The 72089-nt window shown below is 47.0% G+C and overlaps 2 protein-coding genes, 1 long non-coding RNA gene and 2 pseudogenes across 4 annotated transcripts; 3 read left to right on the forward strand and 2 right to left on the reverse strand.

Moving 5' to 3' along the window:
- Positions 1-12570: 12570 nt before the first annotated feature.
- Positions 12571-14065, forward strand: LOC103653918 (heavy metal-associated isoprenylated plant protein 45). The gene is made up of 3 exons (XM_008680723.4): positions 12571-13200; positions 13312-13387; positions 13502-14065. The coding sequence occupies exons 1-3, from the start codon at positions 13147-13149 to the stop codon at positions 13822-13824; spliced, it is 453 nt and encodes a 150-aa protein (XP_008678945.1). The 5' UTR covers positions 12571-13146; the 3' UTR covers positions 13825-14065.
- Positions 14066-33194: 19129 nt separating this feature from the next.
- On the forward strand, positions 33195-38871 carry LOC100278395 (uncharacterized). Of its 2 annotated transcripts, none has more exons than XM_008678818.4 (4): positions 33195-33820; positions 36127-36363; positions 36457-36810; positions 37902-38863. In XM_008678818.4, the coding sequence occupies exons 1-4, from the start codon at positions 33359-33361 to the stop codon at positions 38373-38375; spliced, it is 1527 nt and encodes a 508-aa protein (XP_008677040.1). In that variant the 5' UTR covers positions 33195-33358; the 3' UTR covers positions 38376-38863. The 2 variants fall into 2 exon arrangements, with proteins under 2 accessions (XP_008677040.1, NP_001358638.1); NM_001371709.1 differs by having other exon boundaries at positions 33290-33820; positions 36139-36363; positions 37902-38871.
- Positions 38872-39064: 193 nt separating this feature from the next.
- LOC103653919 (uncharacterized) lies at positions 39065-39968 on the reverse strand (annotated as a pseudogene).
- A 3111-nt stretch (positions 39969-43079) lies between these two features.
- On the reverse strand, positions 43080-44259 carry LOC109946054 (uncharacterized). The gene is made up of 2 exons (XR_002269192.1): positions 44075-44259; positions 43080-43791 (listed from the first exon to the last, which is right to left on the reverse strand). It is a non-coding gene; the product is annotated as an uncharacterized lncRNA (long non-coding RNA).
- A 4024-nt stretch (positions 44260-48283) lies between these two features.
- On the forward strand, positions 48284-48842 carry LOC103653920 (UDP-glycosyltransferase 72B3-like; annotated as a pseudogene).
- Positions 48843-72089: the final 23247 nt, after the last annotated feature.

A 72089-nucleotide genomic window follows, 5' to 3' on the forward strand; every position in this document is an offset into this window, starting at 1 on the left:
AGTTTAGCCATCAAAATCGAACCCACACTTATATATAACAGAGTTTAGCGAGAAAATTGAGTTTATGATCTATAAGACAGGGTGCTAAAAATGTGCATGTTACCCGATTTCTCTTTTTTAGTCTTTTTTTTGAAGCAATTAAGCAACGGGGGCACGAAGAGTCCCCACCTGAGTGATTCCTAGCTTATATAACTTACCAAAGAAACAGTTTTACAGGTTCATGGGTTTGGATGGGAGAGGGGGGGGGGGGGGGGGGGGGGGTTACATCATAGGATCACATATGTCTAGGAGGTGTCAAAAACTGAGCACCAATCTCTGTGATTGCTTATATTATTATCTTTTAGTCGGCAGCTCCACAGACGTGCTTCGTCTCTGCCTCGGCGTCACAGGTGGTGAACTGAGGCTGAGGGCATCTCGGCATGGAAGATGACGTCATGTCTGTGACTCCAAATGACCCCGCAGCAAAGGTGTATGAAACTGTGGCGGTGCTCAGCAGAGATCGAAGTTGGCGGGGTTATCTCAGCAGAGGTGCGAGAGGTCGAGAGATTGTCATCGATATGGACCTCAATACTTCCATAAGGGTGATAGCCCTCAGTCATCTGAAGATGACATACATTACAGTTGTATTGGCGACAACACCCTTCTTTAGAAGATTCTTTTTAAGATTTATGGCTTGTTCGTTTTCGCGCTCAATCATGTGGATTGAGTAAGATTGGATGGGTTTAAATCTCAAAAAAGTTAAACTTCTTCTTAATTTTTTTTAATCTCATTCAATTCATACGTAATAGGAATAACGAATCACTGTTTATTAGTGAGCTAGGGGAAATTGAACTTTGCGGCATCCTGTAGAGTGTTGCCGTTTTCAGATTTCCGTCAGGCTCTATCGGAGGGCTTCGCCTCTCATCAGCTTTATTTGGTCTGACAGGGTTATGGGGTTGACAAGTTGTTGGAGCTCCACAACTTGTCGGTTAGGAGCTGTGCTAAGGCGATTAGTGAGCAGATATATTTTTAGTCTTTTACTTCGAGTTAATTGATACTCCATATTTCTCTTTTAGCTGCTTTACTTTCTCATGTTAATCCACCTAGATTTAGGAGGTGTTTGTTTGAAAATTATAATATGTCTAGATAATATAATTCAATAAATTTTTGAAGTAAGTGTTAGTTCAAAATTTGGTGGATTATATAATCTAGGCAGATTATAATCCCAAACAAACACCTATAATCTGGATAGATTATAATTCCAAACAAACATCCTTGAGATTACAACCTACCTAGATTATATAATCCAACAACATTTGAACTAACACTTAGTTCAAAAATTATTGAATTATATAATCTGGGTAGATTACAATTCTAAACAAACACCCCCTTAGTCCACGAATAATGTCTTACTCTCCAGCAAGAGTACGCGTACCTTTCGCCTTTTCCATTCAAAACTGCATTAACGCTCCAAAGTTCAACTAATTAAGCAACACGATTCGGCGCTCCTTATAGTCTACCTAATTAAACATGAAGGGACGGATCGGATAATCCGCCCGACGTAGTACATTAGACGTACAATCACCATCTCACGGTTGACATAACTCTATGTATACTTCAAGTTTACTCATCATGATAAGGCCTGGCAGCGTACGTAGTTGTCTCTGTTTGAGACCAAGTCATGGAGATCCGTTCGATTAATTACAGACAGGAAGAAAAACGCATTTGGCGCCATCCATACGTCGCCTTCTTTCTTTTTTGACATTAAATTTTGTTTTACACGTCTCACCATCCAATCCAACAGATGCTAGCTATGGCCGGCCGGGCTCCGGCATGCATGCGTGTCTCGGTGGCTTGGTACGGTGGTGGAGCCATCATCTGTCGGTGTTAGGTATAAATCCATGGTGTGCCGCCTGCTTAGAGGTATGGACAGTGTTTCGGGCTTCGTGGATAGAGTAGAGTAGGTCGGGAGGTGGTATCCTCGATCCCCGTCAGACAAACCCTAATTGCGCACTGCAAAGGCTGGAGCTTCATCCTTTTCCTCTTCCACAGTGTGGAGCCCATTTAGTGCGCATGCTGTGGCATGGACAGAGAAAAAAAGAACAGTTCTGTTTGACTCTAGGTAAAAGTGAATATTCTAGAATTTAACTGTGTTTTAGTCTTCGAAGATGCTAATAGAGATATCATATGGTTTACGTACATGCATTTATATAAGCGAGTGTATGTTGCATAAAAGAGAAAAAGACGTGGAAGAAATGTAAGCGCCTGAAAACATACACAAGTAGAAGCAGAGATGTAATCGGATCATACAGATGGATATTACTAGTTCTATATTTGTTTTCATATTTTTCTCTTCAGATTCTGATCGAATAAGGATATTATCGAGTTGTGTCGAATAAGATTTAAATGGATATCGACATCCTAGATATTCAACTTTATACAGATCGGATACTGAATACCTAGACTCGGCTATGGATCAGTTCTCAGATCTCTGAGACGCATTAAATTCAATACGGACAGATAATATCGTACCATTTACATCCCCATACACAAGAGAGGGTTTAGGAAGAGGCAGCCTATCCGAGCTGAGCACCTAGAACTTGTGCAGAGAGACCAAAAGATGCTTCACACCTCTATCAAGACTTGAGCAAAGGTTGGTAAGTGACATGCGTGCTGAGCATATGGGTGAATCCAACTGAGGACGACAAGGAAATAAAGTAGCATGTGAGTTGAGTCACCCACTTTGCCAACATGGGATCTAATACTCTTTGGCTAAGCTAAGCTACTCCAGTGAAGCCATTATCTTCACGCGTGCTTTCAGAAAGGATCTCCCCATAGAGGATCTAAATTAAAACAACTAGACGATTTTCACTTGTTGCGGACTTGTGGGTTTTAAGCGAAAATATTAAAATCATATATAAAAATAGAAGCTCCTGTACTAGAAGTACAAATGGTAATGGGCCTAGTTAATTTTGGCTTCTTATGCAGCCAAGAAAACATGTGTGAATAATCTTGCTTCTTTGAACCATAAAATAGATCATAAGTACAAATGGGAATAGGCGTAGTTCTTAGCATGGGCCATGCATATGTACCTACGAAGGCCTCGCCTACTCTCTGTCCTTTAATGTCTTCGCCTAAATTTGTCTCTCACACATGACAATTTTTCTATATTGTGTGTCAGCTTGGTGCTGTGATGCTGTCCTGCAGCTTGTTGTTGTGAACTTTTGATGCTATCCTTTCACATTGCGCAACACCAGAGAACGCAATGTAATACGAATGAACTGACAATTGATGTTTCACAAACTGATGAATAATGCTTAGTTGTTCAATGGCATATTAGTCTAAGCAAAATCCAAAAACATAAGGTGGGCTGCAGTTGGTCCATATAAGGGCTTATTCGTTTTGTAGTTAATCAATGTGGATTGGGTAGGATTGAGTCGGATTAAATCCATAGCAAGTCAAAATACACATCAATCCCACTCAATCCACTCCAATCCACCTGGAATGGGAATAAACCGAACAAGCCCTAAAGTATTTGTGGGGCGTGTATAACCACTGAACTTGTCTCGTAATAGGCACTATTGTTAAATTTAATGTGGGCTCAACATCTACGCGCCCTCTGATCACCAGGACTCCCCATCGTTCCTCGTTGAGCTCACGTACCTTTCCTAGTCCATCTGTGGCTCATGGCTCCTCCTTTGTGACTTTAATTTCAACTGGAACGGTTCTAGAATAACCAACGAGCCCTAAGGGAGTCTATGTTCCTATTCATTATTCAAAATTCCTACTTGTGACTCCTCTACAATTATTATAGAAGTTTCCTTTTTTGCACGTAACTCTTATTTGAATTTATTGTTTTGTTTGTAAATTCTCTAACAATTACTCCTTTATTGATAACTTCTGAGAGGTTCCTATAGCCGTTAGAAGTTATTAACTTTCGATTGTTTTCCTTGGAGCCTGTCAGAAGTTAGCCTCCTCTCGGAAGTTGCCCGTTTTAGTGTTGTGTAGAGTTGTTCTCATTGTCTAGCTCATAAATCATATGATTGTGTAAGCTCTGCTTGCACTTGTATCTAATCATCCACTATATATATATGATGTAGGGTATTACATACAAGTGGTCTAAACCTCTCTACATCATGTGTGTGCATGTTGTCATGTCGACACTCTATTCTAGCAATCTTAGACCTACGGCCTTCTCTCTGCCTCTAATTTTTTCAAGTACCATTGGTACCATGGTGTCACACCTCTGTGACATTTGGCCTCGATAGGGGCTTTTAATGCACTTCGTTGTTCTACACCAACATGGATTCACAAGCACACCTAGTTAATGGAGCCATGACCTTTCACGCCAACTCAAGCTATACTGACAGTGCACCACGTCGTGGGCAATGAAATAGGTTATGATCATTCAAGCCCTTTACTATCTTAGGTCGGACTGTGGCTAGTTGGGATGATCCACCTTCTCTAGTGTTTCCTCGACAACTCCCTAGGGTGTCTAGTCTAGCAACACCTCAATGGGTCCACGTGGCACTACTACCATTATTCCCACTCCTGTGTATGATCCTTTTGGTGCGCATAACACTGAAGGAGCCTCATTGAGGACACCATGGATGATAGGAGATTGATGTCCTTTGATGTGTGCCACTCTCCTAGCCATAATACAAAGCTCTATATAGGCAACCTCTAGCCTCAATGGTCCATCTCAGTAGTGGACATCATGATGGCCATGACATTGACTCAACTTTGTATCGTTGTCCCTATCAAACCTCTCGATGTTGTAGAGGCCCCTCCATCACGACCCCCTAGCACTTAACAACGAGGAGGTGGCTGCAAAACAATGGAGGCAAGACATCACCAAGTTCATGGCCATGGCCTAGGTTTACCCTTGGTGGTCTCAAGCCATGCGACCTCATTCCACGAGGCCTGTGACTAGGCATGACTTGCCATCTACACATTGTTGTGAACCATCCTTGACTCAACATGACCCATTTCTTGAGGTCACGTCCTAGACTCGAAAGCCACGACATGTGGCTCCACTTCCTTCTCAGTTGTAGCCTCAAGACCTGTGACACCATCTACACTGGCCTACAAGACATGCAAGTTGCTATCAAGCCCTCGTTCAAACATCGTCACAACAAAGGGGATCGTATCTTGCGACTCCCTCAAGAACCATCTCTGCTTGCAAGCTTGGATGCTTATTAACTAATCCACCCCATCAGGGCTAAGTGACGGTGCTCACATCCTTACTCCGTTAGATAGCATGGCCATATAAGTTTTGCTCCCACCTTCTAAAGAAGTACGATGGGACCATCAATATCAACTGAGCTCCTACAAATCTATGCCACTGCTATCCTTGACACCGGTGGGTACAAAGAAGTGATGGGTGAATTCATGTGGTAGCTTGTTTAGCCCTGCTTGGTCTTGGCTTATGAATCTCTCTGAGGCCTTCATTTGGTCTTGGGAGGAACTCTATCAATAGTTTGTGCCTAGCTTCGGGGGATGCTTAATTTTGATTTGGCATGGAGTTGGACATCCGCACCATCTAGCAGCATGTTGGGTGGAAAAAAAATTCATGCCTTATTTTATGAGGTAGAGGGAGTATGTAGTAAATAAACCAAGAAGTGTGGTATAACCTACATATATAGATGTTGCCCTCCGGCCAGCAGGTTATAAATAAATGGAACCTCGCTCCACGTACAGATCCCATGTACGACGTATACCCGATATATGCATTGCAATGCAACTTTTGCAGCTAAAAAGCTTCTCCATGGTACTGGCGCTGATCGTCAAGAAAGCAATCGAGAAGACCGGCGTGCAAGCACGCACTCTTAGGCGCGACGACAAACTGTACGCGCCTTTGTGCAGACGCGCGCGCGCGCACATACATGCACGCTGCATGCATGCAAGCTCTCTCTCTCTCTCTCTCTGCTAGCTTGTATGGAGTACACTTGTTACTCCAGTATCATTTGAACTTTCTGCATGGGAGTGAAGATGTGTCTCGAGTTTTTTTTATTTATTTCACGTCTTTTTCAGCAGGGAGCACATGACTTTAAAGGCCAACAAAATCAAGGCCGGCCGGGCTCCTCTGCAAGTACGTACAGGCCCATATAGCTACAGAGCTCGCCCTTTGCTTCACACACGCGCCCCACAGAGTGAGGAGGGTTCCGGCCGGGACGTACGTGCGTGGTCCAAGGAAGAAAGAGGTGTCAGCTGCGGCGGCGACAGTGAGCAGGTGCATGGCATGCCACTGCTCACATTCATGCCATCACACAGATGACAGACCCATGCATGCATATGCGCTCTGAAGCAGGTAGCAATAGCATAGGCATAGGGGTGGTAGCTGCTTTGGGCCAAAATCAGCGGCGATGCATCGTCCATGGTGGTAGTACGTAGTACTGTACTGATTTCACGTACCACACGACCTGGCCTGGGCACACCATCGTATCATATCAATTGGAAGCACGTACGGTACGTGTACGCCGCACAATAACATGTACGAAGACTCTCGAGCACAGAGCACGTACAGGCGTATACGACAGATATATGCATGTCGTCTACCAATAATAATTCAATACGATCACTTGCCATTTTAAACATATTCCAGCCCGGCCGTGCCAGGCCGATGGTATGTTCGATCTACCACACGGTGGCGTACGTGATAGTATAATATGTTGATGCATATGCATGAATGCTGTTCGCACTTATTGGCGCCATACATGGACAGCTGCAGTAATGGCTATTATGAGCTAGCAGGTGCAGGATCGATGCTGCTTGGCATCTTCCAGACCTGTGCAGAGAGGCTTCTAATTCCACACCTGACACATGCATCATGGTGTTTAATCCTTTTCCTCCCGGAACTGTTGAACGGTGTACAGACTACACTATAGTCGTCCTCCTGTTTTGGTTCACATATAATTGTAACGTGATAACGGATAACTGATAACGTTAAACCCGACCCATGCACGCTTTGTAACCGTGGGTACTCGAATATGAATCATTACCGTTGTCATTTACGTTGCATATTATTAACCAAACAACACCATAGTATTTTATTATGTATTTCCTCCATTTGAAACTATAAATCATGCTAAGTATACTATAAAAATATAATTAATAAAAAAAATCTAATGATAGTTATTTGAAATCATGACACATGGACAAGTTTCATGATTTTTTTGACTTTGTTTGTGTTTTATACAATTTTTAAACAGCTGGATGGCAAGTTCACGGCCATGTTTAGTGAGCATGGTGCTCGAAGTTTCGGGTCCGCTCCTGAAATCGATCATAACTTGTGCTAAATAGCATGAATATCATTTTTGCATACACGGTTTTACAAGTTTCGAGTGATTTGCAGCTCAAATGCGAAGTTTCCGAAGAAATTCAAATAAACGAACTAAATCTACTAGCTATAGAAAACACTTTTCTAATTGTCCTAAAATGGTACATGTAGGTCTACATAGTGTAGGAACATACCACAAAAAGTTTGGTTAGGAAAATAAAAAAAAATAAAAATGTACTTTGCCGAGTGCCAACGCTCGGCCCTCGGCAAAGGTTAACGGCCGTCAACTCTAGACGACCGCTGACGGCCCTTTGCCGAGCGCCGCCTTCGCCGAGTGTTCGGCACTCGGCAAAGGCTTCTTTGCCGAGTGTATTTCTGTGCCGAGAGTCCTACACTCGGTACGTTACCGAGAGCAGGACTTTGCCGAGTGCGGCACTCGGCAAAGAGCCGAGCACTCGGTAAAGGCCCGGATTCTGGTAGTGCTTCTTCTTCTCCCGATGGTTATCTCATACATCCACTCCCATTGAACTTTGGGTAAGCCCCCTCTAGCCATTGAAGGCTCTTCAACTTCTTCCCTGTCATTCTTGTGTGGTTCCTTGAGAGATTTCCTTTAAAATTTATAAGTCAGATTGCCATCTTGAGCTTCAAGTCCTAAAGCACTTGGTTTGTGTCCAAGCTACCATCTTCCAATTGTTACTTGTTACATCCGAATTTTAGGACAAATCCAGATGCGTCTCATATGTGCGAGTGGATCAAATTACACACATATGATGACTTCAGTGTATAGAAATCAATGCCATAAACTTTATTACATAAAACAAAATGTCTTTACAAAATAAACTGAACAAAAGAAACTAAACAATGATGACGACTATCCATAGGTAGTTTGATTAGAGCAACGAAGGCCTAGAAATCTTCAAAATCTTTATAGTAGTCCACCTTCTATGGACCTTATTCTGACTAGCAAATTCAGCAACAATAAGTACATTTATGGTTGGTACTCAACAAGTGTGTAAGAAATAGTGCAGTGTAAGGGTAACCAAGAATAAGGTTGAGTACAACATTCCACATTTTTAATCAAATTGGTCAAAATTTTATTAGCAATTACTAAGTATAAGTTTATACCATCCACAATTAAGTAAAAGATCATAAATAAAATACTAACAATAAACCACCTGCAAGTCCATTTAATTTACTTCCAATAGATTAATCATGTGAGGATCCAAGTCATTTTTTATTGTGAGCACGACTGATATCGATTTTACACTCTAAATAGGTTATATATATCTTTACCCATAAGTGGTGATCCCTTATTGTCTTGGGTTGATGAGACCCTTAAACACTTCTAAGATGAGTCAGCAAGGTTTTACTACGAGGCATTTCCAATGATCCAATAGTATAAAAGATAGCATGCTCATGCTTTAATTAGGACTAGGTGTAGCATGGACCTCTCTAGATTGAAAAGCTACCACAGAGCATATTACCCCAAGAACTGATCCATACTCCCGACAACTTCTTCCATCTTGCCCTTTTGGTAAGGTTAACACATAACTAGCTTTCCTAATTAATTAGCGAAGACCAGAGCCTTAATAGTCCTTATGGTTATATTGTTTTCTCGGGTTGTCGCCCTATGTTCCAATCAAATACAGTGTTCTTGAACTAACAATACCACAATAATACCAACAAATAATATATCACAATAATAAACCATTATCCATGTTTCCTGAGTAACAACGTCCCCATAAACCATGTAAAGCATCTAGCAGGTCTACCCAACATAATTAAAGTAAACCAGATGTAAACAAGGTATAGGGAAAACAAGACTAGTTATCACTTCATAGGTCCCATCAATTTAACCTAATTGTGCATATCATTAGTGAGAACATAAAATTAAATATTATATAGGCCCAACAATAAGATCAAGGACACAACTTGCCTTTTAAAACAACATCTTGCTACCCAGAGTCTTTCACAGGCTTGGTCTTCCTATCCCTCTGTTGAGGATTTCTTGATAGTGATTTATGTGGTAGGGCGCGAAATCGAGAATTGAAGGAAAAATGCACGAGAGACACAAGATTTAGACTGGTTCGGACACACGTCGTGAGATAATACCATACCCTACGTTCAGTGTCTTGGTGGCTATTGATATGTTGTGTTCTAGTCTACGCTATGCCCATCCCTCCTTTTATAGTTCAAGGAGACGGGTGAATACGAGTAGGTTACATGATATGTCTAATCTAGTAACCTAGTCATACGAGAATCCAACTCTTTACAATTACATGTGTATATTCTTTATCCTTTAGGATCTGCCCTATCTGCTTAGGAGACTCTGCCTTGTATGTTGGAATTTTGTCCTATCTATTTAGGACACTCACTTGTCTCTCCTATTCTAATAATATTTTTGTCATATTTGTACTTATAGAGTCCTCGTATTAGACCTTTTAAAAATCATGACGGCTGAGTCCAAAGACTCTAGGTAGGAGACAACTCCGACGAGTGAGTCCTTAATTTGTGTCAGTTGCAGCGATTGAGAGTCCACGCGTGCGGCTTGGATGAACCGAGGTTATATGGATTTTAAAAATAGTTTAGGTTCCTGATAAACATTTGTTATTAATTTTTTTAAAAATGGTCAAATCTACTTAAACCAGCAATATGCATAATAATACTAAGTCAAATGAAACCGATTTATTAGGTTTCTATAAACTAGATCTACAGAATATAGATAATAAAAAAACATGAAACATATTTTATATTTTCTATGTAATATTATTTGTGGATTTCTTAATATGTTAGTCTAATCTTTGCGAGTCACGTGTGTCATCACAAGTGTGGACGAAAATTTATAGCCTAAACTTAGACATAATCTAGTATATTCTGTAAACCTTATTATAACAAAGTTAGAAACGTTTGACTTATTTAGATCAAAGACAAAATGAAGTGTAATTTGGAAACGAGGAAGTACCTTTTAGAGATGTGTATAAATGGAAGGACGACGTGCGCATGAGCATTGGAGATTGGGATGGGATGGGAGGAGCGTGGAAGCAAAACTGATGGCTGTGCCAAAGAGAAGGGTAGCAGCCTTTTGTTATCATAGAACATGCATGCATGCAAACGAAAGGCGCTTTCTTTTCTCAGAGCGACAGAGGGCAGGCTCTTTAATTTCCTCCATCGATCCCGCCTCATGCATATTTCGTCTCCGATAAATCCCTTCTCATCGCATCGCATGCATCCATGGTCCTACACTTTCCGACCAGCAGTCGAGGAGCCGCGCCAGTCCATCATCCTTTGCTTGGAAGTTGGAATGACGTACAGATATGATCTGTGCCAAACATGCTGTGTAAGCATCACATCAGTCATCAGATAACCTCATGCCTGCATGCAGGTAATAACCATGTCAGGGCTAGGGCAATCACTCCGTAATACTCCTATTAATTTCTGCTGATCTGCTGTAAATTGCAGCGACCAAAAATTTAATCACGGCGAGACTGCAGTTCGCTGGCTGCTCAGTGCTCAATTTAGGCCTTTTTTGTTTGTTATAAGAATGCACCAGAAATCGTTGCATCGATCAATCCGACTAGAAATCATTTCAAGCAAACTTCCACACCTCCAACTACTTATTTTTTGCCATCTCGTTGTGGCGCCGCACAGCTCCCTGACGCACGAAGCTCTCCCGTCAAGAATCCTTATCAGGTAACACACTTGCGAATCATAGTGCCAATATACTGAACTGGTTTCCAAATCCAAAGGTGCCGAATATGAGAAATCAAATATGTATCGACAAATATATCAAAGTAACACACATCAGGAGCCATAGAACTACAATTGCTGAAGTATCTGTGTCCTCATCATGATCCAGAGAAGAGCTTTCTGCCATACCCAAGTTATAGAACAGATGCTTCGATGTTGTGCTTGCTCCTTTGACCCATCTATGTACCTACCTACCTAGTACACATAGCAGATGAATGAACATAAGCATTAATAATATTTCATATGCTGCTAACTGAATCAGTTCAGTTAAAAGAAGGCCGAGCATCATTGTCCTTCGATCAGGTCAATACTTTTAGATAAGAACGTACGTGAACAGCAAGATGAGGACACTTCAACAAATAACAAGACGTGAACAGCAAGATCATGAGATATGACTATATGAGGCCAATTCTCCCAGGTAGCCTGCTCACGCGCGTCCTTACTCTTCACCAAAAAAAAACACACATCCATCTGCATATTGCAACAATATTAATATACTCATAGTAGCAGCAGTGCAGCTGCAACTACTAGGCGATAGACTGATAATGATCTCTGACTTGAACAAGCTTAAATTATATCGCTAAAAGTTTTTTTTTCCTAAAGAAAGGTAGCCATAAGTAAAAGGCAAAGACATGCCATCTGGCAATCTCCCTGAAGACTCCAACAGACATCGTAATAAAACTCACTGCATTCAAGCATTTAACTAACATCAGCACCATCTGCATAATAGAAAATTTAAAAGTTTACAAGTGTACTTTGTCAACCAGGTTAACCTTGTGCCCACTGATTGTTGAAATTCATTAACTTTATAGTCCAGTTCTCCGGGAAAGCATTACTGCAGGTTGGCTATTTCAGTTTCAGACTATGATATGAATACAGAGAACACACAGAATCACATCGATTCAATCTATCAAATGGTTTAAGATTAATACTCTGAACTTTCTTTGTTTCCCAAATTTGTTGGGAGCAACTGGGAAAGAGAAACGAACAAACATATAGTTTGACCTGAAATTCAGTTTCCTTTACCACTGACAGCAAGTTCATGGGTGCAGTCAAAGCTCTTGGTCTCTTGGGTGGAGTTAGCCGGAGGTATAAATGGCCGGCTTCTGCAGCTTCTACACTATAAATTGCAGCTGCCGCAATTCAAACAACTAGCTATAATCTAAAACAAACATTGATTGATATTTTCATGGTTTATACTACCCTATTTTTAAATTTTTATCGTCCACTAATTTATTTTTGAAAAAACTAAAACACGGTAAATAAAAAAACCGAGGGAGAGTGTCTCTTTGCATCATCTCTGTATAAAGGTCGAAGACAAACAGATACAAATTTGTTGTGGTTTTTCACTTACAAAATTACGCATCTGCGCCATAATATTATGAAATAACTGCGGACTTAATTTCAGAACAAGTATCTGATTATGATATGACTAAAGCAATACCTATAATGTTTACATCTGGGCCGGTAGTTTATTAATACAGTAGAAGTGTTTTCTTGCTTATACAGTGCAATTAATTAGTCCTCAGGTATTTTATATAACTAATGGTTACATCGTCATTGCTGGATTAACTTATATATTTTTTTCATAATTACTTACTTTACATTAAGAAAGAATACAGAATAACTTATGTCTTTATCTCTCATGCGTTATTTTTATCGTATTATTTTCTAGTAAGAAAAAAACAAGATTTTTATACCTTTTTCATGCCTCAACTTTGTCCAGGAAAAAAAAGAGATATCTTCGATAGAGGTCAGATTGATCCCAGCAAAAGCAATCAGCCTGGCGACCGAAACCGATCGGACATGGGCCAAAAATCTCATCCATTATCTGGCCCTGCCGGTGATACGACATTGTTCTGCACCCAAGATGTCGAGGCCCTTCCCGGCCAACAGATATCTTTTCCCGGAGAACAATATTTGCTCGTGGCGCATATATCCCCGTCCCTGGCCTCGCGTATTGGGAGACGCCGTGCTGCTTTGGAATGGGCGAACTGCGATCGGTGTCGCTCTCGTGCAACTTACCGTGAACGTCGGCCTCCTATCGCTCGCGGCAGTATTTATACGCTTCGTCCCAGCTGCACTCCTCCACCGCCGCCCATCGATCCAAGCCGGCGGTCGGCTTGGACGGTGGCTGGAAAATGCTTCGCTTTTGGAGGACGCAGAGGAGCACCACCTCGTCGAACGCGTTGTCGGTGAGTGACCCCATTTGTGAATGAGAAAGCAGAGAAGACGGTAGCTTCTCTTCATCTCTTGTTCTCTCTCTCTCTCAGCCTCATGGCTTTGCATTTCTGTGGCTATGCTAGGTCGTGGAGATGAACGTGCACATGGACTGCGACGGCTGCGAGAAGCGAGTGAGGAAGGCCATGTCCCAGCTGGAAGGCACGCACGACTGATTCCATTCCTCCATCCTGTTCATCAGAAATATATACCAACAAAACCCAATTCCGATCCATCAGGAGTATGCATGACAGATATGCTAGCTGTGCAGTGCAGGAGTGAGCTCGGTGGAGATCGACATGGATCGGCAGAAGGTGACAGTGACAGGGTACGTGGACCGGCGGGAGGCGCTGCGCGCGGCGCGGCGGACCGGCAGGGCGGCGGAGTTCTGGCCGTGGCCGTACGACGGCGAGTACTACCCGTTCGCGATCCAGTACCTGGAGGACAACACGTACATGGCCACCAACAAGTACTACCGCCACGGCTACAACGACCCCACGATCGGATCCTACCCCTGCCACGCCTTCACGCATGTCCTCGACGACGACGCGCTCGCCGTCTTCCACGACGACAATGTCCACGCCTGCGCCGTGATGTGATGTACGTGATGCGAAGAAGAAGAAGAAGAAGAAGACAGTATGCGCGTAGTACTCACTGCTGGTATGTGGTATTCACATGTAAAACCTGATTTCACTACGACCTCGAAGAAAGGAGAGTTAATTCCATCTTCTCGCAAAAGAGAGAGATCATGCATGTTAAAAATTATCAGCTCTCGTCAGGCCGCCGTTAACAAATTGCTGCTGTGAACAAGCAGCTCAAATAAAGTCTTGCTCTGAACACCGCACAAAAAATTGGGTGCTGTGATTTTTTTCTTTTTACTTGTGCTGTTGTGCAAAGGTTGTGGCCGGTCCCATAATCCCATTCAACAAGGAATCTATAGCTTTCGCCAGAGGAATGGAATCGTTGGACGACATGGGAGTAGAAAAAAGGGAGCGCTGCTGTTCTAGTTTTCCAATGGCTCAGGCCAAGAGTGACGATGAACTCGTAGCGCATGAATATGTTCCTAATTCTGGTGAGGAGAAAAGATCTTAAGTCATCCATGCATGCAAGTATACATAATGTCCGAATATGCCTTATCCTGCAACACTCGAGCTAATGTAGTAGCAAGCACCGCAAGCATGCTCGCCAGTGATGCAATGGGCAGGGATCGGGGATTTTTGGGTCAGGATTATGTTTCGATCTCTTCGTAGTTAAGGTTATATACTTATATACGTCTTAAGTACCGGCTCTACTGAGAGCGTGGTCTTTGTCTCTCCGGCCGGGTTTTTATTTAATATAGTAGCAATCAGATATGACAGTAAGCATTTAAGGATCTGTTTAGGATAGCTCTAGAAAATTTGATGTGGTTGGTAGAGCAGGTCATTAGATACTCTATAAAATCATATGACTGGAGACATAAGCATTTATAAGATATTTACATAAGTTATTTTGTTTAATATTTAGATTAAAAATAGTTTTAAACTAATTAAATTGATATTATAAATTACAACTCCACGCTAAACCTGGAATCTAAAGCCATCCCAAACATCCAAGGGGTTTAATGTCTTGATGAACAGTGGACGCTGAGAAATATGCATGACAGTCTGAACACATACTTACGAGCACCAAAAACGACAAGGAAAAGAAAGATATGAGCGATACCACCGGAATCGGCATTCATTCATTGGTACGATTCTCTATTTTGTCTGTTCGTTTGGTCAGGGAATTTGTGCTGAATACGTGATAAGAGCAAATAGGCGCACATGGATCTGATCTGCCTTACACCATCCGTTTGGGAGGAATGTTCTGCTTTATCTAGTACTAGTAGTACTCCAAACCTGCCAACGAATTGCTCCCTCTTCAACTTTTAGAACTCACTCTGCTGAAAATGTCCTGACTCTGTAATCCCATGATCAAACGACACGAAATATTCGCCAGTTACCAAACGACATGATCTCTCATCCCATTCTTGTTTTACACTAATTTACACATCTCAATACATATGGATTGCGTTGAATACGAGAGTATTCAAACAAGACCGGCTAATGGGTGAAAAGCATCACTTGCTTTCGCTCTAATACAAAATTCACAATACTCTCATCTGCTTCTTGCTTCAAAAATTTTCTATCTACCGTCAGTATAAAAAATAACGATTTGTTTCCCACTATCCCCATTGTGTGAAAGAGGGAGGCACCGTCGCGTCCGTCCGCCACTAGTCGCTGGTGGTTGCCGAGTTCGTCCTCGAATTTGGCTCCAGCAAGGACATGTGTGGGCGTGACTGCGTGAGCGTGGCTCCGACGAGGGTGTGCAGCCCTATACGGACTTGTTTGGGTAATCTTGGATTGGAGTGGATTAAAGTGGTATAAGGTGTATTGAAGTGTAATATGAACTAATTTCTCTTTCAATCCTTAAAATACACTTCAATCCCTCTTTATCCAAACAAGGCCTACGAGTGTGCGGTTCCAGTGAAGACCTATGCGGGGTTGTGTGGGTGTGGCTCCAGCGAGGAGGTGTGGCCGTGCTCGGATGCAAATTTGGTGTCGACGTGCGGCCCTACATGGATGTGAGTCTGGTGGGGACGCGCCTCCCCTCTCCAGTCCTTCTAATCCCGCCCTCCCGAACACGGTGGTGGTTTGCGACCGGTGCAAAGGCGCGACCCTGACCTCCCGCAACAATGCACAACTAATACGTATGAACGCTGCCTCACAACGGTGTGTGGTCGGCGCGGATGTGGGCATGTGGCTATAGCAGCGGCCCTGGCTCTTGCTAGCCATTTGCCTCAGCGCGATGGGAGGAAGAAGATGAACGTGTGAGTCTGACAAGTAGTAGAGTTTGCTTTTTGAATAGCAGGAGATTTCCTCCCCTATAAATACTATTCAATTCTCTAGTCACCAATTAGCTTTTAAGTGGATGATATATGCGGTCTCCTAAAAAGTGAGTCAGGGTGAGCAAATTGTGTTCAACGAAACTGCTTTCAACTTTCTCAATCGTTTTTGTATAGCCTATAACTGGTAGCAGGGCGAGCCCATAGTATAGACATGGCCATTCAAATGAATAAAAAATAAATACATATAATTACATTACAAGTATAAATAAAAAAAATAAAAAATACAGATGTTCAACCAAACAGCATGCTTGACAGCTTGGGCTAAGGCAAGTTTTTTTAGATAATGGAAGTAATCATCTAGCCTTGGCTTCAAAGAAGCTACCACCCCTTATTACAATACTCAACACTTCATATTGATCAAGTTATTGCAGCAAACAAAGTTTGGATAAAAAACACCTAACTACAAATCCTATTGGTAAACCTCCATCCATGCTTGCTGAAAATCTCCATGACGACATTCTCTAGCTTCAGACACGCTGTCTTTATCAACTCTTTATCATCTTTAGCCTTCTGCATTTGACTCCAGAAGCGGAACCAATAAGTTCCACTGTAAATTACCTGCATAAATGTTTTCATTGGAGATTTATCAAAAACCACATCATTTCTACTAAGCCATATTGCCCAACAAATCGTCGATGCACCCACTAGTAGAAGTTGTTTCAATCTACTTCAAATCCCATTAAGCCACGAACTGAACATATGCATTGTGTTATGTGGTGGTTTCAACCCAAAACATATTTGGACTAAACCCCATATAAAACGTGCATTTTTGCACTGAAAAGACAAATGTTAAATTGACTCATTAGCTAGGCAACAAATGCATTGCTTGTTTCCATTCCAATTTTGTTTAGCAAGATTATCTTTAGTTAGAGTTACTCCCTTATACATATACCACATGAAAATCTTAATCTTTAAAGGCATCTTAAACTTCCAAATCATTTTGTTTCTTTCAACCACCCCATTATTAATAACAGCAAGATACATAGAATGAACTGTAAAGATTCTATTAGCTTTCAAATTCCATTTAAATGTATCCTTATTATCATTGAGCTGAATATGTATTATACTCATAACCAGCTCATTCCAATTTCGAAGATTATTATCTTGCAATGACCGTCTAAAAGATACATTTAACGGGACAGAACTGAGAACATAAGCTACAATATCATTCTTCTTCCTCACTATATTATATAATGACGGGTATTTTTGCTAAAAAAGAAACATTACCAATCCAAACATCTTTCCAAAACTGGATTTGCTGATCATTGTTTAGTTGGAAGGATCCGAATCTCATGAATTGGTCTTTGACTTTCATAAGTCCTGACCAAAAAATGAGAGTCATCTGGCTTCCTTTCAATTCTTCCAATTGGGTAATTTTTGCAATACTTATTTCTAAGTATTTGTTGCCATAGCCCTTCCTCAATAATTAATTTCCATAACCGTTTGGCTAACAAACTTAATCTCAATGTTTTGAATTTCTAGCCCTCCTTGGTCTTTCGGTTGACAAATAATGTTCCATTTTATCAACCTATATTTCTTCTTTTGATTATCGCTCTGCCAAAAGAACCTAGATCTATAATACTCTATTTTTTTAGTATCCAAGTTTTTTAGACATGGCTATCCAAGTTTTTTTTAAAACACAGTTCAACCAAACACACTTTACATCACACATGTATTGTATAGCAAGTGATGATAAGGGACTTTTATTCTTAGAAGGCCTAGCGCCAAAAGGACCAAAACAAAGGCACGTATACCGTGTGGCAACGAAACCACAGCATGCTTGGCAGCTTGGGCTAAGGCAATCGGAGCCGAGCCGAAGCCGATTAGGAAGAACAGAAGGCCGAGACGCCGAGTTGAAACACCAGAAGCAGGACGCATTTGAAACAACAGAATGCGATCCACACCTGACCCACACACATCGATGATCGATCATGGCTGATCGATTAGGGAGAACCCAGATCCTCGCAGCTTTTCCTCGACGATGCCATCCAGCCTCCTCGCCATCTCCAGCGTGATGTGCACCTTCCAGTCCCCGACCTCCCCCTTCCGGAAGAAGGCCGAGTTCTTGATCGACAAATAGTCGTCCCGGTGCATCCCGTCCCGGTTGGCCTCGACGCTCCTCATCTTGTCCATGCTGCACAGCTCCACAATGGCCACAGGGACGCCTCTCTCTGCCTCCTCGTCGGTGAACGGGCAGCCGAGGAACGCAGCCAGGCGCCTCACGCTCCCCACAGTGTCCTCCTTCAGGTCCTCGTACCGGAGGAACATCACCTCCTCCGGCCGCGCCACGCTCTCGTTCCAGTACTCGGCCATGTTGTCCCACACCGGTCCGAACGGTGACACGCCGTCGCAGAACAGGTCGAACGCCTCGGCGAACGGCGTCATGGCAGCACCCTTAGGCTTGATCTCGTCGAGGTAGTGGCGGAGCGAGACGAAAGCGTCCTTGGGGTCTCGGCACAGGTAGACGACGCGGCACCCGGACTCCCGCACCGACGCCGGCAGGGCCGTGAGCGGCGCGTGCACAGCCAGGACGCGCGGCGACGGCATCCCTTCGAGGAGCGGGCCGGGCGACGCCGAGCGGTGGTCCTCGTAGATGGAGTGCAGGAACGGGACCACGTCGTGCGGGCTGGAGGCCCGGAGCGGGTGGCGCTCGTCGGCCGGCGCGTGATGGCCGCGGTGCACGACGCAGTAGACGAGCGCTTTAAGCCACGTCGTGCCCGACTTGGGAGTTGTGGCGAGGATGACGTCGGCCGGGCGGGCGACGAACGTGTCCCGCATCATCAGTGTCGGCGCCAGCAGGTGCTCCGGGTACCAGAAGCCTTCGTACTTCCGGTACGGGGAGCTCCCGATGCCCTGTTGGTATGCTGGGAGGGACGACGCCACCAATTCCTCATACTTGGAGAAATCGTTTGCGCATCCATTCTCGCCGGCGGCCATCTTGCCGCGGACGCAGTGTGTCGTCTGGTGGTTGTTGCTCTAGTGCTATATATATATAGCCACCCGCCAAGTCTCCTTGCCTCCATTGGAATCTGTGTTTTGCGTGACGCTAGATGCTGGGCTGCTGTTCCTCGACAGCAACTTCGTTCTATAGTTTTTTTAGATAATGGAAACCAGGTCCCGGCTTTGTCCTCTATGAAAGGAGGTACAGCCTTACAAACAAAGTAACATCAAAAGATCAACACTCCCAACATAGAGTGCAATCTTACACCACAATCCTTAAAACAAACACGACACCCAACAGACATACTATAACCTCAATATGTAATCCTGTTCGTAAAACTCCAACCAAAATAAGAAAAAAATTGCATAGATGCGACTTCGATCCGTCGACACGTCTCCTTGATTATCTCCTGGTCTTCAACCCTCTGCAAATATCCCCAAAACCTAAGCCAATGGGTCGCCCGAAACAGAACCTTCAGTAAAAGATTTATCCAGGTTCCTAGCAGCCTTCAGCTTGGTAGCTCGCTCAATAGAATCCCCAGTGCTTAAATTTGCTCTCCTTTTGCTTCTTTTCGATACCGCATTGCCAAGAAGACTCTCCGGGACAGCAGCCAACATCGAAGCTTTAGGTGTCAAGACCCCAGCCATCTCCTTGCTCACTGTACCCAAAGAGTTACTTGTCGAGCCCCTAGAAATGGGCGACCTCGGCACCACACCACAACTGATCTGGTCTCTATGTGATCGAGTGACGGTGTCTGCAGGAACAAATTGTTCTTGCAAGACAGCCTCGAGCACCCGCCTGCCATTCTGACCGTCGCCACCAATTTTACTAGTCGAGCTACTCGCCAAATCATTTTTCTTTCTAGTGCCCCCTTCCTTATCCTGTGGGACAGGCCCATTTCCATCAGCACCATAAGGTTCATCATCTCCAAAATCCTCATCATCCATGTCCATCAGAACCGGGTTATCAGAGTCCACATTTTCCTCTACCCGAAATTGCAGCTCATATAAATGGTCACCGATGACAATATCCACAAACTGAGGAATGAGGTTTGGATCAAGAACAAGTACTTGAAGACGGCAAACATCAACGTAAATCCATACCTCGTAGGTAGAGATGAAAGTAGATGCGGGTATGTATAAATAATTATGGGTGTGGTGGAATTTGTTATCCACAGATATGAATATGAATATGAATATGAATATAATAAATTATATATGATAAAATAATATAGGCAAAATTTTCACAGTATGGATCTCTTACTCAATGGTTATCTAACATATAGGTCATTCGAATTAAGTACTCTATCCTAAATTTTCATTTCTTATTTTTGATCTGTGCCATGTTTGATACTTTGATACTGAAATTGTTGTTTGATGCCTACTGAAATGATGAAATTGTTGTTTGGTTGTTTGATGCCTACTGAAATGATGAAATTGTTGTTTGGCGCTGAATGATGAAACTGTAGTGGGCGGACGAGTAACTGTTATCCATTGGATAATGGATACATGGCAGTATGTATGGGTATAGATCCTTACCCACGGTAACACCCTAATTTTTGAACCGTCGATATGTTTTCAAAAAATAATTTAATTTGATAAGGTTTGAGTGATCTAGACACATACAACATGATTTTATGTAATTTTCTTTTATTATAAATCAATTAAAACTATGCATGCCTTGCATAGTAGTTCTAAAGTGCAAAAAAAGTTAGAATCATTTTAATATGTCTTGTAGAAGTCTTTGGTATTTTTTATTATTTTTCTATTTTTAAGAAGCAAAATATAATTATTTGAGTCACTTAAATAACTTCTTAAAAACTCCAAATATTTTTTATTGAGTTTATTGGGTGCCTAAATATTTATAGAAATTTTCCTGAAATTTTTGGAGCCTCTAGAATATATTTTGGCATTACAAATGAATTTCTGCATTTTTTGAAATTAGAAAATACATAAGATTCAAATTTTCGAGCATCTCCTCGGCGAGCATATCCCAGAACACGAAACCGTTTTCAAGATTAAATCTACAACTCTCGTAATTGCTCGCCGGAGTTCGAGTTTCTCTCCAACTCCAACGATAAATTTCTTCAAGTCTGTTCATCCTCCGGGGCAACCCAAGACACTGCTCCAGTAAATTATGGAATTAAATTAAACTGGACTTACATTGTATTGTGGGTATTTCATTTATGGTATCTTGTTTAATTGAAATGGTATTTACTTATACTTAATAATTGTTAATAAAATTTCGAGCAACAAATTTATAATCTAATGCTCAGGTTACTAACTTTTCATCGGAAAAGCCTTACGCTACACTTTTTTCTATACACTTGTTGAGTCCGTACCATAACTTTGTTAGTTTATGTGCACCCTATATGTACCAAAGTATCATGTGCACCGAATATGTTCGCTTTGTGTAACACACTAGATGCTGATTGGGCTGTTGTTCGTCTTCAGCAGCTTCGTTCTAGAGTTGGCAACGAAAAGGAGTGTTTGTTTAGGATCATAATGTGACCAGATTATATAATCTAACAAAATTTAAATTAACAATTAGTTTAAAATATAATCCCAAACAAACAAACCGTCTGGGCATGTTTGAAAACAAGAGTATTGAAGAGGATTGATGGGGCTATAATCCCTTGTTATTTAATTTTGAATAACAAGGAATTGTAACCCTTTAGATCCTCTCCAATACTCTTTATTCTAAACAAGCCCTAAGTACATATATAACACCTAACCCGTAGGTGCAGTCCATTTAGAAACTTCCGCGGTTTTCCAATGTTCCAACGGTTTTCAAATGCACGTGTTATTTTAAATCGGGGGAGGAGTGACGGTTGTTCAGACGTCTCTTTCCATGACGCCCGCGCCTATGTTGGCCGTCGTTGTGCGTATAAACTAGTTTCCCATAGTACCATCGTACCACCTGGCGGTGTTTATAAATTGCTCATGGTAATCGGTATTCAAAGGATCCGGATCGACAACCTCGTAAAGAAAGCAAGAAGTTCGGTTACGGTCGCGATCGAAACCTGGACTGGACCTCGACCCGCCCCCGGCCATAAGCGGTCCATCCAATTCCAAAATTTAGTGGACTCTCCACTTCGTCCAGCAGCTCGATGGCGGCCTTGCTTATCGCGTTGGAGAGATCCTTTTGTCGTCCTTGGCGAGTTGGCGTCCAAGTAGCAGCCAAATCGTCTTGGCGTTACCCAGAATCCATGGCTCCTGCACAAGCACAACACAACGGACACAGAAGGCAACCCCGTGAAACCCAGAGATCGGAGAACCGTGCGTTATTACCAGAGAAGACACAAGCGCAAGGCGCTCACTCACTCACTTGGCCCGCGTCAGCGCGACGTTGGTATGCTCTCTGCAGTGTCGACCCAGTTCGACACTAAAATATGTCGATCCTTCGTCGGACCGTGTCGACCCAAGTCTGACCCACATATAAACTCTAGTATTACAACTACATAAAGTTCATTACTCACTAAAATTTAAAAAAATAAACACGACAGGCTTTTTCGTGTCGGGTCGACAACCTAGACACGGTCCATACGTGCAGGCTATGTCGAGGGTCTGAATACCAAAAATTAAGGCCCAACCTAGCTCTACCTCTGGGTTGAGCAACCTGACCTAAATGACTTCGTTTTAGGTCGTGCTTTGGACTCCTAATTTCGGATCGTATCCGTGTTAGCTTAGAGAGCCCGACCAATATTCTTAGCATACTCACACACAGGTTTCTCACAACCCTATACGAGTTTGATTATAGAACAAAATATTTTCAACTTAACTGGCATTTTAAATTTTATTATGACAGGTGAAGTAGCGGTGTAGCACAGAGAAAAAAAAGAATCGCTTTGCTTTTAGGGATGACAATGGGTCGGTTTTAATTCAAGTGGAGTAAAAACAAGCTCACGATCACACCCGTGAAATCTACCTAAATCCAAATATAATCGCACTCGCAAGTGCAATTTCAAACCCGCACCTGAACCTTTTGAGTTTTGAGTCACCTGCGGATTTCTACTCAGTATACACTTTTAAACAATAATTCAGCTATAAACAATCAAGTACCAATAATAATTGAGTTATATCTATATATTTTAAATGTTCTCATATTGAGCAGCAACAAAACATGTCATGCATCATTAGCTAAGTTACTTATTTAAAATAATTACTATTACTTTTTAATCATTTTTGCGCAAAATAAATAATAAATTAAATTCTGGGTTAGGTGTGGACCATTTGTGTGTCGAAATAGACACGCACACACACACACCCGCAAATGGATCTAAGAGCAACTCCAAAAGAACGTGTAAACTAACTACAAAACATATATTAGTTAAGAATAGTGGTTTTTCTTATTCCAACAGCTCCCTCATTCTTCCCCAAAAAATTAGCGTCCCGCATCCACATCCTCCTCTCCCTTATATTTTGGTGTGTTTCATCCCTCCCCAATCCATTTCTCAACGTATCAGATCATCCACGGCCTCCCGATGACTGTACAGATTGTGTCACATGTCACACTTAAAGGAACTGTTGGAGTACCAATCATAATTCGCTCTTAAAAATTTTTAGCCTGCTCTTAATAATCAATTTTTAGGGTAAAATTTTTAACATTCTTTTGGAGTTGCTCTAATGCTGATGCACACCCACATCAAAATCTTGGCTCGTACCCATACTCGTCAGATTATGTATGTGTCAAGTTTTGAATCTGCAAGTTAAAAGAGTGTTTGGTTCTAGGGACTAATTTTTAGGGGGTGTTTAAATGTGTTGGAATGTGAACCCTAACCCTAACAGGGGTTGGGTGATATATTAATAGGCTGAGTAAACTGGGCCAGGCCCATTACAGAGGGGTGAGATGGTCATTACACGGGGAAGACCCCAAACCCTAGACAGGTATTCTAATACCCCCCGCAGTCACAACTCTATCCTGTACAAATGTTGAGACTGGATCAAAAGTCTAAAAATACACTCGACGGTAACCTCTTGGTGAAGATGTCGGCGAACTGCAGCGTGGTGGAGACGCTGAGAACCCGAACGTCGCCGGCAGCGACACGCTCGCGGACGAAGTGCAGGTCGATCTCCACATGCTTCGTGCGCTGATGCTGCACGGGGTTGGTGGAGAGGTAGACCGCGCTGACGTTGTCGCAATAGACGAGGGTGGCACGGTGGAGGGGACTGTGGAGCTTGTGGAGGAGCTGGCACAGCCAGGAGGCCTCTGCCACGCCGTTGGCCACGACACGGTACTCGGCCTCAGCGCTGGAGCGAGAGACGACGGGCTGACGCTTGGCGGCCCAAGAGACGAGGTTGGCGCCCAGGAACACGGCGTAACCGGAGGTGGACCGGCGCGTGTCGGGACAGCCAGCCCAGTCAGCGTCGGTGTAGACCACGAGCTCCGACGTCGGGGGTGGTCGGAGAAGGAGGTCGTAGTCGAGGGAGCCGCGGAGGTAGCGCAGAATCCGCTTGAGCGCGGTGAGATGGGGCTCCCGCGGAGTGTGCATATGCAGGCACACCTGCTGGACGACGTATGCGATGTCGGGCCTGGAGAAGGTGAGGTACTGGAGCGCGTCGGTCAGGCTCCGGTAGGACGTCGCGTCCGCGACTGGAGGCCCGTCGTCCTCAGAGAGCTTCGCCTGTGTGTCGACAGACGTGGAGCAGGGCTTGCAGTCAGACATGCCAGCCCGCTCCAGGATGTCGATGGCGTACTGGCGTTGGTGGAGGAAGAGACCCTGTGGCCGGCGCTCGGCGGTGATGCCGAGGAAGTGGTCTAGGGGCCCCAGGTCCTTCATCGCGAACTCCCGATGAAGGGCGACGATCATGCGGTGTAGAAGGTCGGCGGTGGATGTTGTGAGCACAATGTCGTCAACGGAGAGCAGGAGGTAGACGTTGTCGTCGCCGCGCCGGTAGATGAACAAGGACGTGTCCGACTTGGCCTCAACGAAGCCGATGGAGGCCAGGTAGGAGGCAAAGCGACTGTACCATGCCCGTGGCGCCTGCTTGAGGCCGTACAAGGACCGGTTTAGCCGGCAGACCAGATCCAGACGGTCAGCGTCGACGAAGCCGGTGAGCTGGCTGCAGTAGACAGTCTCCGTTAGAGTGCCATGGAGGAAGGCATTCTTGACATCGAGCTGATGGATCGCCTAGTCGCAGAAGAGGGCGAGGGAGAGGACGGCGCGAACAGTGGTGAACTTGACAACAGGGCTAAAGGTCTCGTCGTAGTCCACTCCGGGGCGCTGTGTGAAGCCCCGAAGGACCCAACGGGCCTTGTAGCGGTCGAGGGAGCTATCCGAGGTCAGCTTGTGGCGAAATAGCCACTTGCCAGTGACCACGTTGGTGCCTGAAGGACACGACACTAGGTCCAGGTGTGGTTGGCCAAGCGGGCCACGTACTCCTCCTCCATAGCACGACGCCAATGTGGGTCGGCGAGGGCAGTGCGAACGGAGGAGGGCACCGGGGAAGCATCGGGTGGAGTGCTGGACGTATCAGCTGCCAGGATCAGCCGGTCGACGGGGCGAAGAACGCCAGCGGCGCGCCGAGTCACCATCGGGTGGACGTGTCCGGGGTCGCGGTGGATGGCGACCGGGTGGTATACGGACGGCTCGGAACGGACCGCCGGAACGTCGAGTGCGGCGGGTGTGGCTGGCTCGCGGTGGTGATAGACGACGACGGGGTCGGCAAAGCGGGTCACGCTCATCGATGGGCCCGAGTCGGGGGGCGCGGAGGTAGTGTCGTGGCCGCGGCGGTGGTAGACGAGCGTGGGGTTGGCGAAGCGAGCCGGGGTTGATGGGGCCGCGCGTGGCGCGGGCGTGTTCAACGGGGCCACGCATTGCGTAGGCGTGGTCGACGGGGTCGCGCGTGGCGCAGGCAGGATCGATGGGGCCGCGCATGACACAGGCATGATCGACGTGGCCGCGCGTGGCGCAAGCTGTGGCGTCGTGGCTGCACGAGGAGCAGGTAACGACGCAAGGCGGGGCGCCGGGGTGGGGGGAACCGGATCGGACTCGAGGAGTGAGTCGAGATCGGTGGGTGTGGTGGAGCCTGCAAGGGGAAACACATTTTCGTCGAAGACGACGTGACGAGAGATGATGATGCGGTGGGAGGTGAGATCCAGACACCGATACCCCTTGTGGTCTGGGGAGTAGCCGAGGAAGAGGCAGCGAGTGGAGCGAGGAGAGAGCTTGTTAGGGGCGGTAGCAGAAGTGTTAGGGTAGCAGGCATAGCCGAACACGCGCAGGTGGTCGTAGGAAGGGGTTGTGTCGTACAGGGCGAAGTGAGGTGTAGGGTGGCTCACCGCCTTCGAGGGAAGACGGTTGAGGAGATGCGTGGCGTTATGAAGGGCCTCTGCCCAGTAGGTGGCAGGGAGAGACGCCTGAAAGAGAAGGCAGCGGATCATGTTGGTGGTGGTGCGAATCATGTGCTCGACCCGGTCGTTTTGAGCAGAGGTGTAGGGACACGAGAGACGGAACTGGACGCCGTGAGTGAGGAAGAATGAACGGGAGGAGTTGTTGTCGAACTCGTAGCCATTGTCGCACTGCAGGGCACGAACCGGGCGCCGGAACTGGGTGGATACCCAGGCGAAGAAGTGAGTGAGGGTGGTGAACGTGTCGGACTTCAGCCGAAGGGGGAAAGTCCAAAGGAAATGGGAGTAGTTGTCCATAATGACCAGGTAGTATTTGTAGCCGGAGAGGCTAAGGACAGGAGACATCCAGAGATCACAGTGGACAAGATCAAAGGCCTGAACAGCCCTAGACATGGAGGTGGAAAAAGGAAGACGGGAGTGACGGCCAAGCTGACAAGCATGACAGAGGTGCTTAGAAGAGCCCCGAGTATAGGATATGTCAGAGTGGCCGGCAAGCTAGGACATGACATCAGGTCCAGGGTGCCCGAGGCGACGGTGCCAAATGGCGGAGGAGGTGGTGGTAGTAGCAAGAGCATGTGATGTGGTGGTAGTAGTAAGGGCAGGAGATGAGGCTACTCTGGTGTGGGGAGTGGTGGGCAAGTGAAGGGAATAGAGGGGGCCAGAGTTGTCACAGCGAGCGAGCACAGCATGTGTGGGAAGGTGGCGTATGGTGAGACCCCAGGGGTCGAACTCCATAGAGCACTGGTTGTCACTAGTGAAGCGACGAATCGAGAGGAGGGGATGAGTCAGTCCAGGAGCAACAAGGACGTCGTTAAGGCAGAATGGTCCTGGAAGAACCGATGCACCTACTGAGGTGTCCGGGAGGGTGGAACCGTTGCCAACGACGATGGAGGAAGGATGTGAGGGGTGTGGTGGATGGGAGTGGAGTAACGAACTAGTTGTGGGGGTAGTGTGGAAGGAGACCCCGGAGTCAACCACCCAATCGGTGGTGGGAGGGGGAGGTGGTGGTGGTGAAGGTACGGTGTGAGCGGAGAGGGCTAAAGAAGGTGCCCCGATAGAGGCGCTAGGGAGGGAGGGAGATGACATGGGCTCAACCGCTAGGGAGGCGATCGCAGCACATGGGAAGACAAGCGGTCCAGGCACGTGACGGCCCGCCTGAGGGTGGATCTCGACGCAGTCCTAGAGAATAGGGTTCCAGACTGGATCGAAGGACACGAACATGCCCCGGATGAGTTGGCCATTATGGAGGAGGGCACGCACAGTCACAAGAGCGACGGGCGAGGTAAAGCTCATGTACAGCGGGGGTGACGCCATGGAATCGGTGTGGGTGGGGACAACACTGGTAGGAGAAGCGCAGCTGTGCGAGTAGCGAGGAGGGCTGTCCAGAAGGGCGCACACTGCCAGTAGGATCGAGTCGGGCGGCTTGGCTGGGAGTTGGGGCCGACAGCGCCTGATGGCAAGTGAAGAGGAGGCCGCAACGGGGAGTGCTCGTGGCAGGGAGAAGGGCGGCTGGGGACCAGCGGTCGATGGGAGCGAGGGGAGGAGGCTGGCTGGACGCCGGCCGACGGAGAAGGGGGAGAAGCGGGCCGGGATGGATCCGGCGGCGCTGGCGCGGAAGGAGACAGATCCGGCGGTGCAGGCGTGACGGGAGGGGGTCCGGCGGCGCGGGCGCGACAGGACAGGGCGCGCGCGGCACCGGCGGCTGGAGGAGACAGCACAGGTGCGCGGTCCGGTGGGAGTAGAGGGAGGCGGCCGGCGCAGTCAGGAGTTGGCCGACGACGACCCTGAAGAGAGGGAGAAGGCGGGAGTCGCGTCGGGGCGCGGGCGTGAGGCGGCCGGGCGTGCGGGATCGGCGCGGTCGGCCTTGGGCGGCTTCCTGGCGCGGCGGTTGCAGGGGCGTCTGTCCGGCCGGTGCGCGGGGCGACGCGCGGCCCTGGCTGGGCGGCTTCCTGACGCGGTGGCTGGAGGGGCGTCGGGTCCGGCTGGCGCGCAGCCCTGGCGGCTGGAGGCGCGGGGCTGGGAAGCGATGGGGCGGCGCCTTCGGCGCGGTCCGGGCAGGGGACAACAGCGCCTAGGGGAGCGCGGCGCGCGACAGACAGGGGACGGTGGTGAGGAGAGGCAGCGGCCTAGGGAACGCGGTGCGCGGCAGCGTGGCAGGGAGAAGAGAGAGAGGAGCGCGGTCGCGGCTGGGGCGACGTCGGGGCGCCGGGCCTGCTGGCGGCGCGGGCGACTGAGGGAGATGGACTGACGGCTGCAGGGGTGGAGAGAAAAAAACCTAAACCTAGGCTGATACCATGTTGGAATGTGAACCCTAACCCTAACAGGGGTTGTGTGATATATTAATAGGCTGAGTAAACTGGGCCTGGCCCATTACAGAGGGGTGAGATGGTCATTACACGGGGAAGACTCCAAACCCTAGACGGGTATTCTAATAAAATGCACTAGAGATAATAGTTAGTTAGTTAAAAATATACTAGTAGAATTAGCTAGCTAACAAATAGTTAGCTAACTAGTAGCTAATTTACTATAAAATAGCTAATAACTGAACTATTAGCTAGGTTGTTTGTATGTCTCTAGCTAATTTTAGCTACTAACTATTATCTCTATTGCATTCAATCAGCCCCTTAGTCCTTCTATTTTATTTTATTTTAGTTCCTAAGTTGCCAAATAAGGAAACAAAAACTCTATTTTAGTTTTCGTATTCAGCAATTTAGAGACTAAAATAGAATAAAACGAAGTGTCTAAAATTAGTCTCTAAAACAAACATCTCTTTATATATAGCCAACATCTCCGTTACATACATGATGCAACTCTTTATATGATGTAATATGCAACAAGGACTTCTAAATTAAATATATTATTATATAATTAAATTATGAATTAACCTACTAGAAAACCTGCCGTGTAAAAAATTGATCTAGACATACTTAACAGTTTAGAGGAACCCAATGGGATTCTACGGTACTGCCGAGTAAGAGTAACTTTGAGTTGGAATGGCAGGAACCAAGCGACTAGTTAGTGCAATTCGACGTGCCTCTTTGAATGCCCTAGATTAAGTTAGTTGTATAAATTAGCTGAAGACATCCAAACAGTCTAGCTAAATTTACCAAATTAACCAATAGTTAACTAGTTATTTGTTAGCTAGTTAATTTCACTAGCAATTTTTTAGGCAGCTAACTATTAACTCTAGTGTATTCAAACAAAGTAACTAACTTAAAGGATTCAAATACATGACTTAGACTGATTGCATTGTCACTAGTAATACTTGTCTAAGTCATGGAAACAATCATGAAGTGAGTTAAATTTATTTGGAGAAGAAAATAAGAAAAGAAGACAAACCTGTGTTGTCTAGGCGCAACGGACCAGCCCGGTGACGCACCAGACCTAAGTTCAAGAGAGGCCTGTAGAGGAGCTTCGGCAGCCTAGCGCTAGGGCTGGGCATTCGGTTTATTTTTAAATTTCGGTTCGGTTTTTCGGTTTTAAAAAACTTCGGTTTTCTAGACATTAGAAACCAATCGATTTTCTAGAAAATGAAAAACTGAGAAGTTCGGTTTCGGTTTTTTACTTCGGTTTTTCGATAAAAACCGAATACCAAACTTATACTCAAGACAACATATACAACAAGTTTACATGATAGATTACACATAATTTTAAAAAGTAAAAATTATATAGATACAAATATTTAGAGATACATCATACATCACATATAAATAAGTGAATAACAATTTAATTGCTTCACACATTTAGTTCACATAATCGAAAAGTCAAATTTTAGAATTGATAAAGTTTGGTATTCAGTTTTTTGGTATTTCGGTTCGGTATACGGTGAAATCCGATTACGATACCGAAAACCGAACTTCTGAGATACAAAAACCGAAACCGAACCGAACTACCGAAAAATCGAAAATTTGGTTCGGTTCGATACAATTCAGTTCGGTTTTCGGTTTATGGTAAAAAGTGCTCTGTAATCTCCACAACGACTCTTTGGGGGCATTTGGAGCTATAAATACCCCTCCTATCAACCTAGTCAAGCACCCAAGTCACTCAAGAGCAAGACATTCATTCCTAAGCATTAGAATAACACTCATAAGATTCAAGCACCCAGATTGGCAAGAATATCCTAGAGAGAGTTGTGCTACAAGTCGTGTGCTTGTGTTCTTGGTTATTCTTTGTTGTTGTTGCGTTCTTGTGTGTATTCATTCTCCCTCTTGCTTTCATTGGAGTTCTATCTCCCATTCATCGTGTACAACAAGCAAGAGTCTCCAATATCTATGGAGTACCTTATGAGAAGGAACATCGAATCAAAGGAACTAAAGGCCCAAGTTGATCGGTGGATCACTTGAGAAGATCGAGAGAGACCTAGTCTAGTGGGCCACCTCAACGAGGACGTAGGTACTTTGGAGCCGAACCTCGGTAAACAAATTGTTGTGTCTTGTGTTATTTACTTTCTGCAACTTGTTCTTCATCTCTCTCGCTCTAAGTTCTTGCTATATCTTCACTTATGATATTGCCCTTGTATTGATTCCACAATCAAGTGAAAGGACTTCCCTTACTCTATTTTGATCTAGATCTTGAGCTAACATGGAATTTGGGATTCAAGTCTGTTTTAAGTTGTGAAAATACAATTGTTGCCTATTCACCCTCCCTCTAGACAACTATCAATTGATATCGGAGCCCAGCGCTTCATTTAAGGGTCTAACAACCCAAAGCGATGTCGGTAAAAGAATTCCAAAAGATGAAGGGGAAGGAGATGGACAACAACAACAAGGAGAAGGAGGTGGAGAAGCCACAATAAAAAAATGATAAACCTGTTGGCTTGAAATACTTAATTCAAAATAAGTTAGATTATATAATCTTAGCAGATTTTAATTCCAAACAAACAGGCCCTTAGTCATCGCATATAATATAAAGTGAAAGTGACGTGCACACAAATACAGTGTTTTGTTTGTTGACCTTTATTATTTTATAGAAAGACGTGTGTGGGATACCTTTTCTACTATATAAAGCACCAGTTTCTGTTCCCCACATTTAGAAGATAAAACATCTAAAGGAAAAGAATAATATATAAATAGAAGAGAATCTTTTAGATGAGTATGTAAAAGACAGATATAGATGATACCGCTGGAGACGACCTTGGACTGTCTATAATGTGAAACTCTATATGCTCCTTTATCCTAAATATAGAGAATATTTTGTAGCCTCTAATAATGTACTTTGAAACTTTCTCTAAATATCACTACGAGAAATCAGTAAATTTTCAGCGGCATGATCTCCATAAAGGTTTGTGTTGTGGAGAATAACAAGAGTTAGGGCCTGTTTGTTTGGGATTCTAATCTCTCCAGATTATATAATCTAACTTATTTTGAGCTAAGTGTTAGTTTAAAATAAGTTAGATTATATAATCTGGGCAGATTATAATCCCAAACATACAGGACCTTAGTCATTGCATATAATATAAAGTGAAAGAGATATGCACACAAATAGTCATGTTTTGTTTGTTGATCTTTATTTTTCTATATAGAAAGACCTGTTCGGAATACCTTTTCTACTGTATAAAGCACCACTTTCTGCTCCTCACATTTAGAAGGTAAAAAAGCTAAAATTATATACAAAAAATTCAAACCATAGTTATTGACTCAAAAGCCACATTCACATCCACCTACCCAACAAATACACATGGTTTTGTGTTTTATACTTAATACTCAAGCATAAATAAAAATCATATCCACATGCAAATACTTCGTTAGTCAAATATAAAGTGCATATTAAAAATGGTAGCGGGGAGTCTAGCCCAAAGGAAGGGCAAAATGGTCCATGCACCCCTCATTTTTTTAACATCTTACTACTAAACTTTATTTACTATCAAGTATAGAAAAAATGAAGTTTTAGATGGGCTAAGACAACCATATCCTGAGCTTTCTCGTTGGGTCAGCCCAGTTCTCCTAACTTTTATCTTCCTCTTCGACCTAGCCCTCGCATCTATCCGTCCAACCTCATTCTTCCCTATATCGCCTGAGCCAGTTTGCCACGATGCCCCATTCTCGATGCCACTCACCATCCCCCTATCTCGACATGCGATGCTACCCGACCCCTTCCCGATGCCCATCCCCTTCCCGATGCCCCCACACTGCTCGTCGTGACGTCAACCCTCCTGACAGGTCCAATCTCGCTCGTCGCGACGATGCGACTAGTCCCCGGTGACCGACGAACCGTCAAGCACTAGCTCTCAACAGGAGACATCGTTTGGTCCCGTCCCTTTCTTAGTGTCCTTGTCCTTCGAGAAGATCGACATTCGATAGGGTATACACACTTTTGATTTGGTCAGTTAGCGGTATGTTTGCTTATTTAGTTAATATAGTTTTTTATTTGAACTTATATCGTGTACTATGTAATACTAGTTTTTTACGCTCTTACATGATTTTGCCATGCGGTTCTTTTGGTCCCATAATTTCTAGTCCTGTATTTGGCACTAGGGTTATGATCTTAAGAGAAGATGAGATGGATGACATGAATGCTTGTTCGGACACGATACAAAGTTATTCAAAGATAACTGAGAATGCACGACGTGATAGTTTTTTTTTTAGTTACGAAACACGCATTTTGTTAGTGAATTTACGAATCATCACTGACAAAATGATTTGTCGAATTCTTGGGCTTTAGAATTTGATTTGTGTATCCATCCAGCCAATTTTTATTATATTATAGGCCATCACTATTTAGCTTAACGATTAAGTTATCACGGAGTAGTCGCCGCTCAAACCAGAACACCAGACATGCCACATGCTTGGCCCTGCGTGTTCTTCCCGTTCAAACACACAGAACTCCCCGTGGGCCCAAAACCCAGTCCGTCCGGGGAACGTTAGGAAAAAAACTCGAGAGATTCAAACCTCCCAAAGCCCCCGCCCCCATCGCCGTCATGGACTGTGCCCCGCCGCGCGGGGCGTCATTCGACGCCGTCGGCCAGCGGTGGCTCGCCGTATTCGCCTTCCAGGCCGCGTTCTCGGCCGCCGCTTCGGCGCTCCACCTCACGGTGTCCCCGCGCGGCCGCCGCCACCCGCTCCTCGGCGTCCCAACCGGCCTCCTCCTTGGGTTCCATCCGTTCCTCGCTTGCGCCGCCACGGGGATGCTCGCGCTCGCGCTCCTCCTCTCCGTGTCCCCACACCCGCGGCCTACCCCGCTGCCGCGGCGCGCGCTCGCAACCGCCCTCTTCGCCGCGGCCGGCGCGCTTTGCGTGGGAGCCGCGGCGGCCATGCTACCCGAGGACGCCGGGTGGGCGGCCGTCGCTGGGCTTGGGTTCCGAGGCGCCGTGCTTGGGGCCATCTTCGCCGCGCGCTATTTTGGCCGTCGGAGGTGGTTGCTCCAATTTCCCGTCGTGCAGGTGAGTAGAGTAGATTGGGCAAAACTGTGGTTCCTCATTGTCTCATACAGAAAACAGTTTGGAGTGTTCTGAAATTCCGGATGATATTTTAATTTCCACACAACAACTTTATTGCAGTAATAGAGGTTGTAAGTTCATGCTTGCGGCACATTGATGTGCTTTTGGATTACCGACTTAGGTTGTGTTTGTTTTGGTTCAGCTTTCTGAACCAGATTTGCTGCCATCGAATCAACACAAGCATTAGGGACTGTTTTTCTTTTTTGCTCCTGTAGGGAACATATCCTATTATCCTGTGCAATCAAGCTATATGGTGCATCTAATTAAAATCCAACAGTGACTGCTATTTTAGCTGGAAGGGTTAAATGTAAAATAACTACAGAACTACTGGTTTTCAGGTGAAAACTGAAAAGGGTTAAATACAAATAGCAGTCACCATTGGATTTTGATTGGATGCACCAGATTGCTTGATTGCACGTTTGTATCAATATGACTGATTACACATGATATGTTCTGGCTCTTATGTGCTTCCTAGATTCTATTGGGTTCGATAGCTTCCACTACAATTCATTTCTTGTTTCACTTGTGAACCGGAAACTGATCAGATGGGGGTATGAACTGAAAACTGATCAGATGGGAGTATGAACTGAACACAGATCAGATGGGTGTATGCGTGCCTGCTCTGTTGTATACTTCTGGTGAATGTTTCTCGCTCTTATGTGTTTCCTAGTTTCTGTTGGGTTCAATAGCTTCCACTACAATTCATTTCTTGTTTCACCTGTGAACCAGAAACTGACCAGATGGGGGTATGAACTGAAAACTGATCAGATGGGAGTATGAACTGAACACGGATCAGATGGGTGTATGCGTGCCTGCTCTGTTGTATACTTCTGGTGAATGACCATAGATAAACAGTACTCTCGTTACAAGACTAGAAATTTGGGCCAGATGATTTATTGAACTTGGATTAGCAGTCTAGCATAGGGATGCAATTATTCCAGTAGTTGCTATGATCAAATATGCATACAGTTGATATTCCTTCTCTTTATGTTCCCTGGATGCGTTTCCCCACTTAGATCTGCTCTAATTCAGTGAATTGATAACTGATACATGATGGCTATTTGTCCAAATCATTATTGGACGTGTGTGCGCCACTAACTGAAGCAGTGCGCACGACGACGCCGTGGCCGAAACTAAGGAGGGGGTGGGAGCGGGGACAGGGGAGCGGTGGCCACTGCGGCCAGCGGTGTGGTCACTGCGGCCGGGGCGGTGGACGAGGCGCGGAGGAGGTTAGGGTTTCAGATTTTGCAGGATACATGTTGGCGGGCTTAGAAGGAGGGCTCGGGGGTCCTGGCCGGACTGGTGGTGGTGGCGAGTTGTGGGTAGCGAGGGAGATGGAGGGGTGCCGCCGAGCGGGTGGTGGGAGATATCCGGTTGGGCGGAGTCGGCAGCGGGGGCAAGGAGTCACTAGCGAGGTGCCTGATTGGGATTAGTGAAGGGCGGGTGGTGAGGTCGCCGGTGGCCGGGTCTAGGGCTGGAAAATTAGCTCGAGGCTCGCGGCTCGGCTCGGCTCGGAGCGGCTCGCGAGCCTCTTCTTCGAGCTCGTTTTTGCAGCGAGCCGAGCCGAGCCGGCTCGTTCCAGCTCGCGAGCCTTGCAAAAATGATCATTTTATGGAATAATAATGAATATTAGATAGTTTTATGGATAATAACTCATTTTTTAGTCTTTGATGATGAATATATTACAAGTTATAATTTAATTTACTCATAATGTAGAATGATGATTCTATATTTCAAATTTATATAATGTTAATTCACCAAATAATGCAACGATAAATACTAGAATATGGCTCGCGAGCCGAGCCGAGTCGGCTCGCGAGCCAAGGTCGAGCCGAGCCGAGCCTCTTTCACCAGCTCGTCGAATGGACGAGCCGAGCCGAGCTCGTTCAGGCACCGAGCTCGTTCAGGCTCGTTTCCAGCCCTAGCCGGGGCAGTGCTCGAGGCAGTGGAGGGAGGAGAAAGATGGGTGCAGACAGAATAAGAAGACCATGCGGCAGAAACCTTCCTGACACGCCTGCACGGAGTAAGAGCCCTGGCTATTCGTGGCTTGACGAACTTACAGAATCAGTAATTCCTTGATAAGTCTTTTTGGTATTTTTTAACCAAAAGTGTCCTAATTGGAAATGAAGAAATAACCTATTTCTTAATTGTCATTTGTTTGTATTGGTTTGAGCGAGTAGTAACTTAGCTTTTCCTGTCCAATCATTTAAGTAGTTGTCCTGCACTCCTGCTGTCCTAATTTTCACTAGCTTTGTGTGCAGCGACCTTTATTCTATGGATTGAAGATGGGTGTCCTACCATCTGGAGAAAGAGCTCTAAAGTTATCAATGCAGGCCTTCTTTCTTTCCCTTTTCATGATTTTCTTTCTTCCTTGGCAATTCAGAACGGGAGGTTCTATTGGAAGCCAAATACTTACTGAGATCAGCATTTTTATAGTGACCACTGGTGTTTCTCTCTGTTTGGAAATAAATCATCATTTTGTTCAGGTCTGTTCTTTGTGTTCCAAGTCTTCAGCCTTTGGAGCTTGGCTAACTTGATTGTTTTGGTATGTAACCAATTCCCTTTCCAATAAATTTCAGGTTGTACATACAAGGAGGTGCAGTTTTGCTCCGCCTCAGAGCACTGCTGCTGCAGACACTAATCCCACTGAATTTATCCTAGAATCTTTGGAACAAAGTGATCCACGATCATTGATACAATATCTTGCATACCAAGATTTGTGTGTGGCATCTGAGTGTAATTTGGAACCATGGCGCAGAGCTGCTTTCTTTGAGGAATCTGGTGAAACTTATAAAAGAATCGTGACAACTTGTTTGAAGCCACTTGAGGAGTTTACTTCAAAAATTGCTGAATCCCTTGAAGATTTTTCTAGTGATAAGCCAGAATTGATGCTACAACAGTCCAAACTCTTTAGTGCATTTGATGATTTCCAGGTGAAGCTACATTATGTATATAATTACCTCTGTTGTTGCATTTTCAGCTGTGAGCTTTCTACTGTTATTTTTGTTTGTATATGCAGTCCCTTATAAACTTTTATAACTTGCTGTCAAATTATTTGTACATGCAATTCTTCATTCATGATAAACTATTTATTGTTAAGAGGGTGTCTTCAATGAACCTTGCATTTGGGTATAATTTAACTAGATACTGATTTATTAGTTCAACTTTTTTGAACCTCGAGATATACATAAAGATTTAGTACAATATACATGGATGACTTGTGAGAACTTCGTGTATTCAGTTTTGTACACAGGAACCCACCGAATAGTTATTTTGCTCTTTATAACTTCCTAACCTTATCAAATCAATTGTTTGGCCATATTACGATGTTGCTTTTTATCATGTTCAGACCAATTCTTTATTTGGCATATTTTGGTTAATTGGACCTGAATCATCAGTTGAATTCTGGCAAATAAAAAAGACCTTCGTGGACTTCTATTCTATTACATAACTGTAGAAGATATCTATTTATTGTAAATAAGTATGATGGATTCACATTTCTGTTTTTGGTTGTAATAAAGGCTAAAATTCAGACTAGAAGTAGTGTCTGAACTGAGTGAATCCTTGTAATTTTTTTTCTTGAATACTGAATCCTTGTAACGTAATCTGTTGATAGTTATTAGAAAATAGTTCAAGAAGGGCAGGTCTGGCACAGTGGTGAGAGCTATCTCGAGTCACCAGGTTACGGGTTTGAAGCACTCTCTTCGCATTTGCGTGGAAAGACTTCCCTCGGTTTGTCCCTTCCCTAGACCCCACTCATATGGAAGCATCCAACACTGAGTCAGCCCTTTCTTTATTAGAAGATAATTCATACTAATAAAAAAATCTTAAATTTTTTATTTTGAAATTGTACTTCATTGTACTGTGATGAATTATGAATGCAACATTGCAGATGTTAGTACCTAGTGTTGAGCATACCTTTTTTTTCAGGTTATGGGATGTGTTTGATAGTTGATTGTTTCCCATGTACCCGAGGCTGCTTTTGTGTAAAAATTAAAAATATTTCTGTGCATCTTTGCTGTAGATATGCGCATGGTGTGCTCGGACATTGACTGGGTTAACTGCGTGCTCACGCCAGGAGGATCGGTATGGTGTTGCTCAACTCACTGGCTGCAATGCTGCTGTGATGACAACGTTGCTGTCTGCCCTAGTAGCAATTGAGACATGCTTAGGAAAGAAAACAAACCCACAGCCTGTGCACTCATTGGGTCCTGAAAACATTAGGTGGGTTAACTTCTCCACAGGACGAAAAGGCACTGGAGTTGCAATTGCATGCACACAAAAAGGCGGCCTACACAAGAAAGCTTATACCATGGCAGATGTTCTTCGGACTTCTGTATATCAGATAGTTTCAGCATTCATCGATGACCTACGAGCTAATGCAAAACCATCCAGCTTGGAGAAGAACTGGATCAGTGAAGGGAGAAAACCTGTATATGGTTCACAAGCCGTGTTGGTTCAGAAGTTGATTCTGTTTATTGAGTACCGTGCAGTATGAACTTGGTTCATGTCTCTCAGATCCTTACCTCCATATCAGATCATACTTGGTAGTCATGGGTTTTTGAACTTGGTTCAAGAACCATTGATTTCCACCAGAGCCTATGAAGATGGATCCTAAAATTACTTCTGTATTCCTTTGGGCTGCTGCACTGCTGAAGGCAGTGACGCTCTCGGATTGGATAACCATTATGCACCCAGGCCTTGTTTCTATTCTGGTTTATCCACTCAGGCCTTTGTTTCTATTCTGATTTGTAGTCTGGAAGTTGAATAGAGTTACCTGTATGTTGTATCATGGAGAGGGAATCTGAAATACTTATGATTTTTTTATATCCACTTATCAGATTTATGACAAACTGTTAGTACTGCTTAGCTGCACCTATTTGGTGGAATTTCGTGGTGAAAAGGTTCGGGGTGATGATCTCCTGGAATAGGTTCCAGTTGTTCTTTCCCAGTTTACCCAATAGCAATATCAGCCTAGTCTTGAAACTTCTTCCAGATATTTGAGCTCATAGTTCGCAAACGAGAGCTTATGCGTTCATTGTTCTTACATTCCAAAGTCCCCTGGAAATGTTGAAGTCCAAGTTGGTAGCGTGATTGGAGCCACAAATCACAGTTCTGTTTAATGTATTTAACTTCACAGTACGCTAGGGAATGCGAATGATGCTGAAAAGTATTGCAAACGACATGTGAGTTCCCAACCGAAGTCCATTGCTATAGCTGTGGATTTTCATTACAAAAAGGTCAGTCTGCATTCTGCAAAGATCACAAACGCATTGGGAAACAGAAGAGAATACGAGCATGCCATTGATTTGGCTGTTAGTTCAGGCACGGGTGGATGCGCTGATGCGTAGCTGTGCCTGCGACAGCGCACCCCGTGACGTGAAGGCGTGCGTCAATGTCGAGCTCAGGCAGGCTGATCCGTGGCTCAATTAACGATGAGAACCTTGGCGGCCACGTCCTCAGGCCTCGCACCGGCGGCGGCATTCTCGGCGCGACGGCCGTGAGCACCGACAACCCGCCGCTCCTCGCGGCCGTCTTCCTGGCGCCGGACGCGGCGGCGGGCTTGGTCCAGTGCCTGCGCGGCGAGAGGAGGCGTCCGCGGTGCGCGTCGAGGGCGCCGCCGCAGCTCCGCGACGGCTTGAGGCGCTTCCGGGCCGGCTTGGCCAGGTCCTCCAGGGACCCCACGGCGGCGACCGAGGCGAAGGACTGCGACTTGCCGTCGAAGAACCTGGACAGGCCCCTCTTGAGGGGGAGCTGCGTCATGAGGGCGGACATCTCGAAGCGGTCCGAGCCGGAGGAGCTGGCGTCGTCATCGAGCTCCGACGAGGAGCCCGCGGACTCCCTCGACGTGGACGTGGACGGGGACTCGGAATCCGACGGCGAGCCGATGTCCTCCTCCTGCTCCGCGCACGCGACCTCGTGCGCCCTCCCGCTGTGGAAAAACAAGTAGGCCTCCATGATCTTCCCGAGAAGATCAGACGGGACGCGAAACGCAAGCAAGGATCAGAGCAGGCCAGATAGAGAAATAGCAGCGCTGTGACACAGTGTGGCCAGAGCAGGCAGGGACGACAGGTATAAATGGGTGCCGTCGCGATTGGGACTGGGAGGGGATAAGACTATCCGCAACCGTTACCTCTAAATTTTTCCCCCTATATCACTTTCTCCCCCTATTTTTTCCCCTATTTTTTCCTCTCCCGCAACGGTTTCCCCTAAATATTCCCCCTATATCCCACTACCACTATAAAATATCATTTTCTATACCAACTATAAATTTTTTATCTACTAACAATTCTTCACGGGCCCACAGCATAGTGCCAAACAGTGTAAGGGCGCATGAACAGTGAACCGCCAGGAGTGGAGGGAGAGAGAAGCGCTCCCCTCGGTAGGGGGCTCCGTAGAGGCAACCGTTGCGCGGGTGAGGGGCCTTCTGTACACGGCATGCAAGGGGAGAGGGAAGTGTAGCGGCGACCCGTGCAGACAGTCTAAGAACGCGACGGGAGGCGAGAGGAGTCAGCGGGCACGCGCCAGAGGAGGAGATAAGGCTAGCTGCAGCGCCATCCGCTACACCCGCGCTCCCCTTTCCCTGTAGCGATTTAGAGCGACGCTCACGCTGCAGCGGCGCGCCCTAAACGACTCCCTACGTGCTACAGGCGTAGGGGAGGACGCGCACGTCCCCCAGATCAAGGGGAGCACTGTAGCACCCCTTTGCACAGTGCTCCCCTATTTAATAGTTGAACAAAAATAGAAATAAAAGATGAATAGGGGTAGATAATAATATTTTATAGTTGTAGTGGAGTATAGGGGGATAATATAGGGGAAACCGTTGCGGGAGATGAAAATTTAGGGGGTGAAATGTTGATAATGTGACGCAAAAAAGTGATATAGGGGGGAAAATTTAGGGGGAACACTTGCGGATAGCCTAAAAAGGGAGACGCGATGCGATGGAAATGGCATTATCATCATCTCCCTGCTCGACTGCCAGCATGACGTGCCGTGAACTGCACCGCCCACCCTGCACAGCTATTTCTCGAAGGTTTTCTCAATAATTAATTAGTTTTTTGTGAGGGGTCCTCCGCCACATGGACATGGTTCCCGGTTTCAGCTAACCCGCGTGCGCTTGGATGACCTGACGAAGTAACGCAGATCAGCTCTGCTTGCTCACTGGTAGTATGGGTGACAATGAGATTTAAATTTTACACTATAAAACTTAAGGATCAAATCGATTAGGATCAAGCTATATTTTTATTTATTTTTAACTAAAATTTATTTAAAGTCTTATCATTTTGTGAAAAAAATATTTAGATCATGCTTCATTATCACCTCTATTAGTAGGTAGGAACTAGAGATGAAGCAAAGCCATATGCTTTTAGGTCATGTTTGGTTGGAGATCTCTCATGCACTTGTCTGTTAGGCAAGGAATCCTAGCACCAGACACTCAAAATCCAACGCCTGAGATCTGTGCCTGGGCTAGGCAACTTTAGCTGGCTTTAAACCAAAAAAGCCCTTAGACCCTCTCACGCTTTGAGACCCTCTCTTTGAACTTCTATAGTTTTTCAATATGAAAAAACAGATATTCCCTTCGGGACCGTATCGTATGCACAAGGACGGGTCTGTGCACATATGCACATGTGCGATCGTGGCCTTTCTAAGTTGATCCGACGGTGACCAAATTTTTTACATTTTAATCCTCCCGCAGCTGTCCTTGTGCTATAATTTTGTTTTTCAAACACCCCCTCCCTTCCCAGTTCCCACGTTCGTTGGCAGAGAAAGCATCGCCTGTAGGCTGTAACCGCTGCCGCCGCTTCTCGTCGTCGTCTCGGCATCTTCACTCACCAAACGCCGTCACTAACGTCGCGGGGCTCGAGGTTGCTGCGGAATGGTAGCGCCGCCAACGACATGCCCCTGGCCATGGTGGCTTCATGGCGGGTTTAGGGTTCCAGCCGGGTGTGATGGCCGTCATGGTGGCCGGGAACCTTAGCACCTCGTCGAGGTGTCCTGCGGCGTTTGTCAACGAAGTACTGGCGGAGGGTGGCGAGGTCGGAGGCGACGACCGGCAAGGACGCAGGAGGCCACCGGTGAGACTAGAGGCGGTGAGGACGAGCGAAGACGGTTGTTGGCGTGCTTCAATCTGGGAAGAAGGGAAGCGGAGGTGTTTGCAAAAAAAATTGCATTGAAAGAACAGCTGCAGGAGGGTTAAAGTGTAAAAAATTTGGCGACAGTCGGATCGACGTTGAAGGGCTAGGATTGCTCATGTGCATATGTGCACAGACATGTCATGTGTATGGTCCACACATATATAAAACACATACATAAAATATTGTATGAATCCATTAATTAAAACGAATTTAGGACATAGAGAATACTTAGAAAAGCTAAATTTATATGGAAAGCTAAAAAGTCTGGTTTCATGAACTTTTTTATCGTACTAAGTTTGGAAAGCTAATAACATTATCAAAAAACTATTATTGACTCCTCATAATCAAAAGACCAGCAACAACTCTTTCAAAAAAAAACTCCAAAAGCTACGGCTTAAACAAAAAGCACGACACGTGTCTTTTTTGTTTTCTTCTTTTATTACTAGGTGAGTGCCCGTGCGTTGCAACGGCAACATATAATATCACGATGGCTTATGTACAAATGTGTGTTTCATTGTTATAGTACCATGTCCGTACACAATTATATTTAATACCCATAAAAAATATATGTTCTATACACATTTGGATCTTCTATACATATTTAGATCTCGAGATGTCCCATTCCCTTCATCAACAAAATAAGTTCAAGAAATTTTGTTTGAGGCCTAAATGACCTCAGAACAAATGTTTACGTTCTGACAAATATTTTTTAAGATCCTAGAACATAAAAGAACCACAGATTCCAATCTAAAAATCAGCTTGCCGGCATTGACTTGGCTCCACGACGTCGTTGTCACCGCCACACATAAACATCGGTCCTTCGTAGCCGCCACAATATGCACTCCATTTGTGTGCAAAACAACGCAACAAAATGGCCCAACATATAGCAATAAAAGGCAACAATCAAAGACATTTACTGAAAACAATGTTGATGCACTAAACACTTTTGAAAAAAAAGAATGAAGGTAGTAAATGAAATGCATAAACGTTGAGGAATAAAATCAAATTCCCTAGGAGTTGATGGTATATATTACCACTCAACTCAATAAGTGCTTTTGTGCATATCCTACACATCTGTTGTTTCTAGGCAAAGTCAAATTAATAAAGACTAATGGTATTGGTTAGCAGAGATGCAGTAGACCAGTAGAACATTGAAGGAATTAGTCAAAGACCATTTTAAAAATAACTAACAAGATATTGGTTGCAAAGTGAATGCAAGTATAACTGTAGTGAACACATGTCATATTGTAATGGTCATATTGTAATGGTGATTAAGTACGAAATTTCTATCTCAAAATGGATGTAGTAGGAGCAACAAAGATGATTTACTGTTATGCACAACCAGTGCTAGTGAACAAGAATCTAATTGTGCATAGAACATAATGCATGTTAACATAACTTATGGGTTATCAGTTGTTATACCTTGCCAAAGCATGAAGAAGCAAAAGATGACGGAAATGATCAAAGCCACCAGATTCGCAATTGAAGATGCTGGTTTGGAATTATTCATCTTCTCCAATGCCTTCATACGCTCTCCATCCTAGCCCTCTTTAACACCGCAAGCTCCGATAGTTTAGTTCACTGATGAGCTTCTGATCAACAGTGTCTAATGGTGAAGTAGTCGGTGATCTTAGAGGTCATGGCGGCTTCTTTTACCTTTTTTCTTTTCCTTATCAACAACTAATTTATCCAAAATCCCAACCTTGATCTCCCCTTCAGCTTTCATAGGCTCTCCACTTTTAACAGTTGAATCTCGAGAGGGAGAGGAAATATTGTAACCTAAACTTCCATTTGGAAAGGTAGCTTTATTGTGCGTCGTCCAGGGGACAGATAAATCAAATAAATAAAAATCGATTTGGACTTGTGATAAGGAAATTCTAAAGGTTACATATAGCAATCACATAAGACAACAAACTCAATTGGACTTGTCCTGAGAGCAGTAATTCAAAAGACAATTCTATTAAATGAAAGCCATGCATATTTGAACAAAAATAAAATAGCACAAGGCCTAACACAATTCAGGAATTATCAAGCAGGAAGGGAAGAGAAAGAGCAAGCAAACCTGTTTGAATAATTACAAAATTGTGTTGGAATTCCCTGCCAATTTCTGATTAGACCCAGATGGCTTTTACAATGAGATAATCACAAAGAAGACAAACAGGTAAAGCAGATTCCGGTTACTCAAGTGAAGAAGTTAGCCTAGTCAAAAGTAATAATTCAAAACTGGCATGCATGTATGTTTCTATAGAAGAAAAAAAACCTCAGTAATGTCATAAGCTTGTTGAACCCAAGGATATCCATTAGAGGAAGTGCCCATGGAGGTGGCAACCAGTTGTTAGGTACATCTTCTCAAACGTTAACATTCAAGTGGACCATTCCCACTTCACAAAAAAATCATAAGCAGTAAACAAAATAGAGGGATTTGTTTCTCTAATGTTTCTGATGGATGAATATATAGTAGTCAGATAAAAAAAGATGCAATGAACTCACATGAGTTTGACTTTCAATTATATGAACTTCACAGATGCTACTCTTCTTTGGTCTCACGGCGCACTGGCTAATATCGCCAGGTTCAAGATAGCAGTGCACTGTGCACATCCTTCAAAGAGCAGAATTCATATCCACTGACTGGATTAATATAGTACTACACAGATAAAAAGAATCAGAGGCCAAAAGAGCTAGCTCACTGGAAAATAAACAAAGCAATGTGATTGCGGCTAGTGGTGGTGACTTGAAGTTAGAAGGGATAAGAACAAAGAATGGATTGCATGCTAAATGCAAAAAGGAACTATCCAAGGGCCATATGCAACAGGTAGAAGCCTTGCGAAAATACCATCACACCTTGCGAAAAAATATTCATTATTCAGTAACAAGGTAAACCGAAACATGAATATAGCCAAGCATACCATACGAATAGTGCCACAGGGAACTTAGAGTGATCAGACATTGACTGGTAGATGTTCGGAAATACTGAATGCCCAGAGTAGAAAAATCCATAAATACCAATGGTAAAGGGCATGCCACTCCAGTTTACTACCTTCCCAGTTAAATGGAAGCATGTACCATCAGTAGCACCAACTAAACCAACGGACAGGAATACAAGAAGAGTTGCCATCACACCACTCGCTGCATGCATAATAATTAGTTAAAACCATGCAGAGTCACTTGATCCTTATTTTAGTAATACTAATAATACTGTGCAAAAAAACAAATTATTAACAGTCAGATCTGAAAGGTACGAGAGTACTCGAAGATCTCGCGACCATACTGTTGGTAAGACTAAAATAGCAGTTAACACTCCAAGAAAATGTTTCTTTGGAGACGGCATCTTTGGACTACAGATGTATTGGGCAACCAATAAGGTAATCTACCATCAGCTTCGTTCCCCTGTAGTGGCACCAAAACTCAAAATCCCAAATTGATTTTATATCGATGACACACCTGACACCTGTTGTAAACAGAATATACTTGGGCTCAAATTATTTTAGCTTTAGGACATCATTTATGGCCTCAATCACCTGATAAAAAACAGCAGTCCCCTCTGATTTAAAAGCATGCCAGTGCAAAAGACATTTGTAAATGATACGTGTTGCAATATGTTTGCCATCCTTATATGCTAAATTTTCTTAGATGCATCTCAATAAAATTTCATGATTTTTCTGCATGAAACAATAGCAAATATGAGATGCCTAAAAATTCTTTATATACCATCATGGCCGGTTATAAAAAATTAGTGATGTCATGTGAGAAGTCTTCACATGAATTTGAAAATGAAACACATCTATAACTTAAAATCTAGAGCATAGATGAATTTACCCCATGCCTTTCAACAGGCAACCTCGATCTCCTTGATGTACTTAAAGTCTGTGGAAGAGAAGCCAAATATTTTGTAGTTGTTGGGCTATTAAATTTTCAAGACAAAAAATACAGAATATCTTGCAAAGACCAAAGCAAGTATTCAGATATCAAAATGTCCTATTCTTCAGAGATCCGACACAGCATACAGCCAAGCGTGTGTACAATGTGGTCAAAGAGAAAGAATGTGCAGTGTGTGTACGTATCTTCCCCAGGATGGAGCATTGGTCTTTGAAAGGCATCGAGGCATGGTCGGCCAGCACATTGGACATCGCCGGAGCGTCGATCCTGACCCATTCCCTGACGAAGTGGCTGGACAGGTAATCAAACAACAGCAAAATGCAGGCTCTCATCAACAATGACAATAGGAAAAGCGATGCAGGAAGAAATAAAATTGACAGCTTGAACATGCCAGCGTTGTCGCCAATGTCTGAATAGTTCATTCGTCTAGGCTTTCAACTTGCGGGTGTTGGTGGTGGAAATACTCACACTGTTACAGATAGAGCAGCTGATTATGATCCACATCTACCCACAAACTGCGAAAAAAGAAGGGACGAACTGAACGGATAAAATACACAAAACAGAACAGGTAATTTCCAATAAAACATCCATTCCCATGTGCAAGAAAATTCATTGACTAAATTTCTTTGGCTTGACACATAAGAAATGTCGTCCTTCCATGGTTTTTGCCATCTGCTAGAAACAAAGAAAAGCTACCACTCACTGAAAGTCTGAAACCAAATTCAGATCACAACTAAAGGACCGTCTCAAGGTTATGCTACCTGGACATAGAACATACCATGCGACTTGCTTCTGTGGGATATAAACATAATCTATGTCATGACCAGAAATCAGATGACACTAAGTTTCTCAACTATAATCAATTGACGATATCACTTCATCACCGGTTCCAACACTCTTGTACCCATACTATAAGTACTACATTCCTAGTATCATGCAGACATAATATGAGTTTAATAACATCCTTTTTAATGTATAGTTCATATATATGCTAGACCTGACATCGTCATTCAATACTAATTCACAAAGTACAATTCAGTTTGTTATGTATTTTATCCAAACAAGATGATATCTCAAATGGTCATAGAATGGAATTGCTGGTAATATTAAGTCAAAGTGATCAAAATAGCAAACCTGAACATTTCTTTCCTCCATTAGAATCTCATTCGCCTTCTCAAACAAAACCCTTGTACCACATAAATTGCAGTGGATCGAAGCCTCCAATTCATTACTACAAATCATCACAATCTTGAACTGAAGAGGAGGGTTAACGGACTGTTAGAAACATCCATTCCCATCCAGTATTTCCATTCGGTACAGTAAATAATCGTAATACTCAACTGAAGCCAAATAATTAGCTGTCTATCAGAAACATGCTCCCATCCAATGTACTGCTTTCCTAGTGATAAGGCGAACAGAACAGTCGCTACAAGTATTTAGTTTTCAATTTCAGTTCGACATTATGCACATGCATATACCTGTTAAGATGTTTAAAATTCAAGTTATATCATGGCGATATGTAAATCAATGAAGTATTGATGTAGAAATCAAATAAATGAGGCAATGCAGCTTTACTGAAACTGGAATTTTAGACCAACGTGCTGACTACTGAACAAGAAAAAATGAACTGTATGAATAAATCATGCTACAAAAGTTGTGATGTCCAGGAGCCCCGTGTTCTTGTCTGACAGGTCCTCGAAGACTTCCTTGCAGATCCTTTCAATGTCAGACTTGCCTGCAAAGTGAACTCATTGTTAGGATGGACAAACTCGATGTGACGATATTCCATTTCTCATGAGCAGATCACAGAAGAGAAACGAAAAGGTTGCAGAAATGGCGATAGCTAGACATGTGTGTGCAAGGCAGGGAGACATGGTTTACCACGTGCTCTATCCCACGCGTGGCCAAAGAAGCTAGACTTCTTGGACGAGGACGAGGACATTGCCGTGAGCATGACCGTGTAGGCATGGGAGTCGTGGGCCACACTGGAGGAAAGAGCGTGTAGTGCCACTGGCCACCACTCACCAGCGAGGCGACAGGCATGGTCCGCGAGACAACGTTCCTGCTAGGCATTTCGCCGAGCAACTACAGCACCATCTCAAGGCGGCTGGTCTTGGCGTACGCATCCAAAAGTGTCATGGAGATGAACAAAGACGACAGGGAGGAGGGTGTTGCTAGCTCGCGAGGGCGAGGGCGCCGTGGAGCTTGAGGAAGATGAGGCGTCATGGAGCTCATGAGTCATGACTGAGAAGTATGCACGCTCGCTCCCGGCGCTCGCGAGCCTGCTCGTGGAGTTCCGCGACACCACCCACCTTGTCGCGTTCGGGCCAACCAGTTCAGGACGACCTCCTTCGCCACCGCACGCGACATTGTCGTGTCCGCGCGGTGCCTCTTCATGCCCATGAACCTCCACATGCTCTCGCTCGTCGTCCACCTCTCCGAGCTGGCTGCCTCCTTGCCCGGCGAGTTCGGAGACCTGGCCGAGCCGGTGCGTCTACCCGGCTGTGTGCCCATCCTAGGGCTCGACATCGTCTCGTCGCTCCAGGACCGGTTCGACCCATCGTACGTGGTGATGCTGCACCTCGTCGTGCACTGCCGCGAAGCCGCCGAAGCCATCCTCGTCAACTCCTTCGACGCTATCAAGCCTGAGGCCGTCGAGGTTCTGCGCCATCCAGCAAAGTCCGGCGGGCCACCAGTGTACCCTATCGACCCAGATCCTTTAGGCCGAGCCCAACGACGGCGGCAGCGTCGATGTCCATTTCCTCCAACGCGAAGAAGCGGAGCGTCGGGAGCGCGGTGACGGCGGCAAAGAGGTGTCGTGGGGGAGGAAGAAGTGGGGCGGGGGCGACCTCCTCGCAGCCGCGGGATGGGAGATCTGGTGGTGACTTGCAAGTGGAGCTACAGGGAGAGGGAGTGCGAGAGCGAGAGCGATGAGATGGTGGATGATGAGGACAACAATGACGTACTCCACAGCCGCCTCGGACTCCTGGATCTAGAGGAGCATTGCTCCTCCTTGGAGTCGACGCAGGTGCCTCCGCCTCGACCGCCGCACGAGCACGCGCCAAGCCAATTGGAGAGGGAGTGCGAGGGCGCGGGATGGCGGATCTGCTCGATCTCAAGACTTGGCGGGCGCGGCGGACGGGATTGACGAAGGCGCACGGGGCGGGGCAGGAGATCGTGCGGCGGTCCAGGGGCGCTGTGCCGCTGTCGGCGCGGGAGTGGGGACGCACGGGCGGGGGCACGGTGGACGCCCACGTTACCTCCGAGTAGTAGAGATTTCTACCTGCAGGGCGTCTCACTTTCGAATTTCGATTGACTGCAAGCGAGTGTGGGTGGCATCCCTATCGTGAGCACCAGTAGATCGGGCATATGATTGTATATTTACACTATTTTACTTTGCAAACTGTAATGTTTATATAATGAAGTTTGAAATAGAATATATGACAGATCTGCTGAAGATATTCTACGAAGTGTTGCAACCACACGAGTCTATATTTATTGTTAGGATCATATCGATGAGATGGAATAGATAAGGCTCCTAGAGACAACCTAAAAAATATTGTAACCACACGTGTCTATATTTATTGTCACGATCATATAGATTTCTTATCTACAACAATACTCTAGTGCACATATTTTATTATCAACTAATAATCACTTCAGTGACACATCAGCTTTTAATGGACTTTTATTTAACATAAAAGACATAACTCTTTTGCGATAGACATAGCAACTCTTGGACAAACCCTAGATTGCACATTCTTGTTTAGTTTTTTTGCATAGTTTTGTTTAGGAGAATTATTTGAGGCCTAGATTAGAAAGAATTTTAGAAGTCCTAATTCACCCCCTCTTAGGTGTTTGTGTTCCTTTCAAAAATTAATTTTGTAATTAGAAACTTGATAAATGTGTTTTGGATTTATTTTCTACTAAAATATGACAACACACACACACATATATATATATATATATATATATATATATATATATATATATATATATATATATATATATATATATATATATATATATATATATATATATATATATATATATATATATATATATATATAAGAGTGTCACTATCGATTGAGGTGTCCAATATTCAATTGATCAAAATACATGTACCATCTCTTTTATCTTTTTTCACTCTATCTTATTGTTCATCACGTCTCCTTGTGAGATTTAGCGATGTTCTATATGGTCTTACCGATCTGAAGACAACCGCATGTGCCCCTCCTCATCGAGAGGTGTTCGAGAGTCTATCAGACAAATAATAGGATCAACATTGAATTAATCAGTATCTAAATCAGTTGTATTGGTTCACTACGTTCCTCGCTACATTCAAGGTAGTGTGTCAATCATGGACGTGCTGGTTTTTGCTGGTGTGTGATTCGAATCTCTTCGTGTGTTCAAAAAAACTATTTTTGGTAGCACGAGTTAAAACCATATGTAGCAAGCTGCGATCTGACCGTCAGCTATGAAAAAAAAAATATTATAGGTTGTAAAACTTTATAAAATATTTTATTATTTAGATGAAACGATTATAAAATATGCTTTTCTGTTTATCTCCTTCGAAAAAATTGTGAAACAACACTTGTTTCCATTCATTCCGGAAAATGAAAATCAACAAGAATTGTGAAACAACACTTGTTTCCATACACTGGTTTTTGAAGATATCACGGTATTTTATACATGTGGTGTTTGTTTGTGTTACAAAATACTTTGTTTTCAAAATCATAGTATTGTGAATGTCAATGTATTTTTGGAGTATTTATAACTCCACTCCAACAGTCCAACCCAAAGTTTTCATCACTTGACTAGCTTCGTATATAATACTATAGTTTTAGATGATGTTTCCAAACACATGTTACAATACTACAATTTTGAATGCTGTAAAAAATACCATAGTTTTGTCATGATATTTGAATACCGTAGTATTCAAAAAAATACCATAGTTTAGTACTACACAAGAACAAAAACAATTGTTTTTTTTAAATAGATTTAGAATTTTTTTTGTTTGGATGGCTTCCTCCTTTTTGACAAGCTCAACATATGTGTGGCGTTACCATTCTATAAAGCCAACTAAAGTGGAGTTTGAAATAGAGAGTGAGATCGAGAGTGTAATAGGTAGTCTGCCAGAGATAGCCTAAAACATTGTTATACAAGCGAAAACGCACCGTGGACGTTCACCCTTTTTGGACCAGAATATCTTTCATTTCCTAAAAGGAGGAATAGATAATGTACATTATATTATATATGGCTCTAACCTTGAAATAGACTAACTATGAATCATAAAGAATCGTAAGATAGTCTTAAGAGTGGAACAAACAACTTGCCTAAAGTGCAAAACAACACAAGAAAGTAGCTGCAGCGATCATTAGGCGTACTGTCTTCGTCTAAAGGCAACTAAAGCGCCCTCAGCACACCAAGGATTAGGGAGATTCCGTTGGGTCTCAACGCTCTTTCCGAGGAGATGCCTTCTGTGCAGAGCTGACTCAGCTGGCCTAGCGTGTCCACCACTAATCTATGGTCCAACCTTCACTTTTGAGCCACACCTTTCACAAAATAGGTTGGTAGTAGTGTCTAATTCGTATAACACCTACTCCATACGTTCCAAAATATTTGTCGTTCTCACTTTTCGAGAAGTTAATCATTTTTAACTTTAGCTAAATATATAAAAATATTAGAGCATCTCCAAGAGACTCTTTATTTTTGGCTCTCTATTTGACTCTTTATTTGTCTCTCCATAAATATTAAACTCTATATATAACATCTCATTCCAACAGACTCTCCAACATACAATTTAGCTTGGCTAGGGAGAGTTGCTAGCCAAATTTGGCTAGTGAGGGAGTTAATTTAAAGAGCCAGATAGCTTAGCAAGTTAAATAACTAGTCTGTTGAAGAGCTATTATGCTATTAAGTAGCTAAAATTTAGCTTGACAAGCTATTTAGCTAATCTCTTCGAGATGCTCTTACTCCCTCTGTTTTAAAATAGTATTCGGTTTAGCTCTAGATTTTTATGTCTCTATTCAACTAGATGATGATGAATATAGAAACATATACCGTCTGATTGGTTGGTCGCATTGTTTCGTCCTAGGTCACTGCGTGTATTGACTTTATCTAAGCATTTGTTTGGTTGTCTATACATTTGGAGCATGAGTTACACGAGTGCATGCAAAACAAATCATTTTGAAGCCCTTTGGCTACATCCACTCATACGATAAAAATACCCGTTTTCGGTCAGCCTAGATCAGGCAAGCGTGGGTCTACTCATCCAGCTAACCAATCAGCAAGAACGAATTTTATTGTGGGACGCAGGAAGTAATATTTATAATACATGAATAATATCACTAGATAGATATTTAAATCTATTTTTATAGTAACATTATTTGAAGATACAAATGTTGCTAATATTTTTTTTATAAATCTAGTCAAACTTAAGTCATGGATATCATAGCAACAAACATTTTGGAATGGAAAGGTCAAGTTATTAGTTCATTAGATACTAAACTAAATTTATATGACTATATACAATATCAACGACGACAAACGATAAAAATGTGGCACCCATCAGTCTCGTCCATTCTCTGGCTACCCGACAGCATGAACTTATCTGATTAGTGAGACAAACTATAGTCTATTACAGGTTAGTTAAAGTTGAAGACCAGAGCTAGTGCTGCTAATTGATTACACTTATCCACAGCCGCGTGTGACAAGGGACGGATGGAGCTGTAGACCAGATAGCATGCTTTGGGGCGAGACGTGACAGCCAGGGAAGAAGTTTAGCTGAGGACACGCTGACGACTGCATTAGATCAGTAATCCAGCATTTATTTTTTTTCGCCCATAGGCCTAGGCGATAGAACTCTGAGCCAATTGAGACATCTTTAGCACGCCCTTAATACACTACTGAAATCATGTTCTTTGCCAAGTGTCTAAGACACTCGGCAAAAGCCATTTTGCAATCATTAAAATTAGTGTTACACTCGGTAAATAATACTCAGCAAACATTTTATCGGCAAAATATTCTTTGCCGAATACTTTTTCTCAGACACTCGGCAAAGATTTTGCCGAGTGTCGATAAGAACTCAACAAAGAAAAGCACTCAGCAAATTAAAAATCGCAAAACACCCTGAAAAAACAGCAAAACATTTTTAAAATTATGGGAACAGCTCTCCAACCACTATCCATTACTATACCCATCATCATATCGTTTTTCACTATTATTTTGAACCAAATTTATATTATATGTTTTGTGAATGGTAAGATTCGAACTCGCAACCTCTCTCTCGCGTATACCCTCCTCTACCACTACACTGCTGTCGGGGACCATAATTAGGGGTACCCACAAGACCCCTAAATCTCAGCTGGTAACCCCCATCAGCACAAAGCTGCAAAGGCCTGATGGGTGCGATTAAGTCAAGGATCGGTCCATTCAAGGGACATGATCGTGCCTCGCCCGAGCCTAGCCTCGGGCAAGGGAAGCCGACCCCGGAGAACCTACGTCTCGCCCGAGGATCCCCCTCCAGCAACGGGCACACTATCGGCTCGCCCGAGGCCCAGTTAGAGATGGCAACAGGTACAAACCCGCTGGGTTTTGCCGTCCCAAACCCGTACCCGTGAAAAATATCTGTGCCCATTAAAAAACCCGTACCCATGACGGGTTTGAGATTTTGCCCAAACCCGTACCCATCGGGTTAGCGGGTACCCATGGGTTACCCGCGGGTTTCATCTCTAATATACTTGTTCTTCTCATAATCAATAGGTATCGTAATGACTGATGATATCATGATCCAAAATCTATGTAATGAACAACGAGTTCATGATTTAATATAAAAATTATTAGTAGAGAAAATGAAATACAAATAATAAGTTGTATAATTAAGTGACCTTGCACTAAGTTATCCATCCACCACATATATAACACTAGTAAAATCTATAATAGCAAGCAAGCAACACTCTCACCGACTACCAATACATTCACCAATTGATAAAAATTATGAAGTAAATAAGGAATAACAAGTTTGTTGTTCGTTTATAAAATAAAATGACAATATGCACTAGGTTTGGTCGGGTTTAAAAAACCCACGGGTTCACGGGTTTGGGTACTATAGGAACAAACCCGTACCCATAAACCCGCTGGGTATAGATTTATGCCCATTAACAAACCCATGGGTATGAAAATTGACCAAACCCGTACCCTAATAGGGTAAAAACACATCGGGTTTCGGGTTTCGGGTACCCATTGCCATCTCTAGGCCCAGTCTTCACCGAGAAGCAACCTTGGCCACATCGCCACGCCGACCGACCAAATCGCAGTGGCATTTAATGCAAAGGTGGCCTGACACCTTTATCCTGACGCACGTCCTCCAGTCGACAGAGCCGAAGTGACCGCAGTCACTTCGCCGGTCTACTGACCGGTCTGACAAGAGGACAGCGCCGCCCGCACCGCTCCGACTGCTGAGCCACTCGACAGAGTGAGGCTGACAGCAGCCAAGGCCGGCCTCGGGCGTCATAGGAAACTCCGCCTCGCCCGACCCCAGGGCTCGGACTCGGGCTCAGCCCCAGAAGACGGCGAACTCCGCTCCGCCCGACCCAGGGCTCGGACTCGGGCTCAGCCCCGGAAGACGGCGAACTCCGCTCCGCCCGACCCAGGGCTCGGACTCGGGCTCAGCCCCGGAAGACGGCGAACTCCGCTCCGCCCGACCCAGGGCTCGGACATGGGCTCAACCCCGGAAGACGGCGAACTCCGCTCCGCCCGACTCAGGGCTCGGACTTGGGCTTAGCCCCAGGAGACGACAGACTCCGCTTCGCCCGACCCCAGGGCTCAGACTCAGCCCTGGCCTCAGCCGACGGTCTCTGCCTCGCCCGACCCAGGGGCTCGGACTCGACCACGGCCACGGAAGACAGACTCGACCTCGACCTCGGAGGAGCCTCCACATCGCCCAACCTGGGGCGTGGACCGACCACGTCGACAGGAGGCGCTATCATTACCCTACCCCGAGCTGACTCAGGCTACGGGGAACAAGACCGGCGTCCCATCTGGCTCGCTCCGCTAGATAGGCAATGATGGCGCCCCGCATGCCCTGTGACGACGGCGGCTCTCAACCCCCTTACGGAAGCAAGAGGACGTCAGCAAGGACTCGACAGCCCCAACAGCTGTCCTCTCGCCAGGCTCCAGCACTCCTCCGACGGCCACGACACCACACGAACCGGGTGCCAAAACCTCTCCGGATGCCACGACGGCATGTACTTAGGGCGCTAGCTCTCCTCCGCTAGACACGTAGCACTCTGCTACACCCCCCATTGTACACCTGGATCCTCTCCTTACGCCTATAAAAGGAAGGACCAGGGCCCTCTTACAGAGGGTTGGCCCGCGCGGAGAAGGACGGGACGGCGCTCGCGCAAGGCCGCTCGCTCCCACTCCCGCGTGGACGCTTGTATCCCCCTACTGCAAGCGCACCCGACTCAGGCGCGGGGCTAACACGAAGGCCGCGGGATCCGCTCTCTCACGCCTGCCTCCCTCCGGCTGCTTCCTTCCCCCCTTCGCGTTCCGCCTCGCGTCGACCCATCTGGGCTGGGGCACGCGGCGACAATTCACTCGTCGGTCCAGGGACCCCCCGGGTTTCGAAACACCGACAGTTGGCGCGCCAGGTAGGGGCCTGCTGCGTGTTGACGAATAGCTTCCCGTCAAGCTCTAGATGGGCAGTCTCCAGCAACCTTTCCAGCCCGGGACGGTGCTCCGTTTCGGGAATCTTGAGTTCATGTCCCTCGACGGCAGCTACGACATGATACTCCTTCCCCCACCGTGCGACAGCGACAATGGCGGTCGACGACCCGCTCGCCGGCGGGGAAATCGACGACGCCTTCCCCACGAGGTGGAAGGATGACATTCGGGCTTGTCCCGTCCCCTCCCCCGCCGACGGAGGAGGAGGCGGGGCAACCAAGGCCAAGCGGGAAGCGACACCTCGTTGGCTGTCGAGCGAGTCGACGGCGCCGGCGCCCCAACGGAGGGCGCGTCGGGCATCGATCTCGCGTCTGAGACAAAGGCGAGCGCCGCCTCCCCGCAACACGCCAATCTCAAGCAAACGCACGACGCCATCACGCTCGCGAGGGACTTGCTGGGCGTCACCCTCATACCTGAGACAACGGTGCAGTCAGTCCCAGACGCGACCTCGTCACCGACCGTCAACCGAAAGGTACCGACCGATTCCCATCTCGCGTCTTTTGGATTCGGCCTCGACCCACCAAGCGACTCCGCTTCGGTGAGCACTCTCTTAGAGGCGAGTCCAAACCCTCTGGGGTATCGTGTGCGGTCACCCTGGGACCGACTGACGGCCGACTCGACCTACGAGCCCTCGGGGTCCGAGGAAGATGGCGAGCCCGACCTCTGTTGGGATTTCTCCGGACTTGGTAACCCCAGTGTCGTGCGGGACTTCATGACCGCATGTGACTACTGCCTTTCCGACTGTTCCGACGGCAGCTGCGACCTCGACAATGAGGACCGCGACCCAAGTCGTGAATGTTTCCACGTCGATCTAGGGGGTCCCGGCGAAGGCAACCATCTTGGTATGCCGGAAAACGGTGATCCCCCTAGGCCTGTGCCTCGCGTTGACATCCTTCGGGAGCTAGCTGTGGTCCCCGTCCCGATGGGGGGTCCTGACCCACAGCTCGAGCAAATCCGCGAGAGGCAGGCCAGGCTCGACGAGGGAGCAGGAACGCTTGTGCCGATCCGCCGGGACATCGGGCAGGAATGGGCGGTCCAACCCCCGGCCGGAGAAGCGCGTCATCTCCCCCAGGACATCCAGCACCGCATCGCCGATGACGTCAGGGTGAGGCCGCCGCCGGATTCCAGTGGAGTCGGCCAGAACCTGGCTGCAGCGGCAATACTCCTCCGCGCGATGCCGGAGCCATCAACCACCGAGGGGCGGCGTATCCAGGGAGAGCTCAAGAATCTCCTGGAGGACGCCGCGGTCCGACGGGCCGAAAGCTCTGCCTCCCGAAGGCAGGGGTTCCCCTCGGAACATCGCGCCGCGACTTCCCGATTCATGCGGGAAGCCTCGGTCCACTCCGGGCGCACGCGCAACACAGCGCCTACGGCCCCGGGTTGCCTCGGCAACGAGCGCCATCATCACAGCCGTTGGGCCCACCTCGACGATAGGGCGCGCCGAGGCTACCACCCCAGGCGTGGGGGACGCTACGACAGCGGGGAGGATCGGAGTCCTTCGCCCGAACCACCCGGTCCGCAGGCTTTCAGCCGCGCCATACGACGGGCACCATTCCAGACCCGGTTCCGAACCCCGACTACTATCACAAAGTACTCGGGGGAGACGAGACCGGAACTGTGGCTCGCGGACTATCGGTTGGCCTACCAACTGGGTGGAACGGACGATGACAACCTCATCATCCACAACCTCCCCCTGTTCCTCTCCGACATCGCTCGAGCCTGGCTGGAGCACATGCCCCCGGGGCAGATCTCCAACTGGGACGACCTGGTCCAAGCCTTCGCCGGTAATTTCCAGGGCACGTACGTGCGCCCTGGGAACTCCTGGGATCTCCGAAGCTGCCGCCAGCAGCCGGGAGAGCCTCTCCGGGATTATATCCGGCGATTCTCGAAGCAGCGCACAGAGCTGCCCAATGTCACCGATTCAGATGTCATCGGCGCGTTCCTCGCCGGCACCACCTGCCGCGACCTGGTGAGCAAGCTGGGTCGCAAGACCCCCACCAGGGCGAGCGAGCTGATGGACATCGCCACCAAGTTCGCCTCTGGCCAGGAGGCGGTTGAGGCAATTTTCCGGAAGGACAAGCAGCCCCAGGGCCGCCCACCAGAAGATGCTCCCGAGGCGTCAACTCAGCGTGGCGCCAAGAAGAAGGGCAAGAAGAAGTCGCAAGCGAAACGCGACGCCGCCGACGCGGACCTTGTCGCCGCCGCCGAGCACAAGAACCCTCGGAAACCTCCCGGAGGTGCCAACCTCTTCGACAAGATGCTCAGGGAGCCGTGCCCCTATCATTAGGGGCCCGTCAAGCACACCCTTGAGGAGTGTGCCATGCTTCGACGACACTTCCACAAGGCCGGGCCACCCGCGGAGGGTGGCAAGGCCCTCGACGACGCAAAGGAGGAAGATCACAAGGCAGGAGGGTTCCCCGAGGTCCGCGACTGCTTCATGATCTACGGCGGGCAAGTGGCGAACGCCTCAGCTCGGCACCGCAAGCAAGAGCGTCGGGAGGTCTGCTCGGTAAAGGTGGCGGCGCCAGTCTACCTAGACTGGTCCGACAAGCCCATCACCTTCGACCAGGCCGACCATCCAGACTACGTACCGAGCCCGGGGAAGTACCCACTCGTTGTCGACCCCATCATCGGCAACGTCAGGCTCACCAAGGTCCTCATGGACGGAGGCAGCAGCCACAACATCATCTACGCCGAGACCCTCGGGCTCCTGCGGATCGATCTGTCCTTGGTCCGAACGGGCGCTACGCCTTTCCACGGGATCGTCCCCGGGAAGCGCGTCCGACCCCTCGGACAACTCGACCTACCTGTCTGCTTCTGGACGCCCTCCAACTTTCGAAAGGAGACCCTCACATTCGAAGTGGTCGGGTTTCGAGGAACCTACCACGCAGTGCTGGGGAGGCCATGCTACGCCAATTTCATGGTCGTCCCCAACTACACCTACCTCAAGCTCAAGATGTCGGGCCCCAACGGGGTCATCACCGTCGGGCCCACGTACCGACACGCGTACGAATGCGATGTGGAGTGCGTGGAGTACGCCGAGGCCCTCGCCGAATCCGAGGCCCTCATCGCTGACCTGGAGAGCCTCTCTAGGGAGGCGCCCGACGTGAAGCGCCACGCCGGCAACTTCGAACCAGCGGAGACGGTCAAGTCCGTCCCTCTCGACCCCTACAACGACGCCTCCAAGCAGATCCGGATCGGTTCCGAGCTCAACCCCAAATAGGAAGTAGTGCTCGTCGACTTTCTCCGCGCAAACACCGACGTTTTCGCGTGGAGTCCCTCGGACATGCCCGGCATACCGAGGGAAGTCGCCGAGCACTCTCTGGATATTCGAGCTGGGGCCCGACCCGTGAAGCAACCTCTGCGCCGATTCGACAAAGAAAAGCGCAGAGCCATAGGCGAGGAGATCCACAAGCTACTGGCGGCAGGGTTCATCAAAGAGGTATTCCATCCCGAATGGCTTGCCAACCCTGTGCTTGTGAGAAAGAAAGGGGGGGAATGGCGGATGTGTGTAGACTACACTGGTCTAAACAAAGCATGTCCGAAGGTTCCCTACCCTCTGCCTCGCATCGATCAGATCGTGGATTCCACTGCTGGGTGCGAAACCCTGTCTTTCCTCGATGCCTACTCAGGGTATCACTAGATCAGGATGAAGGAGTCCGACCAGCTCGCGACTTCATTCATCACACCCTTCGGCATGTACTACTATGTTACAATGCCGTTTGGTTTGAGGAATGCGGGGGCAACGTACCAGCGATGCATGAACCATGTGTTTGGCGAACACATCGGCCGAACGGTCGAGGCCTACATCGATGACATCGTAGTCAAGACGAGGAAGGCCTCTGACCTCCTTTTCGACCTTGAAGCGACGTTCTGATGTCTCAAGGCGAAAGGCGTGAAGCTTAATCCCGAAAAGTGTGTCTTCGGGGTCCCCCGAGGCATGCTCTTGGGGTTCATTGTCTCCGAGCGAGGCATCGAAGCCAACCCGGAGAAGATTGCAGCCATCACCAGCATGGGGCCAATCAAGGACTTGAAAGGCGTACAGAGGGTCATGGGATGTCTCGCGGCCCTGAGCCGCTTCATCTCCCGCCTCGGCGAAAGAGGTCTGCCTCTGTACCGCCTCTTAAGGAAGGTCAAGTGCTTCGCTTGGACTCCCGAGGCCGAGGAAGCCCTCGGGAACCTGAAGGCGCTCCTCACGAACGCGCCCATCTTGGTGCCCCCCGCTGCCGGAGAAGCCCTCTTGATCTACGTCGCCGCAACCACCCAGGTGGTTAGCGTCGCGATCGTGGTTGAGAGACGAGAAGAAGGGCATGCATTGCCCGTCCAGAGACCAGTCTACTTCATCAGTGAGGTACTGTCCGAGACCAAGATCCGCTACCCACAAATCCAGAAGCTGTTGTACGTGGTAATCCTGACACTGCGGAAGTTGCGACACTACTTCGAGTCTCATCCGGTGACTGTGGTGTCATCCTTCCCCCTGGGAGAGATCATCCAGTCCCGAGAGGCCTCGGGTAGAATTGCGAAGTGGGCGGTGGAGATCATGGGCGAGATGATCTCGTTCGCCCCTCGGAAGGCCATCAAGTCCTAGGTCTTGGCGGACTTCGTGGCTGAATGGGCCGACACCCAGCTCCCGACGGCTCCGATCCAATCGGAGCTCTGGACCATGTTTTTCGATGGGTCACTGATGAAGACGGGGGCCGGCGCAGGCCTCCTCTTCGTCTCGCCCCTCGGGAAGCACCTACGCTACGTGCTACGCCTCCACTTCCCGGCGTCCAACAGAGTGGCAGAGTACGAGGCTCTGGTAAACGGGTTGCGAATCGCCATCGAGCTAGGGGTCCAACGCCTCGACACTCGCGGTGACTCGCAGCTCGTCATCGACCAAGTCATGAAGAACTTCCACTGCCGCGACCCGAAGATGGAAGCCTACTGCGATGAGGTTCGGCGCCTGGAAGACAAGTTCTACGGGCTCAAGCTCAACCACATCGCCCGACGCTACAATGAGACTGCGGACGAGCTGGCTAAAATAGCCTTGGGACGAACAACAGTTCCCCCGGACGTATTCTCCCGAGACCTGCATCAACCCTTCGTCAAGACCGAGGACACGCCCGAGCCCGAGGCACCTTCGGCTCCGCTCGAGGCACCTTCGGCTGAGTCCGAGGTATCCTCGGCTCAGTCCGAGATACCCTTGGCCCAGTCCGAGGTACCCTCGGCACGGTCCAAGGTACCCTCGGCTCAGCCCGAGGTACCCTCGGCCCCCGAGGGTGAGGCACTGCGCGTCGAGGGGGAACCGAGCGAGGTCACGCCTAATCAAAGCTGGTAGACCCCGTACCTGTAATATCTCCACCGAGGGGAGCTGCCCCTCGACCAAGTCGAAGCTCGGCGGTTGGCGCGGCGCGCCAAGTCTTTCGTCTTGCTGGGGGATGGGAAGGAGCTCTACCACCGCAGCCCCTCAGGCATCCTCCAGCGATGCATTTCCATCGCCGAAGGCCAGCAGCTCTTGCAAGAGATACACTCGGGGGCTTGCGGCCATCACGCAGCACCTCGAACCCTCGTTGGAAACGCCTTCCGACAAGGATTCTACTGGCCGACGGCGGTGGCCGACGCTACTAGAATTGTCCGCACCTGCGAAGGGTGTCAGTTCTACGCGAGGCAGACCCACCTGCCCGCTCAGGCTCTGCAGACCATACCCATCACCTGGCCGTTTGCTGTGTGGGGTCTGGACCTCGTTGGCCCCTTGCAGAGGGCACCCAGGGGCTACACGCACCTGTTGGTCGCCATCGACAAATTCTCCAAGTGGATCGAGGTCCGGCCCCTAAACAGCATCAGGTCCGAACAGGCGGTGGCGTTCTTCACCAACATCATCCATCACTTTGGGGTCCCGAACTCCATCATCACCGACAATGGCACCCAGTTCACCGGCAGAAAGTTCCTGGACTTCTGCGAGGATCACCACATCCGGGTGGGCTGGGCTGCCGTGGCTCACCCCATGACGAATGGGCAAGTGGAGCGAGCTAACGGTATGATCCTGCAAGGACTCAAGCCTCGGATCTACAACGACCTCAACAAGTTCGGCAAGCGGTGGATGAAGGAACTCCCCTCGGTGGTCTGGAGACTGAGAACAACACCGAGCCGAGCCACAGGCTTCACACCGTTCTTTCTAGTCTATGGGGCCGAGGCCATCTTGCTCACAGACTTGGAATACGGTTCCTCGAGGGCGAGGGCCTACACCGACCAAAGCAACCGAGCCAACCGAGAAGACTCACTGGACCAGCTGGAGGAGGCTCAGGACATGGCCTTACTACACTCGGCGTGGTACCAGCAGTCCCTGTGACGCTACCACGCTCGAGGGGTTAGGTCCCGAGACCTCCAGGTGGGCGACCTGGTGCTTCGGCTGCGACAAGACGCCCGAGGGCGGCACAAACTCACGCCTCCCTGGGAGGGGACGTTCATCATCGCCAAGGTCCTGAAGTCCGGAACGTACAAGCTGGCCAACAGCCAAGGCGAGGTCTACAGCAACGCTTGGAACATCCAACAGCTACGTCGCTTCTACCCTTAAGATGCTTTCAAGTTGCTCGTATACCTCGTTCACACACCAAGTCTGGTCGTCAAAGAAGGGTCAGCCTTGCCTCGGCAAAGCCCGACCCTCCCTCGGGGGCTAGAAGGGGGCAACCCCCTCTGCGTCAAAATTTTCCTCGAAAAAAGAAAAAAATCTTTTCTGCCAGAATGCCTTTCGTGCTCTTCGACTACTTCAAAAGTGGATCCTGAAAACGACGGAGTACACGTAAGCAGCCAAGGCTGACCGAGCCGAGGGACTCCTACGCCTCCGGGATACGGATACCTCACTCATCACCTTCTGTGATAAGTAACTCGCGCTCGGATAAGTGACTCCGCGGACCGAACAATTCTTCATGCTCGAGAGCTCCTCTGCCGAAATGATTTTTCGGGCCTTCTCGACTGCGTCGGTAACAGAACCCTATGGACGAGTAAGAGCGCGCGTAAGCGGCAAGGCCGATCGAGCCGAGGGATTCCTACGCCTCCAGGATACGGATACCTCACTCATCGCCTTCCGTGAAAAGCAACTCTCGCCCGCACAAACAATTCTGTTACCGACAAATGAGTCCGGATACTCGAAACAAGAGGAAAAGAAATGCAGCTTTACAACACGACGACGGTGTGTTTAGGCCTCGGCGGCCGCAGAAAGCATACACACACTACAAGACAACCTGATCCTGCAGGCTCGGACGTTGACAGCCGAAGGGCGCAGCAGCACCCTCGGCATCAACTACACCTTCGGCGGGGTCTGACCTAGCCTCGGACGGCGACGCGGTCGGAGGGCCCCCACTCTGAAGGACGGCATCAGCACCACGCCCGAGCCATCGCCGCTAGGGTTTTCTTCGAGAATCCGGCCCGAGCAGGCGGCTCGGCCGGCCACCCCGAGGCCTCGGCCAGCTGACCCCCAAAGACATCAGCTCGGCTTGTGGCCTCGGCAGCTCAACTCCGGCGTCGGCTCCGCCAGTGGACAACCCGGCCAGGCTCTGGCCAACTACACCTCCTTTTCGAAGCCAACTCTGCCTCCGTCCGTGCTGACACCGCTACCTCCGGCTTCGGCTCATCGAAGGGCGGCCGAGGGGTTCCTTTAACTAAGCAAGAGGGGCCTCGGACAGCAAGGCCGACCTTGCCGAGGGACTCCTACTCCTCCAGGATACGGATACCTCACTCGTCACCTTTGCACGAGGCAACTCACGCTCGGTGAAGCGGTTCAGATAATCGACAAGGTGAGTCTCAGTGCTCAAAATGAAGAAAAAACACGACTCCACGCCAAAGATACATACATGTTCAGGCCTCGACAGCCACAATGAACAAAACACCGGCACTCAAAGTGCCATTACAAACGGAACTCTGGTTCCACCTCCGCAGGTACGAACAACCCCACACAATTGGGGGGCCTACGGAGCAACAGAAGACCGACGAACGGCTCGTCGTCGCCCGCCCCAACAGCGGCAACGACGATGACTTCTGCTCCGGAGGGCCGAACAGCGGCAGCGATGACCTCAGGGCGGATGCTGCTGCCATGAGGCCCTCGCCCATGCCCCCAACTCGAGAGGCAAGGACGGGCAGAAGGCCGTAGAGTTGGAGGTCAGTCCGTGGGTGGCGCCGGCTAGCTCGTCGGCGGCGGAACCTCTTCCAGCTGCCGTGGCGGAAGGCGGCACCGGGAGCGGCTCCGAAGCCGCTCGGCTCAGAGAGCCGGGCACGCGGCAGCTGCCCATGCCATGAACGGCGGACGCCCTTCCCCCGATCACTGAGGGAAGGAGCGGGCCGCCGCCCGCGCAGGGACCGACCCCAACTCGGCACACTCCCCTCCCCAGCACTGATGATGAAGATCCTTGAAGCTGAGGGAGGGTAAGAGGCCGCAGCCCGGTTTGCTTCTCCCCACCGTCAAGCTGGAGGTCACCGTCTTGGGTGACCACCGGCGAGGGGATGCAGCCGGGCTGCCTGATGAAAATCCTTGAAGCCGAACGATGGCTGAAAGGTATCGACTCCCACGGAGTTGCGTCCCTCCAACGACAAGGCGGAAGGATTGCAGGCGTCCCCCATCCGGGGGCTCGGAAGGTGGAAAGACACGATGCATAAGGGAGCGGGAAGACATGGTCGCCTTTCAAGGGGGTCACCCTGCTTTTAAAGGCGACTCTCCCTACTTGCGCCCTCAACCGTTGCGGGTCAAGTCTTCTCCAACACGCTCCAAGATTCTCCCCCCCCCACGGCGCGGGGGCTGGGTCCCACACGTCATGCAAGCCGGTCCAGGGGAGAAGAAGCCAAACCGCCACGCGCGCGTGGTGCATGCAACCACCCGGCGGTTACAAGCACTCCTCCACTTTCGCCCAGACCAGCGGGTGAAAGGGCGGACAGTCATGCAGGCGGCATGCAACCGTGCCAAGTAGGCACGCCCCTTCGACTCCAACGAGCCTAGCATGGAGGTCCAGGCCCACGCGTCATGCAACCGGCGCGCCGGTTGCTACGTGTGAGCAACTGCACTGCCACTCACGCCACTACCGTGCCTCCTCGACTGCGGAGTCAATACCGCGACTCGAGGCAACCCTACAGTGCCAGCCAAGCGCGACGGCCAAATGCGGTCAAAATTGGGCCGGCAGTAATGGCGGTGACAGGCGGGCAGAAGCAGCGGTCACGTCGTCAGCCAAGCTCACGTCCCATCCAGGGGCAGCGAGGGAGCCCTCTCCCACGGCGTGAAGACGGTGCGCCTGTGATCCGTTCCTCGAACGGCTCGCACACGCGCAACGACCGCCTTGCGAATCGCTCGCCCCATCGCATTAACTCCGCGGTAGGACAGGCGGCGCCTCAGGCGGGGGAAGCAAGCGACGCTTCGCCTTCGCCATAATGATCGCGTCAAAAAAGGTACGCCGCGTCATTTGATTTCGTGTCCTTTTCCTTTTCCTCTTTCTCTCTCTTACAACAGGGACCGGGAAAGGGGGATACCCCGAAAAGGACCCTTCTCCGTGAAGGAAACAGGCTCCGAGCCTCCCTATTGATCAGAGGTTCGAAGGCTGGCCCCTCGGAGGGGTTCAACAGCCGCCTCAAAGCACGTGGGCTCCACACCCACTACTAGTCAGAGGTTCGATGGCCGGCCCCTCGAAGGGTTCAACGGCCGCCTCAGGCCACTCGGGCTCCGCGCCCATTACTGATCAGGGGTTCGTAGGCTGGCCCTCGAAGGGTTCACAGTTGCCTCAGACACAGAGCGAGGTATGACCATGGGTACGTTCGATACATAACCAAGGCTCGGGCTACGCTCCCGAGGTACCCTAGGACATTTCCGAGACCAGCGGGAACGATCTTGTAACGGAATCCCATCAGAGGGAGGCATCGAGCCCTCGGACCCCGTCGACAGGGGACCGGGTCCGGCAGATCACCCGCAGGTACTTTTGGGCGCGCCTCTGGGCCTCTAGCCGACCCCTAACAAATGGGGCACGGACGTCCGCTCGGATTACCCGCCAGCAGCTCACCGGAAACACCATGTTCGGCGCCCTCTGAGGACAACATGGCGCTTCCCCCCCTCCTCCTTGCGAAAAGGCGACACAGGGGCGTATGTAAAAAAGACGAGTCTGTCCTTGACCGTCCTCTCGCCCTGTGCAGAGGCTCGGGGGCTGCTCTCGCAAATCCGGCTCCGGCCAAACCGTTGACAGCGTCAACATACCAGCCCGAGAACTTGGGACCCGACCGTGCACTCGGGCTACGGCCAGCTCGCATGAGGGAACAACTAGACCAGCCGAAGTGTTGTGAAACGCACTAAGACCTCGAAGGAGTAAAACTACTCCTCCGAGGCCTCGGGGGCTACAACCGGCGGGTGCGCTCGCGCGCACCCACCGGAACAGAATGCAACCGAAAAAGCTGGTCCCCTTGCAAAAAAGTGCGGCAAAAGCCTCCAAGCGAGTATTAGTACTCCCTTGGAGGCTCGAGGGCTACTGTCGGGGACCATAATTAGGGGTACCCTCAAGACCCCTAAATCTCAGCTGGTAACCCCCATCAGCACAAAGCTGCAAAGGCCTGATGGGTGCGATTAAGTCAAGGATCGGTCCATTCAAGGGACATGATCGTGCCTCGCCCGAGCCTAGCCTCGGGAAGGGAAGCCGACCCCGGAGAACCTACGTCTCGCCCGAGGACCCCCCCCCCCCCCCCCCTCCAGCAACGGACACACTATCGGCTCACCCGAGGCCCAGTCTTCACCGAGAAGCAACCTTGGCCACATCGCCACGCTGACCGACCAAATCGCAGGGGCATTTAATGCAAAGGTGGCCTGACACCTTTATCCTGACGCATGCCCTCCAGTCGACAGAGCCGAAGTGACCGCAGTCACTTCGCCGCTCTACTGACCGGTCTGACAAGAGGACAGCGCCGCCCGCACCGCTCCGACTACTGAGCCACCCGACAGAGTGAGGCTGACAGCAGCCAAGGCCGGCCTCGAGCATCATAGGAAACTCCGCCTCGCCCGACCCCAGGGCTCGGACTCGGGCTCAGCCCCGGAAGACGGTGAACTCCGCTCCGCCCGACCCAGGGCTCGGACTCGGGCTCAGCCCCGGAAGACGGCGAACTCCGCTCCGCCCGACCCAGGGCTCGGACTCGGGCTCAGCCCCGGAAGACGGCGAACTCCGCTCCGCCCGACCCAGGGCTCGAACTCGGGCTCAGCCCCAGAAGACGGCGAACTCCACTCCGCCCGACCCAGGGCTCGGACATGGGCTCAACCCCGGAAGACGGCGAACTCCGCTCCGCCCGACCCAGGGCTCGGACTTGGGCTCAGCCCCAGGAGACGACAGACTCCGCTTCGCCCGACCCCAGGGCTCGGACTCAGCCCTGGCCTCAGCCGACGGTCTCCGCCTCGCCCGACCCAGGGGCTCAGACTCGACCACAGTCACGGAAGACAGACTTGACCTCGACCTCGGAGGAGCCTCCACATCGCCCAACCTAGGGCACGGACCGACCACGTCGACAGGAGGCGCTGACTCAGGCTACGGGGAACAAGACCGGCGTCCCATCTGGCTCGCTCCGCTAGATAGGCAATGATGGCGCCCCGCATGCCCTGTGACGACGGTGGCTCTCAACCCCCTTACGGAAGCAAGAGGACGTCAGCAAGGACTCGACAGCCCCAACAGTTGTCCTCTCGCCAGGCTCCAGCACTCCTCCGACGGCCACGACACCACACGAACCGGGTGCCAAAACCTCTCTGGCTGCCACGACAGCATGTACTTAGGGCGCTAGCTCTCCTCCGCTAGACACGTAGCACTCTGCTACACCCCCCATTGTACACCTGGATCCTCTCCTTACGCCTATAAAAGGAAGGACCAGGGCCCTCTTACAGAGGGTTGGCCCGCGCGGAGAAGGACGGGACGGCGCTCGCGCAAGGCCGCTCGCTCCCACTCCCGCGTGGACGCTTGTATCCCCCTACTGCAAGCGCACCCGACTCAGGCGCGGGGCTAACACGAAGGCCGCGGGATCCGCTCTCTCACGCCTGCCTCCCTCCGGCTGCTTCCTTTCCCCCCTTCGCGTTCCTCCTCGCATCGACCCATCTGGGCTGGGGCACGCGGCGACAATTCACTCGTCGGTCCAGGGACCCCCCCGGGTTTCGAAACACTGACAACTGCTACATCAATTATATCTATATTACGTTTTCATTGCTTAGGTACTATAACAAACCGAGAGTAATTTGATTATTTGAGACACTAAATAAATTCATTTAAAAAATATGACCAACTATAAAGTTGCATAACTTTTCAAGATCTACAAGTTTTATTTTGATAGTTTCTACATCCAAGGCCGTTAACAAAATTTGAATTTTAAATTTGAAAACTTCACACGATTTTTTCAATGATAAGATGATTTCAAATCAAAAAATTGTCAATAACAAAGTTTCATTACATTTCAATACCTACAACTTTTATTTTGGTGGTTTTTCCATCCGAGGTAGTTTGAAAAAATCAAATTTTAAAATTCAAACATAGTTTTTGCATGACAAGATGGTTTCAAACCAAAACATTGTCAACTACAAAGTTTTATAACTCTTCAATATATACAACTTTAATGTTGGTGGTTTTTTCTTTCGAGGTCATTTTCGTTTTCAAAATTTAAAAATTTTAAATTCAGATGTAGTTTTAGTTGACAAGATGACTTCGAATGAAAAAGTTGCCAACTATAAAATTCTATAACGTCTCAAGATCTACAAAGTTTATTTTGGTTGTTTAGTCATTTGTTCATCTCACATGATAGTTCTAACAATATGCACAAATCTAATACATCTCTCTCATAGTTTCATAAACTATGAGAGAGATATAGGTTTTATGAACAAATTTATTTTTATTTTGTCATATGAAGAAATGTTAAAAATATAAATTGTACATCATGATGAGTTATATAAATTTGTAGTTGAAAACTTTTTTATTTGAATTGATTTACTGCATTAAAATGTGATTTTAAAATTGTCTTTGCCTATGTTAAAAAAAACACTCGGCAAAGAGCTTCTTTGTCGAGTGTTTTCTTTTACCGACGGAATTTTGTTTTGCACTCGGTAAAGAGCTTCTTTATCGAGCACCAAAAAAACACTCGTCAAAACATTTGGCACTCGCCAAAGAGCCGAATTCTAGTAGTGAGAAAATCATAATTCTAATTCGCTTAGGCCATTCTTTAGAGGAGTTTCATTCTTGGCATACCATATAAGCAAATAAGATGACATCCCATGCAATTTAATAAAGAAAGAAGTGAGATGGTTTCATAGAAGATGAGAGAGTTTCAAGAGGATGAAACTCAGTATACGATGTTTTCTAGACAAATGTTGACATGACAGCCTTAAAAATAGCGCTATACAATCATTCAATGAGAATGGCCTTATTGTATGTAACATTTATATTTGTTCTTCGAAAAAATACAATGCAGAAATTTTATAGGAATAATACAGGAACTTTATCTAAGAATCGTACAAGAATTTTACAGAATCAGTTCATTTTGCTAGTGCATGACTAAGATGTGCTCATATTATTAGTGTGATAAGTGATTGTCAAGAGATGATCGGTTTTGGTTTGACGTTGATTAACCTTAGTGTGATTTATAGTGTGTGCAACATGTCTATTGGCTTATGGTGTACCATGCATAGGTGTGGAGCATTGAGATGAACGAGGTATCCCAAGAGTGAAAATTATCATATCATAAGCAATACCATCAACATATAGGACGAAAGGTATTATCTCGCATCGAGAGCCAGAACATGTTTAAATCTGTATGTCTCTTGTGCATTTGCATTGCAAGCTACGAGGTGGAAAATTTGGAGTGGTATACATGATTCTTCTGTAGTGCTAGATATAAAGAAACCAACACCAAAATAGGAGGGAAATTTATAATTAAATGATCAAGCTATGATTTGTAAATCTCTTGATCCAAAGGTTTTTGTGTCAATCAAAGACTTAGAATTTGCTCATGAGGTTCGGAAAAGACTTAAAGAATCATATCGCACACCGATGGTGAAAAAGGTGAAGTTATATATCTTCAAAAATAAATATGCAAAATTCAAGAAGCAATAAGATGAAAGTGTGTCATAAATGTTTCATGGGATCTATGATATTAATGAATGAACGAAGGGTCTTGTGGCACAAGGTGAACGATGAGGACTTCTCTCATCGATTCTAGTAAGTATGAAGGGTCAAGATCAAATGATGAAGATGAAGAAATGGTTCTCTTTGTGTGTCAATTTGGAAAATTTATGAAGAAGAAAGGGTGTTGTGCAAATAGAAGAAAACTTCGTCAAAAAGAAAAAAGATAGAAAATGCTACAAGTGCGGTAGCTAAGAACATCTTATTGTCAACTGTCCTCACAATGATGAAGAAAAGAGAACAAAAAAGACAAGGCAATAAGATGGTATTAGGAAGAAGAAGAAGGGACATGCATATTGTTTGAATGGGATTCTAAACCCTTATCAAGTGATAGTGATGATGATGATGATAAGAAAATTACAAGAAAGAAAGCACTTCCAAACATCTCCATCAACAACAATCCCTCCCTCTTCGACATTCTGTCACATTACATGGCCAAAGGCCCTAAGGTACAATCTAATGAGAGTGATAGCAAGAGCAATAGTGAGTATAAAAGAAGAACCTTCTAAGGAGTAACTCATTGAGCTATTACAAGAGGCTCGTTCTTTCTTAAACAAAAATAGGGATAATAAACAGAATTGAGCATTTATCTACTCATGAAGCTCTTAATTGTCACACCCGGTTTTAGAAGGCAAACCGAATACGGACCATGTACGTGCCAGGATCAGAAATTCATGTACACAACGATTACATAATTGAACATCATCGCACAGTGCTCAAAGAATAACATAAAGAAGTATTATTTTATTACATCATGATGCCAGATACATCCACATAGCCATTAACTTAAACAGTAATCAAAGTGCTAAAGCGAAATGCAGTACGGACGAGGCCTTCACAGGCAGTTGACTAGGGGGTTACCGCTAATCTAATCTAGAACTCCTCGAAGTCCAGGAACTCCTGAAAGTCCTCCGCATGGCCTTCATCTTCTCCTGAGCAGATGTCGCAATGTGGACAACCTGGTGTTTTGTGTTTAAGCAAGGGTGAGTACATATCAATGTACTCAGCAAATATCCCGTTTGGCTAAAGTGGATAAGCTTTATATAGGGTGAAGCTCAAAGCGGTTGCTTTTAGTTCGTCAGGTATTTATTATTAGTACCTCTCCCTGTAGGAGGGGTGACTAACAAAGCAAAACCAAAGAACCTCGACACCCATCCTCGACAGAGAAAGTGTTGTGCCCGGACCCTATTGACGGCACAACGGCGAAGCCGACTACACCTTAAGTTTCTCTAATTAGTCAGCTAAGAGCGTCTCATACCACCCTCATGGTTGTATTATTTTTTGGGTGGTCATCCAACGAACAGTTCTTTAGGAGAGGTACTCGAGAAACATCCTGATTCCCCTTTAGTGCCACAAGTTCATCATCATATCTAGAATAACATCATTGTATCATAAAGTATTCTCATCATGTTCATTGATTAAAGTAAAGCACTAGCATGATATTGATTGTAATAGCTCAACCCAAAAAGGTAATTCAAGGACAGGATAAATAGAAAACAAGTCAATCCTTAGGTTGATCATGGTATGCATGAGAGTAAATTATAAAGTAGGACATAATGGGCCAGAGGACACTTGCCTTCACTAAGTTGCTGCTCAGGGACTTCTCCTGCAACTCCCTCGGGAAACACGGACTACTCGTTGTCTACGCAAAGCTATCATTCATTCAACACACTTGGGGAAACAACAAAAGAACAATACACCAAATAGTTGCCACAGAGTAATCATAAGTTCAACAGAAAGGTAGAGACAATGTGGTGTTTCCTAGGTCTTGGGTAGATCACTACGCAGGGTGGTTTGTTGTTCACTAACCAAGTTTATGTGATCATAATATTTGTTCAAATAAGGTTAGTGTAGTGATGGGGTTAGTCATTAGATGATGCCAAGTTTCAAAATTAGAACAGTTGTTAGAGTTGTCTACTCTTATTTTACTAAGGCTCTAATTCTTCATTTTCAAACAAGGTGTTGTCTATTTATTGAGACATTGACACAGAGTATGAATATAATTCCAACAGATAGACAAAAACATAAAGAACATTTTGTAATTTGAAGCACTTAATTTTGAGTTCATATGACAAAGTTATGAATTTTGGAAGTTTTGGGATTTAAAATTCTATTTTAAACACATTTCTCTGATTAAATAAAAGCCTAAGGGCCTAACAGCAAGATCACAGGGGCTCGGGTGAAAGAAACGGGGAAGGCGGGTTCATTATCGAAAAACCCAGGGATTAGAAACGGAGATAGCAAGATCACAGGGGCTCGGGTGAAAGAAAGGGGTATCAGGATCCCTCGGTCGTTGGATCTCGGATCAACGTCCGAGATTAGACCGGGCAG

This window comes from Zea mays, chromosome 4, assembly GCF_902167145.1.
Source record: "Zea mays cultivar B73 chromosome 4, Zm-B73-REFERENCE-NAM-5.0, whole genome shotgun sequence".
Classification (NCBI taxonomy): Eukaryota; Viridiplantae; Streptophyta; class Magnoliopsida; order Poales; family Poaceae; genus Zea; species Zea mays.

Coding starts and splice junctions, on each gene's coding strand:
- LOC103653918 (XM_008680723.4), top strand. CDS start 13,147: ATGCTTCGCTTTTGGAGGACGCAGAGGAGCACCACCTCGTCGAACGCG. Junction 13,201..13,311: donor CCTCGTCGAACGCGTTGTCG/GTGAGTGACCCC, acceptor TGGCTATGCTAG/GTCGTGGAGATGAACGTGCA. Junction 13,388..13,501: donor GGCCATGTCCCAGCTGGAAG/GCACGCACGACT, acceptor TGTGCAGTGCAG/GAGTGAGCTCGGTGGAGATC.
- LOC100278395 (XM_008678818.4), top strand. CDS start 33,359: ATGGACTGTGCCCCGCCGCGCGGGGCGTCATTCGACGCCGTCGGCCAG. Junction 36,364..36,456: donor TAAATCATCATTTTGTTCAG/GTCTGTTCTTTG, acceptor AATAAATTTCAG/GTTGTACATACAAGGAGGTG. Junction 36,811..37,901: donor GTGCATTTGATGATTTCCAG/GTGAAGCTACAT, acceptor TCTTTGCTGTAG/ATATGCGCATGGTGTGCTCG.